General features: G+C 34.4%; 2 long non-coding RNA genes across 2 annotated transcripts; both read left to right on the top strand.

Moving 5' to 3' along the window:
- Positions 1–31,417: 31,417 nt before the first annotated feature.
- On the top strand, positions 31,418–46,006 carry LOC126681454 (uncharacterized). Its single transcript, XR_007641378.2, has 2 exons — positions 31,418–32,006; positions 45,717–46,006. It is a non-coding gene; the product is annotated as an uncharacterized LOC126681454 (long non-coding RNA).
- Positions 46,007–53,405: 7,399 nt separating this feature from the next.
- LOC130015034 (uncharacterized) lies at positions 53,406–56,215 on the top strand. Its single transcript, XR_008790033.1, has 2 exons — positions 53,406–53,610; positions 56,049–56,215. It is a non-coding gene; the product is annotated as an uncharacterized LOC130015034 (long non-coding RNA).
- Positions 56,216–72,089: the final 15,874 nt, after the last annotated feature.

Raw genomic sequence — 72,089 nt, 5'->3', positions numbered from 1 at the left:
CCAAACGTTTACAAACGTTACAAAAAAATCCAAGCGTTTCACCTTTTTAGTAATTTAAGCCAAACGTTTACAAACGTTACGAAACACATCCAAACGTTTCAGCTTTTTAGCAATTTAAGCCAAACATTTACAAACCTTACGAAACAAATCCAAACGTTTCACCTTTTAAGCGATTAAAGCTGAACGTTTACAAACGTTGCGAAACAAAACCAAACGTTTCACCTTTTTAGCGATTTTAGCCAAACATTTACAAACGCTACTAAAGAAAACCAAAAGTTTCCCTTTTGCTAGCGATTTTGGCCAAACGTTTAAAACGTTACGAAACAAATCCAAAATTTCACCTTTTTAGCGATTTAGGCCAAACGTTTACAAACGTTACTAAACAAATCTAAACGTTTCACCTTTTTAGCGATTTAAGCCAAACGTTTACAAACGCTATGAAACAAATCCAAATGTTTCACCTTTTTAGCGATTTAAACCAAACGTTTACAAACGTTACAAAACAAATCCAAACGTTTCACCTTTTTAGCGATTTAAGCCAAAAGTTTACAAACTTTACGAAGAAAATCCAAACGTTTAACTTTTTTAGCCATTTAAGCCAAACGTTTACAAATACTACGAAACAAATACAAATGTTTCGCCTTTTTTGCAATTTAAGCCAAATGTTTACAAACGTTACGAAACAAATCCAAACTTTTCCACTTGTTTACGATTTAAGCCAAACGTAGAGAACGTTACGAAACAAATCCAAACGTTTCACATTTTTAGCGATAAGCCAAACGTTTACAAACGTTTAAAACTTTACGAAACAAATCCAAACGTTTCACAATTTTAGCGATTTAAACCAAACGTTTACAAAGGTTACAAAACAAATCTAAGAGTTTCACCTTCTTAGCAATTTAGGCCAAACCTTTACAAACGTTCCCTAAACAAATCCAAGCGTTTCACCTTTTTAGTAATTTAAGTCAAACGTGTACAAATGTTACAAAACAAATCCAAGGATTTCACCTTTTTAGCAATTTACGCCAAACGTTTACTAATGTTAAGAAACAAATACAAACGTTTCACCTTTTAAGCGATTTAAGCCGAACTTTTACAAACGTTACGAAACAAATCTAAATGTTTCCCAATTTTAACGATTTAAGCCAAATGTTTAAAACGTTCTGAAACTAATCCAAACATTTCGCCTTTTTAGCAATTTAAGCCAAACATTTACAAAAGTTACGAAACAAATCCAAACGTTTCACCTTTTTAGCGATTGAAGCCAAACGTTTACAAACGTTACGAAACAAATCCAAACGTTTCACATTTTTAGCAATTTAAGCCAAACGTTTACAAACGTTACGAAATAAAAACCAAGCATTTCCCCTTTTTATCAATTTAAGCAAAACAATTACAAACATAACGAAGCAAATCCATGCGTTTCACCTTTTTAGCAATTTAAGCCTAACGTTTACAAACGTTACGATACAAATCCAAAAGTTTCAGCTTTTTTTAGCAATTTAAGCCAAACGTTTACAAACGTTACGAAACAAATCCAAAAATTTCACCTTTTTAGCTATTTAAGCCAAACATTTACAAAAGTTACGAAACCAATCCAAACGTTTCACATTTCTAGCAAATTAAACCAAACGTTTACAAACGCTACGAAACAAAACCAAGCGTTTCACCTTTTTAGCTATTTAAGCTAAACATTTACAAACGTTACGAAATAAATCCAAGCGTTTCACCTTTTTAGCAATTTAAGCCAAACGTTTACAAACGTTACAAAATAAATCCAAGCGTTTCACCTTTTTAGAAATTTAAGCCAAACGTTTACAAACGTTCGAAGCAAATCCAAGCGTTTCACCTTTTTAGTAATTTAAGCCAAACGTTTACAAACGCTGCGAAACAAAACCAAGCATTTCACCTTTTTAGCAATTTAAGCCGAACGTTTACAAACGTTACGAAACAAAACCAAACGTTTCACCTTTTTAGCAATTTTAGCCAAACGTTTACAAACGTTACGAAACAAATCCAAAATTTTCACCTTTTTAGCTATTTAAGCCAAACATTTACAAAAGTTACGAAACCAATCCAAACGTTTCACATTTCTAGCAAATTAAACAAAACGTTTACAAACGCTACGAAACAAAACCAAGCGTTTCACCTTTTTAGCAATTTTAGCGAAATGTTTACAAACGTTACGAAACAAACCAAGCGTTTCACCTTTTTAGCAATTTAAGCCAAACGTTTACAAACGTTAAAAAATAAATCCAAGCGTTTCACCTTTTTAGAAATTTAAGCCAAACGTTTACAAACGCTACGAAATAAATCCAAGCGTTTCAACTTTTTAGAAATTTAAGCCAAACGTTTACAAACGCTGCGAAACAAAACCAAGCATTTCACCTTTTTAGCAATTTAAGCCGAACGTTTACAAACGTTACGAAACAAAACCAAACGTTTCACCTTTTTAGCAATTTTAGCCAAACGTTTACAAACGTTACGAACAAAACCAAACGTTTCATCTTTTTAGCAGTTTTGGCCAAACGTTTACAAACGTTACGAAACAAACCAAGCATTTCACCTTTTTAGCAATTTAAGCGAAACGTTCACAAACGTTACGAAATTAATCCAAGCGTTTCACCTTTCTAGCAATATAAGCCAAACGTTTACAAACGTTACGAAACAAATCCAAGCGTTTAACCTTTCTATCATATTTAAGCCAAACAATTATAAACGTTACGAAACAAATCCAAATGTTTCACCTTTTAAGCGATTTTAGCCGAACGTTTACAAACGTTACAAAACAAAACCAAACATTTCACCTTTTTAGCAATTTCAGCCAAAAGTTTACAAACGTTACGAAACAAATCCAAGCGTTTCACATTTTTAGCAATCTAAGCCAAACTTTTACAAACGTTGCGAAACAAATCCAAGCGTTTCACCTTTTTAGTAATTTAAGCCAAATGTTTACAAACATTCCGAAACAAATCCCAACGTTTCTCCACTTTTGCGATTTAAGCCAAACGTTTACAAACGTGTGCAACAAATCCAAACGTTTCACCTTTTCAGCGATTTAAGCAAAACATTTACAAAGGTTATGAAACAAATCCAAATTTTTCACTTTTTTTGCAATTTCAGCAAAACGTTTACAAACGTTTCGAAACAAATCCAAACGTTTAACCTTTCTTGCAATTTAAGCCAAACGTTTACAAACGTTACGAAACAAATCCAAAAGTTTTACCTTTTAAGCGATTTATGCCGAACGTTTACAAACGATACGAAACAAAACCAAACATTTCAGCTTTTTAGTGATTTTAGCCAAACATTTAAAACGTTACGAAACAAATCCTTCCGCGATAATGGAATGCACGCATTAATAATCTATGATGATCTTAGTAAACAGTACGTTTCACCTATTTTGCGATTTAAGCCAAACATTTACGAACGCTACAAACAAATCCAAACGTTTCATCTTTTTAGCAATTTAAGCCAAACGTTAACAAATGTTACGAAACAAATCCAAGCGTTTCTCATTTTTAACAATTTAAGCCGAACGTTTACAAACGTTACGAAACAAATCCAAGCGTTTCTCCTTTTCAGCAGTTTAAACCAAACGTTTACAGTCGTTACGAAACAAATTAAAGCGTTTCACCTTTTTAGCAATTTAAGCCAAACGTTTACAAAGGTCACGAAAAAAATCCAAACATTTAACCTTTTTAGCTATTTAAGCCAAACATTTACAAACGATACGAAACAAATCTAAACATTTCACCTTTTCAACGATTTAAGCCAAACCTTTACAAACGTTATGAAAAAAGCCAAGAGTTTTGCCTTTTTAGCAGCTTAAGCCAAACATTTACAAACATTTTGAATTAAATCCAAGTGTTTCACCTTTTTAGTAATTTAATCCAAACGTTTACGAACGTTACGAAACAAATCCAAGCGTTTCGCCTTTTTAACAATTGAAGCCAAACGTTTACAAACGTTACGAAACAAATCCAAGAGTTTCACCTTTTTAGCAATTTAAGCCAAACGTTACGAAACAAATCCAAGCGTTTCACCTTTTTAGCAAATTAAGCCAAACATGTACAAACGTTTCTAAACAAATCCAGGACCTTCACCTTTTTAGCAATTTAAGCCAAACGTCTACAAACGTTCCGAAACAAATCCAAGCGTTTCATCTTTTTAGCAATTTAAGCCAAACATTTACAAACGTTACGAAACAAATCCAAGCGTTTCACCTTTTTAGCGATTTAAGCCAAACGTTTACAAACGTTACGAAACAAATCAAAACATTTCACCTTTTTAACGATTTAAACAATACGTTTACAAACGTTACGGAACAATGCAAGCGTTTTACCTTTTTAGCAATTTAAGCCAAACGTTTACAAACGTTACAAAAAAATCCAAGCGTTTCACCTTTTTAGTAATTTAAGCCAAACGTTTACAAACGTTACGAAACATCTCCAAACGATTCACCTTTTTAGCAATTTAAGCCAAACATTTACAAACTTTACAAAACAAATCCAAGTGTTTCACCTTTTTAGCAATTTAAACTGAACCTTTTCAAACGGTATGAAACAAATCCAAACGTTTCGCCTTTTTATCCATTTAAGCCAAACGTTTATAAACGTTACTAATTAAATCCAAACGTTTCACCTTTTTAGTAATTTAAGACAAACGTTTCCAAACGATATGAAACAAATCCAAACGTTTCACAGAATTTAAGCCAAACGTTTACAAAGGTTACGAAACAAATCCAAATTTTTCAGCTTTTTAGCAATTTAAGACAAACGTTTCCAAACGATATGAAACAAATCCAAACGTTTCACAGAATTTAAGCCAAACGTTTACAAAGGTTACGAAACAAATCCAAATTTTTCAGCTTTTTAGCAATTTAAGCCAAACATTTTAAAACATTAAGAAACAATTCCATGCTTTTCACCTTTTAGCAATTTAAGCCAAACGTTTACAAACATTAGGAAACAAATTCAAGCGTTTCACCTTTTTAGCAATTTAAGCCAAACGTTTACAATCATTACGAAACAAATCCAAACGTTTCACCATTTTAGCGATTTAAGCCAAACGTTTACAAACTTTACGAAACAAATCCAAACGTTTCACCTTTTTAGCGATTTAAGTCAAACGTTTAGAAATGCAACAAAACATATACAAACGCTTCACCTTTTTAGCGATTTAAGCAAAACGTTTACAAACATTACAAAACAAATCCAAACGTTTCATCTTTTTAGCGATTTAAGCGAAACGTTTACAAACATTACGAAACAAAACCAAACGTGTAAAACGTTATAAAACAAATCGAAACGTTTCACATTTTTAGAGATTTAAGCCGAACGTTTACAAATGTTATTAAGCAAAACCAAATGTTTCCCCTTTTTAGCAATTTAAGCTAAACGTTTACAAACATTACGAAACAAATCCAAGCATTTCACCTTTTTAGCAATTTGAGCCAAACGTTTACAAACGTAAGAAATAAATCCAAACGTTTAACCTATTTAGCTAATTTGAGCCAAACGTTTACAAACGTTTCGAAAAAAAATCCAAACGTTATCACCTTTTTAGCGATTTAAGCCAAACGTTTACAAAGGTTATGAAACAAATCCAAATATTTCAACTTTTTAGCAATTTAAGCCAAACGTTTACAAACGTACCAAACAAATCCAAGCGTTTCCCCATTTTAGCAATTTAAGCTAAACGTTTACAAGTGTTACGAAACAAATGCAAACGTTTCACCTTTTTAGTGATTGTAGGCATACGTTTACAAATGTTACGAAACAAATCCAAACGTTTAAAACGTTACGAAGAAAATCCAAACATTTCACCTTTTTACCGTATTAAGCTAAATATTTACAAACGTTACGAAACAGAGCCAAACGTTTACAAAACAAATCCAAGCGGTTCACATTTATATCAATTTAAACCAAATGTTTTCAAACGCTACAAAACAAATCCAAGCGTTTCACCTTTTTAGCAATTTAAGCCAAACGTTTACTAACAGTACGGAACAAAACCAAACGTTTCCCATTTTTAGCGATTTAAGCCAAACGTTACAAACGCTACGAAACAAATCCAAACATTTCACCTTTTAAGCGATTGAAACCAAACGTTTACAATCGTTGCGAAACAAATCCAAATGTTTCACATTTTTAGCGATTTAAGCCAAACTTATACAAACGTTCTGAAACAAAACCAAACTTTTCACCTTTTCAGCTATTTAAGCCAAACGTTACGAAACAAAATCAAATGTTTAAAACGTTACGAAACAAACGTTACCAAAAAATCAAACGATTACAAACGATTCGAAACAAAACTAAATGTTTCACCTTTTTAGCGATTTAAGCGAAACGTTTACAAACATTACGAACAAAAACCAAATGTTTCACCTTTTTAGCAATTTAAACCAAACGTTATGAAACAAATCCAAACATTTCACCTTTTTAGCGACTTAAGCAAAACATTTACAAACGTTACGAAACAAATCCAAGCGTTTCACCTTCTTAGCAATTTAAGCGAAACGTTTACAAACGTTCCGAAACAAATCCAAGGGTTTCACCTTTTTAGTAATATAAGCCAAACGTTTACAAACGTTAGGAAACAATCCAAGCCTTTCACCTTTTTAGTGATTTAATCCAAACTTTTACAAACGTTACAAAACAAATCCAAGTGTTTCAGCTCTTTAGCAAATTAAGCCAAACGTTTACAAACGTTACGAAACAAATCCAAGCGTTTCGCCTTTTTAGCCATTTAAGGCAAACGTTTACAAATGTTCCGAAACAAATCCAAGTGTTTAACCTTTTTAGTAATTTAAGCCAAACGTTTACAAACGTTACAAAACAAATCCAAGCGTTGCACCTTTTTAGTAATTGAATCCAAACTCTTACAAACGCTACGAAACAAATCCAAGCGTTTCAGGTTTTAAGCAATTTAAGCCAAACATTTACAAATGTTCCGAAACAAATCTAAGTGTTTCACCTTTTTAGTAATTTAAGCCAAACGTTTACAAACGTTACAAAAAAAAATTCAAGCGTTTCACCTTTTTAGTAATTTAATCCAAACTTTTACAAACGTTACGAAACAAATCCAAACGTTTCAGCTTTTTAACAATTTAAGCAAACGTTTACAAAGAAACAAATTCAAGCGTTTCACCTTTTTAGTAATTTAAGCCAAATTTTTACAAACGTTACGAAACAAATCCAAGCGTTTCACCTTTTTAGTAATTTAATACAAACTTTTTCAAACATTACGAAACAAATCCAAGTGTTTCACCTTTTTAGACATTTAAGCCAAACGTTTACAAACGTTCCGAAACAAATCGAAGCGTTTCACCTTTTTAGTAATTTAAGTCAAACGTTTACAAACGTTACAAAACAAATCCAAGCGTTTCCCCTTTTTAGTAATTTAATCCAAACTTTTACAAACGTTCCGAAACAAATCCAAGCGTTTCACGTTTTTAGCAATTTAAGCCAAACGTTTACAAACGTTCCGAAACAAATCCAAGCGTTTCACCTTTTTAGTAATTTATGCCACACATTTACAAACGTTACAAAACAAATCCAAGCGTTTCACCTTTTTAGTAATTTAATCCAAACTTTTACAAACTTACGAAACAAATCCAAGTGTTTCAGCTTTTTAGCAATTTAAGCCAAACGTTTATAAACGTTACAAAACAAATCCAAGCGTTGCACCTTTTTAGTAATTTAATCCAAACTCTTACAGACGCTACGAAACAAATCCAAGCGTTTCAGCTTTTAAGCAATTTAAGCCAAACGTTTACAAATGTTCCGAAACAAATCTAAGCGTTTCACCTTTTTAGTAATTTAAGCCAAACATTTACAAATGTAACAAAACAAATCCAAGTGTTTCACCTTTTTAATAATTTAATCCAAACTTTTACAAACGTTACGAAACAAATCCAGGCGTTTTAGCTTTTTAGCAATTTAAGCAAACGTTTCAAATGTTACGAAACAAATCCATGCGTTTCACCTTTTTAGTAATTTAAGCCAAACTTTTACAAAAGTTACGAAACAAATCCAAACGTTTCATATTTTTAGTAATTTAATACAAACTTTTACAAACGTTACGAAACAAATCCAAGCGTTTCACCTATTTAGAAATTTAAGCCAAACGTTTACAAACGTTCCGAAACAAATCCAAGCGTTTCACCTTTTTAGTAATTTAAGTCAAACGTTTACAAACGTTACAAAACAAATCCGAGCGTCTCACCTTTTTAGTATTTTAATCCAAACTTTTACAAACGTTCCGAAACAAATCCAAGCGTTTCACATTTTAAGCAATTTAAGCCAAACGTTCCGAAACAAATCCAAGAGTTTCACATTTTTAGTAATTTAAGCCAAACGTTTACAAACGTTACAAAACAAATCCCAGCGTTTCACCTTTTTAGTAATTTAATCCAAACTTTTACAGACGTTACGAAACAAATCCAAGCGTTTCAGCTTTTTAGCAATTTAAGCCAAACATTTATAAAATTTACGAAACAAATACAAGCGTTTCACCTTTTTAGCAATTTAAGCCAAACCTTAAGAAACGGTACGAAACAAATCCAAACGTTTCACCTTATTAGCGATTTAAGCCAAACGTTTGCAAATGTTCCGAAACAAATCCAAGAGTTTCACCTTTTTAGTAATTTAAGTCAAAAGTATACAAACAATACGAATCAAATCCAAACGTTTCACCTTTTTAGCGATTTAAACCAAACGTTTACAAACGCTACGAAATAAAAGCGTTTCGCCTTTCTAGAAATGTAAGCCTAACATTTACAAACGTTACGATACAAATCCAAGCGTTTCACCTTTTTAGCAATTTAAGCCAAACATTAACAAACTTTACGAAACAAATCAAAACCCTATTTAGCAATTTAAGCCAAATAATCACAAAAATTACGAAAAATATCCAAACGATTCACCTTTTTAGCGGTTTAAGCAAGCGTTTACAAAAGTTATGGAACAAATACAAATGTTTTACCTTTTTAGCAACTTAAGCAAAATGTTTACAAATGTTACGAAACAGATCCAAGTGTTTCACCTATTTAGCAAATTAAGCCAAATGTTTACAAACGTAACGAAACAAATCCAAGAGTTTAACCTCTCTAAAAATTAAAGCCAAACGTTTACAAATGTTACGAAACAAATCGAAATGTTTCACCTTTTAAGCGATTTAAGCTGAACGTTTACAAACGTTACGAAACAAAACCAAAGGTTTCACCGTTTTAGCGATTTTAGCCAAACGTTACGAAAAAAATCAAACGTTTCACCTTTTTAGCGATTTTAGCCAAACGTTTAAAACGTTACTAAACAAATCCAAAAGTTTTACCTTTTTAGCCATTTAAGTCAAACGTTTACAAACATTACGAAACAAATCCAAACGTTTCACCTTTTTAGCGATTGAAGCCTAACGTTTACAAAAGTTATAAAACAAATCCAAATGTTTCACATTTCTAGCAATTTAAGCCAAACGCTTACAAACGCTACGATACAAAACCAAGCGTTTCACCTTTTTAGCAATTTAAGCCACACGTTTACAAACGTAACGAAAAAAATCCAAGCGTTTCACCTTTTTAGCGATTTAAGCCGAACGTTTACAAACGTTACGAAACAAATCCAAACCTTTCGCCTTTTTACCAATTTAAGCGAAACGTTTACAAACATTACGAAACAAATCAAAGCATTTTACATTTTTAGCAATTTAAGCCAAACGTACACAAACGTTACGAAACAAATCCAAGCGTTTCACCTTTTTGGCAATTTGAGCCAAACTTTTACAAACTTTACGAAACAAATCCAAACGTTTCACCTTTTTAGCTATTTGAGCCAAACGTTTACAATGTTTATGAAACAAATCCAAATGTTTCACCTTTTTAGCGATTTAAAACAAACGTTTACAAACATACCAAACAAATCCAAGCGTTTCGCTTTTTTAGCAATTTAAGCCAAACGTTTACAAACGTTACGAAACAAATCCAAACGTTTCACATTTTTAGTGATTGAAGCCAAACGTTTAAAAATGTTACAAAACAAATCCAAGTGTTTCACCTTTTTAGGAATTTAATCCAAACTTTTACTAACATTACGAAACAAATCCAAGCGTTTCACCTTTTTAGCAATTTAAGCCAAACGCTTACAAACGTTACGAAACAAATCCAAGGGTTTTACATTTTTAGCAATTTAAGCCAAACCTTTACAAACGGTACCAAACAAATCCAAACGTTTCACCTTTTTAGCTATCTCTTCATGCACACAGCTCTTTAACCACATTACTTCACCGGCTATGATTGAAGCCTTAGCTCTTCGAGAGGCTATTCAACTGGCGGTTCGTCTCCAAGTACGAAACCCAATTTTCGAAGGTGCAAAGCTATTAGTAGAAGTCATGGCTTTAGTTGTTTTAATTTTGTATCTAGACATTGTAATGGGGTGGCTCATTCGATAGCCCAAAAAGCCCTTAGAGAACCGCATTTTTGTAATAATTCTCTAGCCCAATTGGCGTGGCTAGATTCGAGACTGTAATAGTCGATTGTCAATGAAGATAATATATCTTTCCGGGAAAAAAAAGATGTGGGGAACAAGTAAGGAAAAATATTTTCTTTAATTCCTAAACTCTTAATTCAATTAGTTTTCAGTTATTAAAGAATTAAATATTATTAGTTATTCCAAATTAATATAAAATTATTTATAAGTCCCGAGCGAATAATTTCGGTATCAATTTTTGAGAAATAATTTGACGAAACTACCGTGAAATTATTATGGAATTTGGACGTTGTCATTTTAATCAAGCGGGATTGATCTGGTCTAAATAAATCTTCCGAGATTTATTGAAAATAAAATATAAGTTTGATTCGAATAAAAATTATATTTTTATTCGTTTTATATTTTATAGGATTTTTTGTTAAAATTTGACGAAATTTGAAATTAGTCTTCATTTGAGCTACGAACGACTAATTAAGAAGTTTTGTTAATGTGCATTATTGAGCTAGTACAAAATGACATAGCTGTCACGACCCAATTTCAAGGATCGCGACCGGCGCTAGGGTATGGGTATGGTCATACCAAAACCCGTAGCAAGCCTTGCGGAAAACATTATATCCAATATAAACCTGCAAGAAAGCCAATGCTCGGGGGCAACCGAGACTTCAGCCTAAGTCTAACAACTTATATAGCAATTCTAAAAATAATAACTCAATAGTGAATCAAAACTATGAAACGTGCCTCATATATAAATAATCCAATGTAACATGCCAAAGTATAATGATATAACAGTCGTACCACTACGACAAACCAAAGTACAATAATAGAGACAACTAGTTCTATTGTGGTCTAAGAAGTAAAACAGTTGACTAGTCCAATATCATAAAAAGACCTCCGAGGCATAAAAAGATCGGAGATGACCAACGCTCTCAAAATCATAAGCCTGGAAAATTTGGATAACAACGGGGTCAGATATACTGAGATGAGTTCATAATGCTATTTACATTTACTAAATTTAAAACCCTTAAAACGAATCCTTTTATACTAAGATATATATTTGATTATGGAAAACAATATTGAAATGAAATCCCAAAGTAATTAACCCAAAGTAGATGGGAACATATCCTCATCGATTCCCAAAGTAGTCCAGACATTAGTCAGCAAATCCCAAAAGTACTTATCGGTGCACACAGTCTCGATACACGCCTATCGAGTAGCTCGTTCCAATCCAGATCCATAATCGCATAAAACAGTTCAAAGACAGTTTATATACTAAAATAATTGTGGTACTTAATAAAGCGGTAAATAACACTATAAACTCACTGCTTGCTTATCCACATGAATCTTGGTAAACAGGTAACCCTGCGTAAACTTCGTAGCACGAGCAGTCCACAGGTCTAAAACATTATATAAGTCAAAATCCGAACAACCCCTAACTCTAAGAATACTAGATTCCACATAGGACTAGCATTTCACAACACAACCAAAGAATCAAACAAGGTAACCAAAATACAACCAAGTATCCATACAACCAAATAACAATTAAGGCAAGTTAAGCTTAGGTGAGATCTTATCTCTTAAGATGAAAACAAAGTACTTAAATACTTATATATTCCTTTTAAAACAATTACAATTCCCAAAGTAGTGTGTTAGCCTTACTGCAGCATAGCTTAACACAACATGTCGGGAGACCACGTCTAACCCGACCCAACCATAAACCAAGTTTAAAACCAAAGTCTTTAATCAAACCTTAAATGAAACAAAAGTCAATTTTAAATAAGAACTCACACCGTAACTTAATAATGCCATAAACAATTAAGCTTGCTAACACTTAGCAAGTAGCACCCCAAGTACATTTAAGTATATCACCTCAAATAGAATCAATAAGATTCAACATCCTTCAAGCATCAACTTGAAGTTAAAATAGTTCAACTGAATCCCTACATGACATATAACACCTTGTATGCCTTATATTACTTAATTCAAGTCAAACCACGACCTAAGATAAACTAACATTCCTTTAACAAGTTTTAAACCATTAAAATAATTTCCAGCATAGTTACTTATTCGAAACAGCGAATATAAACCTTTGTAAAACCTTAATTTATCTATGATATAGCTTTAGCCAATATATCTTAAATCACCCAAGGTGGGAGTTGTTATCTAACAACCTTTTTAAGCATCAAAGGACAATTCCAGCTTTTAGTAATAAGTTCAAAACAGAATTAAGTTCAAAAATGTTAACCAAACTATACGCTATTCCATTTAAACGATTTCTCAAAATCACCCAATGTATTGTTTAATCTAATACCCTATGATCCATTACTTTGAAATTTCCAGATTTTAGTTTAATCATAAAACAGAATACTCAATCACAAACCCCAACAATTTTATTAATCCTTTAATTATAACGACTACACTAATCCTCCCAAGATACAAACACCAAACACAAACTAAAAACTACATAGCAAGATTATTTACAGATTTTAGATCAATACAAAACAGAAAATATAATCAAATCACCCAAGGTATCGAAACAATTTAATATATAGCAATCTCTACGAATCAAAACAAGGGATTGAAGCCACTAAACTCTTGAGATCGATTAAGAACAAACAATAAGAGAAAACCCAGAAAATATAATACCCAAATCAGCCTAAAACTCAAAGAAAACGGTATATATTGATTAAACAATCCATACGAATGATAAACCAATGATAGGACCTTAAATGATTAAAGGAAATACTTACCAATGATCAATATAGGCTAAGGAATGAATGAGAGATGATATTCAGAGAGTAGCTGTCGTTTTAGGGTTTTAGAAAACGTGTAAAGTCTGATTAGGTCGAGTAAGGTGAGTTTAAATATAAATCAGCAAACTGAACAGTGCACGCGTCGCGCCCGCTACACCTCTATCGCGCCCGCGATACATGAATCTCGCCCGCGATTCATGCACGTCGCGCCCGCGAAATGCTACTGCCTCCGATGAAAATTTGAGATTTTGAAAATGAAATCGAAAACGTTCCAAACTCCGAGACTAATTCTACAACATCTTAAAACACATTTGAAAAGGTTTGGAACCTTTGAAACGCGAATCTAAGTGGTCGAACCACTCAAACAAACTCAAGGTACCATTTAGTCTTAACGGAACAAGTTAGAAAAATGCGGGGTGTTACAATAGCCATTAAGAATTTCTATAAATAAAGGATGCCCGCAGCTCATTCTCTTTTTTTTTTGTGGTCAGCTGCCTGCTAGTTCTATTGACGTGCTTGCTAGTTAAAAATGATACGCGCTTTAGGTTTCATCAATTTCTCGATTCCGACTCTGATTTCTTCGGTAATTCGCACGTATATGAGGTATTAATCATTAATTTGGATCGATTATTATTAATTTGGATTATAAGTAAAGTTATAACGTTGACCGAAGCAATCGAATTCGAATCCGTTTAACGTTTAAATTGGGGAATTGAATTGTTTGGATGGTGTTTTGGTGTTTGGAGTGAAAAGTAGGTCGGAAGCACGTCGGAAAGCCTGGGGGATTCGCCCCGTGGCTGTGAGAAACACACATGCGAGATGTTGTGCGAACGCACAGCCTATGCGACTATGCGCTCAGTGCTGTACGATCGCATAGCCCCTGTTGTGCGAGCGCACAACCAGGGCTGTACGATCGCATAGGCCCTGCCGTGCGAACACACAGATCAGCTGTGCGGACGGACAGATCAGCTGTGCGGACGCACAGATCAGCTGTGCGGACGCACAGCGATGCTGATGTGGGTGGGGGTGGAGCGTTTTTCGCCCTATTTCAAACAGTGTGTTCGACTTAGATTCAATCGAACTGTGAAACGTGAATTAGGATGTTTAAAAGGTTAAAAGAACATAGAAATTTGAGGATAGTCGGTTTATTAAAACGATGTGATGTTTTAATAAAGCCAGACGTTAATCAAAGTTGTTAATGTTAAAGGACTATATGTCTATACCGCACGCGGTATAATTAAGTGAACGAGCAGTTCAATGTTGAGATTGATTATGTGTTTGTTTATAGAGTCGTATATAATCATTAGTTGTTTGATTCTATCGTTTATATGATAGGATTAGAGTTAAAAATTCAATGTCTGATTTGTTTTAACATTTGAATTTTAATTAGATCCGACGAGTGGTCGATTTAGCGGGCCAAACACCAACGTGTTTGACTGACGAGCTTGATGAGAGCTTATGTTTTTAAAATGGGGACATCGGTTCTGTGAGTTTTACTTTGTGGTTTTTACTTTTGAATATTTATATTTAAGCTGTTTAAATAATAAATCGCACTATTATAACTAAGACATTATAGATCCATTGAAACATGTTATTTATTGGGCAAAAATAGGAATGTGTGATCACCGGTGTTAACAAATTATGGCATTGCATTGCATGTTGGTTGGATCCTATGGCCAGATGCTTGCAAAGCGGCCTAGACCTAACAGGTAGTCCTATGGCAGCAATAATTCAATTTATGGCCCAGATAACCCTACACAGAGTTAAGATGGCTGTGACGTTGTGGGTGCACAGTTCATCCTGTGTTAAACAATAGAGCATTTACAATAGCGTCGTCTATTGTACCAAATGGGGATTCATTATTAAGGTTTCATCTGGATCGGTTAATTGGTAATATTTTACATATACAAATGTTTTATGTATTTTCGATTTGTATATTCAACTGTAAAATTGTAGACTCACTGAGAAATTTTTATATTTCTGACCCTCCCCAATGTTTACCTTTTCAGGTTATCAGGGTTTGTGGTCGAACTTCCAAATAACTCAGAAGTCAATGTCAGCCATATCTCTAGAGCTGCAAGTAGTCGGGTACCAGAAAGTCTGTCTTTATTTTTTCAGTAGTTCAGCCTATTTTGATATACTATGATTTGAACTACTGTATAAGATATATGTTTTGAAAAGCTGCGTGTTTCTAAAATGCTTGGACTAGTTGTATGAGAGATACACTGGTTTAATGTTTATAGCATTTTAGCATTGTATTGGAAACTGTTGTTTGCGCTTTGGTTTATTGAAATTAAATAGGGGTTTTAAGAACCCATTTTTCAGAAATGAGTTTTCGTTAAACGAGAAAATATTTTAACGGTATTTTCTGAAAACAGATCATATGTGATATATGTTCTTGATTTCCAAAACATTTACAAATGTTTTTAGGCTTGCTACGGGTTTCGGAGCAACCACTCCCATTCCCTAGCGCTAGTCTCGGCTTGAGTTTCGTGTTGAATTCGGGTCGTGACATAAACAAATCCAAACGTTTAAAATGTTGCAAAACAAATCCAAATGTTTTACCTTTTTAGGGCTTTAAGCCAAACGTTTACAGCACTATGAAATAAATCCAAATGTTTGACCTTTTTAGCTATTTAAGCCACACGTTTAAAACGTTACGAAAAAAATCCAAACGATTCACCTTTTTAGCAATTTAAGCCAAACGTTTAAAACGTTACGAAACAAATCCTAACGTTTCACCTTTTTAGCTATTTAAAAAAAGAGTTTAAAATGTTACGAAAGAAATCCAAACATTTAAAACGTTATGAAATAAAAACAAACATTTCCCCTTTTTAGCTATATAAGCCAAACGTTAAAAACTTTACAAAACAAATCCTAACGTTTCACCTTTTTAGCTATTTAAGGCAAACGTTGAAAACGATAAGAAACAAATCCTAACGTTTCACCTTTTTAGCTATTTAAGAAAAACGTTTAAAACGTTATGAAACAAATTTAAACGTTTAAAACTGTAATTAAGAAAAACGTTTAAAATGTTATGAAATAAATTTAAACGTTTAAAACTGTAATAACTTGGAAATTTAAGGGTTAAAAAATAGCCACGTGTCTAATATTTTATTAGACGGGAGTAGGTAAATTAAATTTAAAGATAAATTTAATTTATAAATGTCCCTAAATTTTTATTATGGCTATAGGATTGCAAATTTAAATTTTTACAATTTAATATTGATTAACTATATAGTTAACAAAGACAATATGTATTTATGAATTTGGTGCAGAATAATTCATATGTCCCTAGCGAATATTTTTGTTGCTAATATTCGCGAAATATTTTATAAAGGTTATCATGAAAATTTGATAAAAATTGGAAGCAGAAATTTTATCAAGCACAGTCAATGCGGGCTTAATAAATAAAAAATGATTTATTAAAAATAAAATATAAGTCGGATGGGAATAAAAATTATATTTTTATTCTATTTATATTTTATTAGATTTTTGGTAAAATTTTCACGAAATTTGAAAGTCGTTTCCGTTTGGGCTACAGACGACTAGTTTAGATGTTACAAATGCATTCTAAATGAGTACAAAAACTCATTTGCTCAATTCCAAAAGAAAAAGTGAGCTGCTTCCTCTCCTGATGACGCCGAACCTAGGGTTTCGAATTGGTTTTGTCTGTTTCTCGATTCTAACTCCGTTTCTTTGACGATTACTCAAGTAATCGACGTATTAAACCCGTAATAAACGTTTATTTTGATATATTTCAAATATATATTCGATTATTAACGGTTACCGTATCAAATCGAACGTAAACGTATAATTTTTACGTTTCGAACGTGAATATGGATAGATTGGATTGTGTATACGTGTTAGGGGCGGAAAAACAGAGTTACAGCACGTCGGAATGTGCACCATCTAGGGTGCACGAACGTGCACCCAAGGGGCACGAACGTGCGCCATCTGGGGTGCACGAACGTGCACCAATTGCGCACGATCGTGCACTACCCTGAGGTGCACGATCCTGCACCCAAGGTGCATGATCGTGCACCGTGCCGAGATACCGATAAGGGGGATTCTTTTCGGGGCTTTTTGCCCTAAGAACTTGACGTAGTTTCGTTGATCCGAAAACGTTTTAAAACGATAACTTGTTTTGGAAGAAAGTGAAAAGGTTTTATAACCTAAACCTAAAGACTTTTAAAAGGAAATTTTAAAAGTAAAGTAAAACGTTTATAACGGACTTTGAAAGAGTTAAAGTCAACGTTTAAACGATTTTAAAAATTTAGCAAACAGTTTTGCTAAATACTTAGTATATGACCGAGAATTGTTTTGCCAATTAGGTCTATACTATAAATGTTTTTCTTTAGGTATTGCTATACCTAAAATAACTTGTAGAGATAAGTTAGAATGTTTTCTCAAAATGAGAATTAATACTATGGTTTTAAAAGAAAACGGACCATAAGTGTTACGTGTTTATATGATTATATGTTTGACCTAGATCTGGGTTTATGAACTGTCACGACCCATTTTCATGAATCGCGACCGGCGCTAGGGTATGGGTAATGTAGTACCGAAACCCGTAGCTAGCCTTCCATTTATCACATAAACACATCAACCTGCAGAAAACCAATACTCGGGGGCAACCGAGACTTCAGCCTAAAACTAACAGTTATAATATTCAACAGTTAATGTAACATGCTTAATCAATTCCGAGCCTAAAATAGTTTATCATCAACCAATGTAAATAATATAACATGCCAAAGCAATAAAATCAGTCGAACCAATCCGACAAAAATATAATAATAATAAAGACGTCTAGTTACTACTGCGGTCTAAGAATAAAACAGTTTTACAGTTTTATTAAAAATAAAAGAAACCTCCGAGGAAAAGTAAATGCGGAGATCACCAGACTCTCTCAGATCATAACCCTGAGGAAAATTGGGAAAACAACGGGGTCAGATATACTGAGATGAGTTTATACCACTATCTACATTTATTAAGTGGAAAACCTTTAAAACCGTTTAAAACGTTTAAATACGATATTACGAATAATAGTTGGAACCCTAATCCACAATTCTAAATAATAAACATAATTCAACAGGTCTGGTCCCGAGAGCTGAGCTACACCGAGTTACCACTGACCACACTTATACCAGAGTCCCGAGAGCCGAACTACACCGAGTTACTCTACTTGGTCCCGAGAGCTATGCTCACACCGAGTTACCACATTACCATAATTATCTTTCCCAGATCATTACCGGTGCGCACGCAGTCCTAATGATGCCCATTAGGTAGCATGTTCCAACTAAGAGCCATAATACAAAAACAGTTCGAAATATACGTACTGTACATATACTTAATATTAAAATAACAATTTACTTAATAAAGCGGTAAATAGCAAGTACAAACTCACTGCTTGCTTGTCCACGTGAATCTTGGCAATAGCTAATCCTGCGTAGACTCCGTAACACGAGCAGTCGACGGGTCTAAAATATTATATAAGTTAAAATCTGATTAACCCCTAACTCTAAGATTACTAGACACCACGTAGGACTAGCATTTCAACACACAACCAAGGTACAAACAAAGTATCCATACAAACCAAATAACAAAATTAGGCAAGTTAAGCTTAGGTGAGTTCTTATCTTTTAAAACGAAATCAAAGTTCTTAAATACTTATATAGTCCTTTCAAAATCCATGAGTTTTCCCAAAGTAGTGTGCTAACCTTAACTGTAGTATAGCTCAACACAACATGTCGGGCGACACAAGTCTAACCCGACCCAACCATAAGCCAAAGTAAAACCATAGTAAATCTGATCCTTAAATAAAACTAAGTTTAAAATAAGAACTCATTCCCTAACTTAATAATGCCAAAATCATGATAAGCAAATAAGCCAAATAACTTGCCAACACTTGGCAAGTAACACCCAAAGTACATAATGGAATCAAAAGATTTAACGCCTTTAAAGTTTCATCTTGAACCTAAAATAGTTTAGCCAAAACAATACACACAATATAACACCTTACATGCCTTTAACCAAATTGTTTAACCCAACAACCTAAGATGAAACTAATATCTTTATATGTGTTCAAAACCGTTTTATAAACAAAGTTTCCAGCCATTAACAATTTGATAAAACCAAAATTAAGCCAAAGCACTCAAATAATCAAACATGGCAATTTTGCCGAAAATTGCCTAAACTAGCCAAACGATTCAAAACCAACAATCGACAAACCAAAGTATGTTATTACTGATTTAAAACCTTTAAAACATCACTTAGAATATATTATATCAGTAGGTATAGCATTTGAAACCATTTTGCAATTATAGCGTTTAACTTTCATAAAATTGTCAATTTCGCAAATCGTAGAGATTTTCACAAAATAGATCAAACCCAATTCTCACTTCTAGATCTTAAATCATTAGATCATTAGCCATTGTAGCACAAACACATAATATCCCAAATAACTCAGATTCAACACTTTAACAAATCATTAAACGAATCAATTTCATACAACCCTAGAATTAGCCAATTCGTTGTTTAAATCATGCAAATCCAATTCCAATCATAATACATCATATTATAATCATATTAAAATCCATTTAAAACATATTATTCAAATCATAAATCTCAGACCATTGAACAATAAGTTCCAAACTCCAAAACACCCTAAATCATGCCATTCTACGCAAAACACATGACAACGATTCACCAATACATAAGAGATTGAAATCATTACCTTAGAATGAAGAATAACAAGATTAAATAAGTATTAAACCCTAGGGAAGGGTCTGGACAAGAAGCAACAAGAGTCACAATCACACCAACGAAGAACACCACAAGCAAATCGCGTAGAAATCGCAAAACGAATATATAATCACCAATCAATTGTTAAAAACCACCAAGGATCATAAAGGAATGATAGAAATAGGGTTTATCTGAGTGTAGGATCGCATTAGGTCTGATAGGGTGAAAAAGGGCTGAAAGAATCGAGTTAAGGAGCTATTTATAGCAAAACAGCGAACCCTACAGTGCCGCGTCGCGCCCAAGATGTCTCAATCGCGCCCGTGATACACCCCCTGCTTCCAAAAATATAAATTTTCTGGGCCTTAAGCCCAAGGTCGATCCACACGGCCCAAACCGCACTCAAAACAAGCTCAAACATCGAAATAACTATTTTGCAACCCAAACCAAAGTTCAAAGGAACTAAACCACCAAACATCAACCCAAAACACATTGAAAAACTCATCGTAACAAGCCGGAAAAAATACGGGGTGTTACATGAACCTAGAAATTTTATAGGAAACATATATTGATGTGTTTTATCCTGTTTGCTTTGTGTGTTTAGTTCAACCAGCTAGCCAGCAGTCTGACCTCAACCACAGGATTAAGTTCTAGATCTAGCGGTGTTTGTGAGTTCATTTGTTTACTTTTGAATATTAGTATTCAATTGTTTTTAAATCCACAAATCACACTAAGTATGAAACTTCGCCAAGGAAGATCCACTGAAACGAGCAATCTATTGGGCAACAATAGGACTGTGTGATCACCGGTGTTAATGAACTAGATGAGAGGTAAATATTATAAGCATACATATTGAGATTAGGTTTTGAGCCAGATGCTTGTAAAGCGGCTTAAACCTAATGGGTAGTCCTGAGGTGGCAGTGATTTAAGTTCCGGCCCAGCAACCCTATACAGAGTCAAGATGGCTGTGATACATATGTATACAGCTCATCCTGTATTAAACAAGAGTTGAGCATATGCATTATATATGATAGCATTATAACGTAGCAGGATTAGGGTTTTATTTGGATCGAGGACTGGTAATATTTTTATATACCGATATTTTTTCTATACGCGATTTTGGTATTTAACTGTAAACCTATCTACTCACTCAGAAATATTTATATTTCTGACCCCGTTGTTGTTTATAATTTTTCAGGTACCTAGCTACCGGGTCTGGTCGAGTTTCCACCCCTTTTCCATCAGGGAAGCTTATCTTGTTGTTATGTAAATAACACCTTCAACTCTTAGATGCTGCAATAGTGTATATAGGTTTGATATGCCTGTGGCCACGTCATGGTTCCTCTGTATATATACTCTAATAGGAACCTGACTTTGTCTAACTCTAATAAGTGGCTACTTAATAGGCATATGGTGTTTTATGGTGTCCCCTACGGGTGGGCCAAGCTTCGTGTCTTTGGTCTGTAAAGACACTGTGTGTAGTTTAGCTGGCCTTACGTTTGTGTGCCTGCTGTGCATGTTTTTAATATGTTTGATATAACAATTTGAAAAGGAAAGTGTTCGATATATTTCATTAAACATATTTTTCGGATGCGTGGTTTGAAACAAGGCTGCCTGCGAGGCAAGGCATGTGAGCTAAGTCCCAGTACCACCGCACCGGTTTTCAGAAATGCGCGAGGGTCACAATAACAAGAGTTATTCAATCAGCATTTCTGAAAACGCGATTTCGCTTATATGAGTATCTCAGAATGTTTATTCCACGTTAAACGGAAAAATAATTATTTTAACGGTGTTTTTTGAAAACGGGTCGTACGCGAGGTACGATCTAGATTAATAATTGCGAAATTTTTTTAGAGGTTTTAGGCTTGCTACGGGTTTCGGAACAGCCATTCCCATTCCCTAGCGTCGGTCTCGGCTCGAGTTTCGAGGGGAAAATCGGGTCGTGACAAAGGTGGTATCAGAGCAATGTTTTAGGACTTGTGTAATAACCCGTATTTTTATAACTTGTTTTGGTGGTTGGTTGTCCGATTAAAGTTTGGGTTTGATGGACTTTGGTTGTGTTTTTACTTCGACATGTTCTCGTTGTGCTTCCGACTTGTTTTCAAATTGATTTATGTGCGAATTAGTGTAGGTGGTCCCTTGGTTGTGTCATGTTGAATGACTTACGTGTGCCCCTTGAACCTTTAAGTATTTGATGTTGAATTGATTTATTTCCGGGTTGTTATCGAAACAATGTTTGCATGTTTTCCAAATCTGCCATGTTGTAGTAAAACATTGATATCTTCCAATTGAACCGTCGGATCGGGCTGCATTTTGGATATGTTGTACCTAAGAGGATTATCTTTCATTCGACCGTTCGGATCGTCGTTTTGACCTTTTTTCGGGTCAACCGGACCTCTGAACTGGACCTGCTGGGTAGATCAAGCCGTAGGTCCGGTCCACTTCGATTTTTTTGGTTTCAGTGAGCAAACCGGTTCTATAACCGGTTCTACTGGGCAGAACCGGCCATAGAACTGGTTGGGTTCGTTTGGAGGCTTTAAATAGACTTTTACTCGACCTAAACAACCCATATTCAATTTCTAAAACCCTAAACATATTCTAATCACTTCCTTGGCATTTTTCCTTCGATTTGTGGTGTCCAAAACTCTTGGTAAGTGGTTTAAATCTTGTTTTTCAATCTCAATTCTTAGTTTAATAGATTGAGGCTTATGGTTTTCCATTCAAATTAATTTTGTAGCTTCGAATCCAACCCATCTTTGAGATTCTTATACTCTTTGATCTATCAAGGTATTTAATCCCTTTTCCTTTGCTTTTAATCTTTTTATATCGCTGCGATTGTTAGGTTGTAGATTACCTTGGTATTGTTGATTGTTGTGCCTTGATTTTTGTTTATGTTGTGGCTGATTCTTTATGATTTAGGTTGAATTATAATGTTTTGGCTAGCATCATTGTATTTGACATTGTTATAGATTAAATCTTGTTTATTGTGATATAGATTCAAATTATAGGTTGTGTGGATTGTATAAACTGTTTTAGTTGAATCATTGGCTGCCATAATGTTTTAAAGTGGATCTATGTTGTTAGAGTTAATAAAATCATGCTTGGTTGTTGTAAATCCATAGGTTGAATGGTTACAATGTTGTAGGGAATTGAAATACTATAAACTGTTTTATTGTTGATTATAGGGCTGTAAATAATGGATTTAGCATGTGATTGATGATTTAAAATCAAAGTAATAGAGTTTGATTAGTGGGGTTTGTGTATATTAAATTGTTGATTAATTGGTTTGATTATTGTGATCAATTGGCATGTTTTGACAAGAGGAATTGAAGCTGAAAATAGAAATTGTTTATGTCAAATGCCATTTGTTAAATTCTTGTAGTGTCTTGGTATGTTGATTACAAGATTACTTGGAATACTACTTTGGCTAAGTGTTATTCTAAGTATCAATAACTCGACTTGTTAAATTGTTACATAAAAGCTATGGTTTGTGTTGTCTATTTCAAGCAAGTTAATTTGTTGTGGATTTTATTTAAACACTTGCTATGTGTTGGTTAATTGTTGATTTAGCGATATTGAGTTCCTTGTTTTTCAAACTTGGGTTTTGAATTATTATTTGATTCCGGATTTTGAACATTTATTTACAACTTGGTTATGTTGGGTCGGGTTAGACTTGGGTCGCTCGACATGTGAGTTAAGCTTGGAAGTCTTATTTGACTCGGCTAAGTACCATTTGGCTTTGAAATATTTTACCAAATGGTTTGGAAAGTTTCCGGATTTTTATTTCAAATGGAACTCAATAGGACTTAACTTATTTTATGGTTTTGGCTTATGGTTGGTGTATATGTAATTAATATATGTTGGCTTATGCATTGGTTCTATCGTGTTGTACTAGTCCTACATGGTGTCTAGTAATCTCTAGAGTTAGGGTCTGCTTTTAATTATTATTTATACCTTGTCTAGACCCGTCGACCGTTCATGCTTTTGAGGCGAACCGAGTTTAGACTGCTTGCCAGGAGTTATCACGTGGATTAGCAAGCAGTGAGTTTATATCGCTATTTACCGCTTTATTAAGTAAATTGTATTTTTGCATATATATATATATATTGTATAAACAGCTTTCGAACTGTTTTTCGGCATTATGGATCTGAATTGGAACGGGCTACTCGATGGGCATCATCGAGACTGCGTGCGCACCGGTATGATCATATATGGTATTTGAGGTAGGTTAGAGATACGTCTCACCTAGTGAGGGCGCCGGTGGAAGATACGTCTCCTGGGACTCACGTGTTTTATTTGAGTGACAGTCGGGGATCGGTTATGGAGATACGTCTCACCGACACGATAACTGGATTTAGATATTTGTGGTTTAGGGTTTCAATGCTTATCCATAATGGTAAAATGATTTACAAATGTTTTAAGGTTTTTAAAGGTTTTCACTTAATAAATGTAAATAGTTATATGAACTCATCTCAGTATATCTAACCCCGTTGTTTTCCCAAATTTTCCAGGGTTATGATTTGAGCGAGTCAGCTGGTCTCCGATTCTTTATTTCCTCGGAGGTTTATTTTATTTTATTAAAACTATTAAACTGATTTTATTCTTAGACCGCAGTAGTAATTAGAAGTCGTATTTGTCTAATACTTGTTATCAGAATTATTCTATTGATTTAAGTGTTGTTTTGACATTAATATAATAACTTGGGTTATTAAATATTTATGCTATGTTGGAGACTCGGAATTGATCGACCATATATTATATAAATGTTGTATTTTATGAATTGCTAGAACTAGGTTGAAGTCTCGGTTGACCCTGAGCATTGGTTTCTTGCAGGTTATGTATTTATAAGGTTATATGTAAGGCTAGCTACGGGTTTTGGTACAACCATACCCATACCCTAGCGCCGGTCGCGATTCATGAAAATGGGTCGTGACAAAGTGGAGACTCGGAATTGATCGACCATATATTATATAAATGTTGTATTTTATGAACTGCTAGAACTAGGCTGAAGTCTAGGTTGACCCCGAGCATTGGTTTCTTGCAGGTTATGTATTTATAAGGTTATATGTAAGGCTAGCTACGGGTTTTGGTACAACCATACCCATACCCTAGCGCCGGTCGCGATTCATGAAAATGGGTCGTGACAAAGTTGGTATCAGAGCTTTGGTTTCAAACCAAGGCCTTATGTATGTTATGTGTTTTGGCATGATAAGTGATGTCGTGTCATAGGAACTACTGCGGAATTAGGATTCGTGTCTTGTCTTTTAAACGTCATCTTTTATTTCCAAATTTTCAGCCTACATCTTATAGGTGATGTCTGTCTGTCTTGATTTGGTGTTGATGTTATGATTGACAATTAATTTCTCTTGGATGTTACTTGCTGTGTTTTATCATGTTGAGGTTATTTCACTTGGGTGATTTTAATTGCTTCTGATTTCTCGGAAAATCTTATGTTGGTAATTTTTCTAAATTCATATTGGGTATGATGTTGTTTGATAAACTTTGCCTTTTATGCCGTTATTGATTTAATAACGATGGATTATATGGTGAGTACATTCTTGGCTTTTGCCTCAATTGTTGATTTTAAATTTGATCGTATGTTGGGCGTTAGCCTTGTTTTTCTAAGTAAAGAGTTTTTTGGGTTTAAACTTTAAAACGTGTTTTGTGGTCATACATGGTTTGGCCACATGTTGTTTTAAGGGTTTTCATTGAGAAATTGTTTTTATTCGATTTATGTTTTGACACAAAATCAGAAGAGAAGTTTATATTTTAATTCTTTAAAATTTTGATTTTGGTTAAGTTGCCAGTAAAAAGGGAATTTCTTGTATTTTCAAATCTTATGTTTGGTTTGGTGTTGACAAACGATTATTTTTCGAATGATATTATTATAAGGTAGGTCGTTGTTTTGAGAATGTAATATCGTTGAAGTTATTTTACCATGTGGTGGCATGTCAACATTTTGAAGTTTTTGAATTTACAAAATGGTTGTTTGAGATTAAAGATTTCTCATTTGAGTTTTTATGTTGCTATTTTAGCGGTTGGGTTGCGTTGAGCTCTCAATTTTGAAAGGATGGAAAATTTTATTTAAATATTTTTCTGGATTTACAGATGTTTTGAATACGTTTCATAAACGATTGTTTTGGGGTTTGACTTGGGTCACCCAAACCGGGAGTTGGGCTTGGAAGTTGTAATGACTCGGCTAACTAGATAGTTTTGTGGATTGAGATATTTTGGGAATTATTTTAAGCAATGAAATTATAAGAAGATATTTTCCGGATACTAATTTGTTTTAACCGTGGGGCTCAACAAAATTTGAAAGTTTTATGGTTGACTTTAAATTTCAATAATGAATTTTGAAGCGTACTTTTAAAGGATGATTTATTACAGGTTGATTTTGTTATAAGAATTTAAAGCTTGTGTGGCATATTTTGATTTTTGTCTTTTAAGTATGTTTGGCTTAATTGTGCTTAATGGCAATGCTTGCGTGGTTTATGGTTTGTAGGAATCACAATATTTTTGGTTTTAATTTGCGTTGTGTATCTCGCAAGTTTGGTTGGAATACGTTGATTGCTTATATTTTGTCTCTTCGTGCGGAGAAGCACGTGAGATGATTTATTTCACATGGTTATGGTTGATACCTGATGTTTGGTTTGATTGTGAGTTGAACCTTTATTCAGACCCTGTTTTGATCTAGTATCGACTTTGGATTAAGCTGGGTTTGCCATATTATTGTTGTGAACCGAAATCTTTGGATTTCGATATCGATAAAGATAAAGGAAGTATTCCCTTGGGATGGTTGACGGTTTCTGATTATTCTGGAAAGGATATTGGAAATTTTGATCCGAGAAGATTGAGCGTTGTATTAATACACTGATGTTTTTCATCAAGTCTGATGATGCGATGCGAGAGCTGGCGGTAAGTTTGTAGGAACGTATGTGATATGTTATTTCGTTGGTTATAAGTTTCAATTTGGGTTGAGGTTAGTTAGTATTTTATACGGAAGAGTTGTAACGAAATTATTAGGTTGAGTTGTTATATAGCATCGAATGTTGGTAGATTGCAAGTATGGAATTTGAGAAGTATTTCAAGGTTATTGAGTGCACATCTCACAGAGGGTAAAGTCTAGCGAATGTTTTATCGAGAAATGGATTTCAAAGGTTAATTTGTTAAAATATTTAAAATATTTTCAACACGTAATTGTGCCCAGACATATCATGAACATGTATTTTGAATTTCACGAATAGAATTGCATTGAGCACTAAGTATGTTCACTAAATAAAAGATAAATCAATAATTAATACATGCATAATAGTACATGCATCACGTGCATAGTAATGATTAGGGTTGGATGCAACTCTTTGGGGATGAGAGATGTCATCACCCTGGCACACAATTATGTAAAATGAATTTTTATCGATAGAGTGTTTTGAGAAAAGTGTTTTGAAACAAGCTCGCGAGTCACTGTGTGATAAACTTATTTATAAGTTTTCGGATTTCAAATGATTTTGAAACAGTTACCGAAAGGTAGCTAGACAAATACTCTGTGATGATAGTGGTGGATTTTTGGATGATTATGTTGTTAGAGATCAGTCTGTATTATCAGAATCATGTGTATCATAGGAAGTGAAAATGAATTTGAGGTTGCGCTCGAAATATAGTTGTTCCATGTGCGGTGTATGGTTAGATTCAAATTAGGAAGTGTTCGTGATAATTTTCGATTTGTGATTTAAGGATTTGTGGATTAAGGATGTTGGTTATGCTCCATGTGTGTGTATACATTATATTTTTGTTTTAGCAAGACTTTATCTTTCAGATTAGATTTTGTCCAATTACTTTGGGTAAATGGATGTAAAACTATTTTCATAAATAAAGAGATTTGCGTTGTTAAAATTTTACCCTTCTGAGGAAAGGAATAAGTTTTGTCAATTTGATTCAAAAGGACTAATAAATTTTTCGGTTAAACGATTCTTCAAGTTGTGTTTTTGTTTGAGAAAATTTAGAAGCGAATTAAATTTTGGATATTTGAAACATCAATGTTTATTTTAAATACGGAAAATTTTGCCACAGTTTTAATTTTACAAAAAGAAGGATAAATTGATTTGAGCAAGTTTGATTTAAAGAGAACATACATTTTGTCAGTTGAACTATTTCATAAATTTGCAAACGTATTTAAAAGTAAGGGTAAAGTTCGGATTTAAAACGTGAATATTTTGAAAATTTTCAAAGGTTCACAAAGCTTATGGTTTTTCAACGGTAAAGGTATTTGAATTTTGAATACAAAAGGAAGTTTAAGACGTAGAGTCTTTTAAAGAGGAGCGGAAAATTTTGAGAATAAAATGTTTTGGGTATTGAAAGATTTTATTACCCTAGTGGGTTTTTTTGAGCATAACTAACAATCCGGTCGTGATGAATTGGTCGTAGTGATCTCTCTATATACGAGGCAATAATTAATGGATGGCATAATTTTGAGAATTTGAGTTCGATTTGGCTATATGAGTTAGCCAATTCGAGAATCGAGGATCGCGATTAATAGGTTTCAATAACCAGGATGGTTGATCGATACTGTTAATTGAGAGTTTAATTTTTTTAAAATCTGGATACAGTTGATTCGAATACTGAACTTTTTTTTGGTGTGTAGAATTAAGTTAGATCTGTGAAATATAGTTTAAAGGTAAGTTGATGGTTAGTTATCTCAGTTTATATCAGTCTGTTTATTTTTGAATGATTGGAGGAGTCATTATGATAGAGATTATTTATTACTAATCTGAAGATTATGTTATCATGAAATAAGTGCATGCACGTTTTCCTTTGAATAATGGTATGAGTTTTGTGTTTTATGATTCGCATAGTTGATGAAATTATTGAGTTTGGTATTAGTCGTTTGAACCAGATGATTCTAGGAGTGTTTGTTTTGACGGAAATTTTATATGAAGTCTTAGGTATTATTATCGATTATTTTGATGTCGTACTTGTTATAAGTGGAAGATAGTAGGTGCTGTAGAACGCAAGATTTTTTTTTTTCAGGTTGTGTTTTTGATTTTCCTGTTGAGATGATAGAGTTTGGAATTGTAGACCTAGATTTGCGTTTTGGGATTAATATTGCACTTTGATATTTAGGATTTTATAATAGATAAGATTCGAACTGTTTTGGAAGCCATTCTGGTACAGAGTAATTGTGACTCTCAGTTGGAAATTTATCGTTATTCACATTGCGTTGATCGAGTAATAGTTGGGGCACCAAATTGTTAGAATCAGAATTTTGTACATATGCGTGTTGTGACCATTTGAGTTTGTTGATTTATATGAGTGGTGGTTTTGAGTTATCATTCGAGGAGCAACTTGTTAAGTTTGTGGTTACGCAAGTGCGTAGGTTGATGAATAATGAAATTCCTATGATTACAGTTTCAGTTGGTTACTTGGTTGAGGAATGTTCTTGAGAGATAGAGTTGGTTATGCAAATTTGTTATTTTGCTTTCTTTAATTTTTTGGGTATCATGATTATGTGTTCTTACGTTGATCATGTACGTTTTGTATGGTTTGCTATGTAGTTTTATGTTATGTTTTACGTCGGTTATTTTCTGTGTTAAAATCGAGGACGATTTTGTTTTTAAGTTGGGGAGAATGTAATAACCCGTATTTTTATAACTTGTTTTGGTGGTTGGTTGTCCGATTAAAGTTTGGGTTTGATGGACTTTGGTTGTGTTTTTACTTCGACATGTTCTCGTTGTGCTTCCGACTTGTTTTCAAATTGATTTATGTGCGAATTAGCGTAGGTGGTCCCTTGGTTGTGTCATGTTGAATGACTTACGTGTGCCCCTTGAACCTTTAAGTATTTGATGTTGAATTGATTTATTTCCTGGTTGTTATCGAAACAATGTTTGCATGTTTTCCAAATCTGCCATGTTGTAGTAAAACGTTGATATCTTCCAATTGAATCGTCGGATCGGGCTGCATTTTGGATATGTTGTACCTAAGAGGATTATCTTTCATTCGACCGTTCGGATCGTCGTTTTGACCTTTTTTCGGGTCAACCGGACCTGTGAACCGGACCTGCTGGGTAGATCAAGCCGTAGGTCCGGTCCACTTCGATTTTTTTGGTTTCAGTGCGCAAACCGGTTCTATAACCGGTTCTACTGGGCAGAACCGGTCGGGTTTGTTTGGAGGCTTTAAATAGACTTTTACTCGACCTAAACAACCCATATTCAATTTCTAAAACCCTAAACATATTCTAATCACTTCCTTGGCGTTTTTCCTTCGATTTGTGGTGTCCAAAACTCTTGGTAAGTTGTTTAAATCTTGTTTTTCAATCTCAATTCTTAGTTTAATAGATTGAGGCTTATGGTTTTCCATTCAAATCAATTTTGTAGCTTCGAATCCAACCCATCTTTGAGATTCTTATACTCTTTGATCTATCAAGGTATTTAATCCCTTTTCCTTTGCTTTTAATCGTTTTATATCGCTGCGATTGTTAGGTTGTAGATTACCTTGGTATTGTTGATTGTTGTGCCTTGATTTTTGTTTATGTTGTGGCTGATTCTTTATGATTTAGTTTGAATTATAATGTTTTGGCTAGCATCATTGTATTTGACATTGTTATAGATTAAATCTTGTTTATTGTGATATAGATTCAAATTATAGGTTGTGTGGATTGTATAAACTGTTTTAGTTGAATCATTGGCTGCCATAATGTTTTAAAGTGGATCTATGTTGTTAGAGTTAATAAAATCATGCTTGGTTGTTGTAAATCCATAGGTTGAATGGTTACAATGTTGTAGGGAATTGAAATACTATAAACTGTTTTATTGTTCTTGATTATAGGGCTGTAAATAATGGATTTAGCATGTGATTGATGATTTAAAATCAAAGTAATAGAGTTTGATTAGTGGGGTTTGTGTATATTAAATTGTTGATTAATTGGTTTGATTATTGTGATCAATTGGCATGTTTTGACAAGAGGAATTGAAGCTGAAAATAGAAATTGTTTATGTCAAATGCCATTTGTTAAATTCTTGTAGTGTCTTGGTATGTTGATTACAAGATTACTTGGAATACTACTTTGGCTAAGTGTTATTCTAAGTATCAATAACTCGACTTGTTAAATTGTTACATAAAAGCCATGGTTTGTGTTGTCTATTTCAAGCAAGTTAATTTGTTGTGGATTTTATTTAAACACTTGCTATGTGTTGGTTAATTGTTGATTTAGCGATATTGAGTTCCTTGTTTTTCAAACTTGGGTTTTGAATTATTATTTGATTCCGGATTTTGAACATTTATTTACAACTTGGTTATGTTGGGTCGGGTAAGACTTGGGTCGCTCGACATGTGAGTTAAGCTTGGAAGTCTTATTTGACTCGGCTAAGTACCATTGTGGCTTTGAAATATTTTACCAAATGGTTTGGAAAGTTTCCGGATTTTTATTTCAAATGGAACTCAATAGGACTTAACTTATTTTATGGTTTTGGCTTATGGTTGGTGTATGTGTAATTAATCTATGTTGGCTTATGCATTGGTTCTATCGTGTTGTACTAGTCCTACATGGTGTCTAGTAATCTCTAGAGTTAGGGTCTGCTTTTAATTATTATTTATACCTTGTCTAGACCCGTCGACCGTTCATGCTTTTGAGGCGAACCGAGTTTAGACTGCTTGCCAGGAGTTATCACGTGGATTAGCAAGCAGTGAGTTTATATCGCTATTTACCGCTTTATTAAGTAAATTGTATTTTTGCATATATATATATATTGTATAAACAGCTTTCGAACTGTTTTTCGGCATTATGGATCTGAATTGGAACGGGCTACTCGATGGGCATCATCGAGACTGCGTGCGCACCGGTATGATCATATATGGTATTTGAGGTAGGTTAGAGATACGTCTCACCTAGTGAGGGCGCCGGTGGAAGATACGTCTCCTGGGACTCACGTGTTTTATTTGAGTGACAGTCGGGGATCGGTTATGGAGATACGTCTCACCGACACGATAACTGGATTTAGATATTTGTGGTTTAGGGTTTCAATGCTTATCCATAATGGTAAAATGCTTTACAAATGTTTTATGGTTTTTAAAGGTTTTCACTTAATAAATGTAAATAGTTATATGAACTCATCTCAGTATATCTGACCCCGTTCAGGGTTATGATTTGAGCGAGTCAGCTGGTCTCCGATTCTTTATTTCCTCGGAGGTTTATTTTATTTTATTAAAACTATTAAACTGATTTTATTCTTAGACCGCAGTAGTAATTAGAAGTCGTATTTGTCTAATACTTGTTATCAGAATTATTCTATTGATTTAAGTGTTGTTTTGACATTAATATAATAACTTGGGTTATTAAATATTTATGCTATGTTGGAGACTCGGAATTGATCGACCATATATTATATAAATGTTGTATTTTATGAACTGCTAGAACTAGGCTGAAGTCTCGGTTGACCCCGAGCATTGGTTTCTTGCAGGTTATGTATTTATAAGGTATATATAAGGCTAGCTACGGGTTTTGGTACAACCATACCCATACCCTAGCGCCGGTCGCGATTCATGAAAATGGGTCGTGACAACTTGAATGTCCTAAGTATTGTTACTGATATATGTTAAGTAGAGGTATTAGAAGTCATAAAGATTCCTAGTAAACTATTGCAGCAACATAGGATTCAAGTCATGTCTTGATCAGTTGTCAGTAATTGAATACAATCAGCTACAGATAGCAACTATACATGTGTGTAGTATGTATTGATGTTTTGATCAGGAACATATGAGTTGTTCTTGTGTTCGAGATACGTAACAACTGATGGAACATGTGAGATGTTCCTAAGTTGGAAACATGTTACAATCATGGAGCGGAATGGTTAGAACAGATGACCAGTATTCGAGGAGAATGGTTCTGTTTGAACACAGGACAAAGCAAAGATTTCCTCTGAATTTTTGTTCGAGAAAATAGTTAGATTTTCTCTGAATTGTGTTTGATTTTTATGTGTTTTGCTTATATAGGTTTAATAGTTGATACCTGTTATATGAAAATGTGATTTTTCTACAACTATTACATACGGTACTTATGCTGAAAATTCATGTGTTTTAGTATGTCTGAACCAAGTAGAGCTCATACGCATGTCGGGTCTGATCCACATAATGTACCAAGTTTGCCTGTTATACCTGATACATATGTTCCCATAGAGGCTGTTGACTCTACATCAGCATGCGACATGGACATATGGGAGGATGCTATTAGAGTAGAGGAATTAGAGAGAATGTTGAATGAAGACATAAACAATATTGGAAATAGCCATAGCTCTGTGTCTGAATCGACTGCTACGTCGGCTTATCTGGGATTTAAGGTAAAAGAGTTTTTAGCTGAGGTGGACCATCAAAGGAGGGTTCAACAACAAATAATACACTCGCCAAATCAGTCGTGGGAATACGTGAGCGAGTGGGAGGTGCAAGAGAACCAAAGTTTGGATAGGCTGAGGGATTATATGGACAAGTATACTAGGGAAGATTTGAATGTGGAGGCATATACTGTTGAGTTTATGCGTTTATACGAAGAAGTACCTGAGTTAGTTCGTGATGGTGAGGAAGTTGCGAGTAGGTACGTCAAAGGTTTGGGGCCTGAGTTCGAGGAACTCATGGCGGTAAAGTCTGATTTTGTAGCATATTCGGCTGGGCGCGCAAAACAGATAGAGAGTAAGTTGAGGAGGAACAATATACCCCTACAGCCGTACTATTACACCAAACCTGAAGAATCTACTGCTACATTTCCTAAGGTAGGAAACTCTGGACCCGCGAGGCACTACAACCCCTATTTTGTTTCACGAGGAGGAAAGGATAAGGGAAAACTGAAATTCCACGGAGGGCGAGGTAAAGGCCCGATGATTCGTGAGGCGTTTCTGTCTCCGCGATCATCGTCAGGTAATGTTTAGTTATGTTTTTAATGTTTAATATGTTTTCAGTATTCACGTCAGAATTGGAAAACATAAACTATAAATATAAATCATATCCTTATACAAAAAGAAATACACATATAAGTAAACATGAAAAGTTAAATGATAAATGAGAATTGATAAGTTAGGGATGTTAGAAATATGCATCCTTAAATAGAAATCAATAACTATTAATAATCAATCAAATTATGTGAAGCAATAATAATCCTAATGTAAGAATAAATTATTAAGATTAAGAAACTTGAAATGTTACGGAGAAGTAGTTTGAAAGAAGCTTACAGAGTGAGTATTACAGTTTTGTTTTAAAAGAATGTATTATTATGCTCAGATGCATCATGAATGCACATTGCAACGATCACTATAAAAAAATTGGAATACTTGAATTCCATATACTTATACAAAATGATTTTCTTAGGACATGCATCATGTATATTAGTATATCAAAGAGAAAGTGGATTGTATAACAACTCTTTGGGATGAGAGATGTCGTCACCTTGAGCCACAATTGTATAAAAGTTTTAAAATGTGAATTGTTAGATTCACAATTTTGAAGAGATGAATTTAAAGAAAATCCAGCTGGTACACACATATATTTGTATATGTGGGTGAAATATGTGTATATACACATATGTTTGAAATGATTGGTTTGAGAAACCATTTGTTTATAAAACAAAATTTTGTGGAATAAATTGTTGAGAAACAATTTGTTTATAAAACAAACTGTATTTGTTTTAAAATGTAAGCGTATTTGAACGAAAACTCTGTAATAAAGGCATGGTAGGATACAAGATATCGAAGATAAGATGTTGTGATTTTTATTGTTCATAATAAACAATAAAGATTTGGATTCTAATGTTTCATTCCGAAACATCAGAAATTACTAAGGATTGAGAAGAGTAGGAAGTGAGAATTTACATTCTTACTCTGAGATAGACTGTGATGTAAATCTAGTGATGGACTTTTATGATAAATAAAAGTTCGAGAGTAGATAATAGATGATAATTGTGATTAAGATAAGAGAGAGTAGGATCTAATTAAACACAACTCGGTTAGTTTGACTTCAAGTACTTGTTAGTGAACAGAGTCATACGTGTGTGTTTAATTAAAATGGATCTGAGATTGGTCTTACAGACATAGCAGATGTCAGTAATGGACATATCTCTTGAATCCAAACGAGTGATTAGATAAACCAAAACTCATAAGTCAGAGAGGAGTAAATCTCAGCACTTAACCAATAAACAAAAATGAATCAACTAAAAGAAAGATGATGAAAGGGAAAATAATTCTCAGAACCAAGTAGTTACACTACTAGTTCTGATTTGAATAAAGAGAATTGTTGATTATGCTAACGACTGACAGACTTTGAGAAGTCATGTCAAATAAAGTATTCATTAATAAATAATTATTAATTATTTAATGAATAAACAATATACTTAAACAGTATAATAAACCTTGGATTAACATAAGATAGAAATGTTATCAAGGTAAGAAAGAGATAAAGAACTAAAGGAGTAAGTTTCAGATGTTATCTGGAAACTAACAAAGTGTAGTAAAACCTTAGTAACTAGTAATCAAACCGTTAGATCGGTTTGATATTGGGATATGATATTCCCAGGACGGTTATCTAAGTTTTAACTGTTGCGATCGTTGAACGGAGCGTTACAAGGTGCTCGATGATGGAGTTGATGCTGTGAAACTTGCGTGAATTTTGGCAGTAAGCCAAAAGTACAAATAATCACGATAAGAAGTATAAATTTTAATTAACTTGGAATTATCAACATAAGCTCCATATATGTATAAAAATGAATTTGAAAACTGTATTGAGACAGTAATTTCAAAAGATAAATTCCGAGAACCGTGCCTTATGACTATGAAGTTTGGGCTGACTGGTAAAGGAATATGTATGTAGTGTGCATGTATTTTGACTGTCGGGCCAGAAATGCGTAAAGCATGACCGACTAAAAAATTGAAAAATATTTAATAAACATTTTGTTTAAATGTAAAATGTTTTGAAAATAGAGCTATAATTGATAGTCAGTAAATTAAACGTGATAATAACAGCTATAGTACCGTTATAAAAACTGTTAGCTGTGAACAAGGATGCTATGTATGTGGAGTAAGTTATAAGGTGTTCTATAGTGAGATAGTTAGATTCTAACCATACCCATACCTGTACAACCACATTCCGGCAAGAGAGAAGATCAGTTACCCAATATGTAAAAGGAAGTTACTATAGATTGTGGATAAAATAAAAGGACATTCTATATAAGGTATAGAAATGTAAGGAAACTAAAAGATGAGTAGTTAGTTTATGAAACAGTAATCATAAAACATACTAAAAGTCATATCAATAATAAGATGAGCCATAAACAAACAACTAAGGTTGAAAAGAAAACAAAAGAAAGAAAATAAAATACATAAAGATGTGCGACAAAGGTGGTATATTAAAAGTGGAGTTATCGAAAGCTAGCGAAGGTAACCTAGTTTTATAATAACCCTGGAGTAAGTTAAATGATGTTAACTTATACCTACCTATTTGGATCACTTAGCAAGAAAGAAACAATAGAGATTAGTCTTTGGAATATGTTACATGACGCTAACCTAAGGAGTAAAAGGTATTCTATACGAGTTATAGGATCAAGAGGAGTATACAAAATGGATAATCTGTTTGATAAACGGAAGTTAAAACAGATGATAAGAACAACAGTAAGAAGAGGGATATGATTGAGGATGCCAGTCAAGATAGTGCTATGCTTTCCGAAGCATAAAGTGAGGTTAAGTATAATTGAAATTTGGATTACAAGTGAAAAGTAAGTATATGTAAATTCGAGGACGAATTTATATAAGGGGGAGAGAATGTAATAACCCGGAAATTGAAGGGTTAAAAGATAGCCACGTGTCTAATATTTTATTAGACGGGAGTAGGTAAATTAAATATAAAGATAAATTTAATTTATAAATGTCCCTAAATTTTTATTATGACTGTAGGATTGCAAATTTAAATTTTTACAATTTAAATTTGATTAACTATATAGTTAACGAAGACAATATGGATTTATGAATTGGGTGCAGAATAATTCATAAGTTCCTAGCGAATATTTTTGGTGCTAATATTCACGAAATATTTTAAAAAGGTTATCGTGAGAATTTGATAAAATTTGGAAGCAGAAATTTTATCAAGCGCAGTCAATGCGGGCTTAATAAATCGAAAATGGTTTATTAAGAATAAAATATAAGTCGGATGGGAATAAAAATTATATTTTTATTCTTGTTATATTTTATTAGATTTTTGGTAAAATTTTCACCAAATTTGAAAGTCGTTTCCGTTTGGACTACGGACGGCTAGTTTATAAGTTGTTTTAATGTGCATGATTGAGCTAGTACTAAAGTGCACTTTTGCGAGAACTATATATATGTTACAAATGCATTGTAAATGAGTACAGAAACTCATTTGCTCAATTTCAAAAGGAAAAGTAAGCTGCTTCCTCTCATGACAACACCGAACCTAGGGTTTCGAATTGGTTTCTTCCGTTTCTCGATTCTAACTCCGTTTCTTCGACGATTACTCAAGTAATCGAGGTATTAAACCCGTAATAAACGTTTATTTTGATATAATTCGATATATTTCAAATATATATTCGTTTATAAACGATTACCGTATCGAATCGAACGTAAACGTATTGTTTTTATGTTTCGAACGTGAATATGGATAGATTGGATTGTGTATACGTGTTAGGGGCGGAAAAACGGAGTTACAACACGTCGGAAAGCCCGGGAAATCAAATTTCCCGGGGCTGTGCACTCGGGTGCACCAACGTGCACCATGAGAGGGTGCACAAACGTGCATTATGGTGCACAAACGTGCCCCATCTAGGGCGCACGAACGTGCACCAATTGTGCACGATCGTGCACTACCCTGAGGTGCACGATCCTGCACCCAAGGTGCACGATCCTGCACCCAAGGTGCACGATCGTGCACCGTGTCGAGACCCGATAAGGGGGATTCTTTTTGGGGCTTTTTGCCCTAAGAACTTGACGTAGTTTCGTTGATCCGAAAACGTTTTAAAACGATAATTGTATTGGAAGAAAGTGAAAAGGTTTTATAACCTAAACCTAAAGACTTTCAAAAGGAAATTTTAAAAGTAAAGTAAAACGTTTATAACGGACTTTAAAAGAGTTAAAGTCAACGTTTAAACGATCTTAATGATTTAGCAAACAGTTTTGCTAAATACTTAGTATATGACCGAGAATTATTTTGACAATTAGGTCTATACTATAAATGGTTTTCTTAAGGTATTGCGATACCTAAGATAACTTCTAGAGAGAAGTTAGAACGTTTTCTCAAAATGAGAACTAATACTATGGTTTTTAAAGAAAACAGACCATAAGTGTTACGTGTTTATATGATTATATGTTTGACCTAGATCTGGGTTTATGAACCTAGAAATTTTATAGGAAACATATATTGATGTGCTTTATCCTGTTTGCTTTGTGTGTTTAGTCCAACCAGCTAGCCAGCAGTCTGACCTCAACCACATGATTAAGTTCCAGATCTAGCGGTGTTTTTGAGTTCACTTGTTTACTTTTGAATATTAGTATTCAATTGGTTTTAAATCCACAAATCGCACTAAGTATGAAACTTAGCCAAGGAAGATCCACTGAAACGAGCTATCTATTGGGAAACAATAAGACTGTGTGATCACCTGTGTTAATGAACTAGATGAGATGTAAATATTATAAGCATACATATTGAGCTTAGGTTTTGAGCCAGATGCTTGTAAAGCGGCTTAAACCTAATGGGTAGCCCTGAGGTGGCAGTGATTTAAGTTCCGGCCCAGCAACCCTATACAGAGTCAAGATGGCTGTGATACATATGTATTCATGTCATCCTGTATTAAACAAGAGTTGAGCATATGCATTATATATGATAGCATTATAATGTAACAGTATTAGGGTTTCATTTGGATCGAGGACTAGTAATATTTTTATGTACCGATATTTTGTCTATATGCGATTTTGGTATTTAACTGTAAACCTATCTACTCACTCAAAAATATTTATATTTCTGACCCTGTTGTTGTTTATAATTTTTCAGGTACCTAGCTACCGGGTCTGGTCGAGCTTCCACCCCTTTTCCATCAGGGAAGCTTATCTTGTTGTTATGTAAATAACACCTTCAACTCTTAGATGTTGCAATAGTGTATATAGGTTTGATATGCATGTGGCCACGTCATAGTTCCTATGTCTATATGCTCTGATAGGAACCTGACTTTGTCTAACTCTAATAAGTGGCTACTAAATAGGCATATGGTGTTTTATGGTGTCCCCTACGGGTGGGCCAAGCTTCATGTCTTTGGTCTGCAAAGACATTGTGTGTAGTTTAGCTGGCCTTACGTTTGTGTGCCTGCGGTGCATGTTTTTAATATGTTTGATATAACTCTTTGAAAAAGAAAGTGCTCGATATATTTCATTAAACATATTGTTCGGATGCGTGGTTTGAAACAAGGCTGCCTGCGAGGCAAGGCATGCGAGCTAAGTCCCTGGATGCGTGGTTTGAAACAAGGCTGCCTGCGAGGCAAGGCATGTGAGCTAAGTCCCTGTACTACCGCACCGGTTTTCAGAAATGCGCGTGGGTCAGAATAACTAGAGTTATTCAATCAGCATTTCTGAAAACGCGATTTATCTTATATGAATATTCTCAGAATGTTTATTGCACGTTAAATGGAAAAACAATTATTTTAATGGTGTTTTCAGAAAACGGGTCGTACGCGAGGTACGGTCAAGATTTATATTTGCGAAAAATTTATAGAGGTTTTAGGCTTGCTACGGGTTTCGGAACAACCATTCTCATTCCCTAGCGCCGGTCTCGGCTCGAGTTTCGAGGGGAAAATTGGGTCGTGACAAAAACATTACAAAACAAATCCAAACATTTCACCTTTTTAGCGATCTTAGCCAAATGCTTAAAACGTTAGGAAACAAATCCTAAAGTTTCACCGTTTTAGCGATTTAAGCCGAACGTTTAAAATGTTACCAAACAATTCCTATTGTTTCACCTTTTTAGTGATTTAAGCAAAACAATCAAATCGTTACGAAACAAATCCAAACGTTCAAAATGTTACAAAAAAATTCCAACATTTCACCTTTTTAGATATTTAAGCCAAACGTTACGATACAATTCAAAACATTTAAAACATTACGAGAAAAATTCTAACGTTTGAAATGTTACGAAACAAATCCAAAGCAATTCATCTTTTTAGCGATTTAAGCCAAACGTTTAAAACGTTACGAAACAAATCCTAATGCTTCACCTTTATAGAGATTTAAGTCAAACGTTTAAAACGTTACAAAATAAATCCTAACATTTCACTTTTTAGCAATTTTAGCCAAACGTTTAAAACGTTACGAAACAATTCCAAACTTGTCACCTTTTTAGCCATTTAATCCAAATGTTAAAAATGTTACGAAACAAATCAAAAAGTTTAAAATGTTATAAAATAAATGCTAACGTTTCACCTTTTTAGAGATTTGAGCCAAACATATAAAACGTTACGAAACAAATCCTAACTTTCACCTTATTAGCTATTTAAGCCAAATGTTTAAAACGTTACGAAACAAATCCAAACGTTTAAAACATTGCAAAACAAATCCTAACGTTTCACCGTTTTAGCAATTTAAGCCAAATGTTTAAAATGTTATGAAACAAATCCAAACGTTTAAAACGTTACAAAAAAAATCTAAACGTTTGAAACATTACGAAATAAATCGAAACATTTAAAATGTTACAAATCAAATCCAAACGTCTCACCTTTTTAGCGGTTTAAGCCAAACATTTAAAACGTTACGAAACAAATCCAAATGTTTCACCTTTTTAGCTATTTAAAATGTTACGAAACAAATCCTAACGTTTCACCTTTTTAGCAATTTAAGCCAAACGTTTAAAGTTTCGTCGTTTTAGCGATTTAAGCCAAACGTTTAAAACGTTACGAAATAAATCGAAACTTTTAAAACTTTACGAAATTAATACAAACGTTTAAAATTTTACCAAACAAATCCCAAACGTGTAAACGTTACTAAATAAATCCAAACGTTTAAAACAGTACTAAATAAATGCAAACGTTTAAAACGTTGCAAAAAAGATCCAAACATTTCCCCTTTTTAGCTATTTAAGCCAAAAGTTTAAAATGTTACGAAACAAATCCAAATGTTTCACTTTTTTAGCAATTTATTCCAATTGTTTAAAACGTTACGAAACAAATCCAAACGTTCCTCTTTTTAGCAATTTAAGCCAAACATTTAAAACGTTACAAATCAAATCCTAACGTTTAAAACGTTAGGGAACAAATCCAAACTTGTCATGTTTTTAGCTATTTAAGACAAATGTTTAAAACATTACGAAACAAATCCTAACGTTTCACCTTTTTAGCCATTTAAACAAGACGTTTATAACATTACAAAACAAATCCGAATATTTAAAACGTTATGAAACAAATTCAAATGTTTCACCTTTTTCGCTATTTAAACCAAACGTTGATAACGTTACAAAACAAATTCTAACGTTTCACCTATTTAGCTATTTAAATCAGATGTTTAAAAGGATACGAAACAAATCCCAACGTTTCACTTTTTTAGCTATTTAAGCCAAACCTTTAAAACGTTACGAAACAAATTTAAACGTTTAAAATGTTACAAAACAAATCCTAACATTTCACATTTTTAGCGATTTAAGCCAAACGTTTAAAATGTTAGTATACAAATACTAACATTTCACCTTTGTAGCGATTTAAGCCAAACGTTTAAAATGTTACGAAACAATTCTTAGCGTTCCACCTTTTTAGCGATATAAGCGAAACACTTAAAACGTTACGAAACAAATCCAAACTTTTAAAACTTTACGAAACAAATCCTAACATTTCACCATTTTTCGCTATTTAGGCCAAATGTTTAAAACGTTACGAAACAAATCAGAACGTTTAAAACGTTACGAAACAATTCTTAACCTGTAAAACATAACGAAACAAATCAAAAACAATTCACCTTTTTTGCAATTTAAGCCAAACTTTTAAAACGTTACGAAACAAATCCCAACGTTTCATCATTTTAGCGATTACGAAACAAATCCAAACGTTTCGCCTTTTAAGTAATTTAAGCCAAACGTTTAAAATATTACGAAACAAATCATAACGTTCACTTTTAGAATGAATTTAAGCCAAACGTATAAAACGTTACGAAACAAATCCTAACGTTTCACCCTTTTAGCAATTTAAGCCAAACGTTTGAAGCGTCATGAAATAAATCCAAATGTTTAAAACGTTACAAAATAAATCCAAACATTTAAAACGTTACTAAACAAATCCTAAGGTTTAAAACGTTACTAAGCAAATCGAAACGTTTAAAAAGTTGTGAAACAAATCCAAACGTTTTACCTCTTTAGCGATTTAAGCCAAACATTTTAAACTTTACAAAACAAATCCAAATGTTTCACCTTTTTAGCTCTTTAAGACAATGTCTAAAAGGTTACAGAACAAATCCAAACGTTTCTCCTTTTTAGCAATTTAAGCCAAATGTTTAAAACGTTACGAAAAAACTTCTAACGTTTCATCTTTTTTGCTATTTAAACAAAACGTTTAAAACGTTACGAAACAAACCAAACTTTTAAAACGTTATGAAACAAATCCTAACGTTTCACCTTTTTAGCTATCTAAGCCAAACATTTAAAACGTTACTATAATACCCCGTATTTTTAAAAGTACTAAGGATAGTGCCACGAGGCATAATTGTAAGGATTAAATCAAGAACATCAGGATTACGGTCGAATAATAAGGATATGGATTAAAACGATTCCATTAGAATCATTGTAAAATAACAAATTAAGTGAGAAATTATTATTCAATAAATTGAATTTTAGCGGGACTAAAGAAAGATCGTTAATTGAAATTAAATAATCGGCAAGTGACGAGCTAATGAATTTTACAATAGAGTTCGTAAAATAAATTTAAGATTTAATTTCGCAAAATTTGAACGAAGGTATTTTAGTAAGCGGAATTTTAATATTAAAAAAAACGGGAATGTTAAATAAATAAATTGGAAAGCCCGAACTAATAATTTTCACGCAAAGGCCCGTGAAATATTATTAATAAGTTATCGTCAAGTTTTCGTAAATTTACGAAAACGTTATAAAAATTGGACGCGACGTTTAAGTAAGAAACTATGTTAAAATACAAATTAAGCTACTCGAGCTTAATTGCAAATTGACCAACCTATTTCAATATCATCACTTTCATCATTCATTTGACTCAAGAAAGAAAGCACAAACCCTCATTTCCTTTCAAGCCAAACTGAACCAACACAACACCTCACAACCTTATCAATTCTCCATTAAATTCAATAATTAAGGAAGCAAAATATCATAAATTCAAAGGAGATTAAGGTAAGTCTATTAATTGGTAATTTGAATGATTAATCTTGGAAGATTAACTGATATAAAATATTAGGGATTTGAGTATGTTGTGATATTTAATTGTTGGATGTTTGAAAGGTTAAGAATCAATGTTTTGGAGCTTGAATGTTGAGGATTTGATGATGGGAACATGAAGTAAGGGGTTCGGCCATAAGAAATCTCATCATGCTCAAGGTAATTTCTGAATTTAAAAGGTTTATGATGATGAGTTTGATGTGTTTTGTTTAAGGTTTGAGTTAGTTGTGTTTAGTGTTAAGTGTTAGTATTGAAATTAGGAAGTTTGAGCCATGCTTTTGATAGTTTTAGGGGCTGTTTTTCAGCGATTGATATAGGGGTTTGGACACCTCAGAATTTACGTTTTAAAGTCGAATCCGTGCCCCAAAATAGCAACCAAATTGCTGCATAATGCAGCAGCAAACTGCTGCAATAGGCAGTAGTTGCTGCCACTTTCAGCGGAGCTGCGGGTGAGCTTCAGCAACCGTGCAATGGAACGCCGACACTAGGTCGATGTACGCGTACCCGAGTCCGAAAGATCGAATCTGGAACTTCAAAAGAGTAATTAAAAACTATGTTAAAAATGGATTCGAAATGAGTTAAAATTCATAAGTTAAAATGGAAAATTAAAAAGGGAATAAATTGCTAACTTATTCAATTAAGATGTTGAGATTGTGAGGTATTAAGTATCAAAGTTTAAAAGAAATATAAACTACGAAAAAACGGCTAAAAAATGGATTAGTTATAGTTTGAATAACTTATAAACTGTTTTGAACATGTTTAAGTAGCCAACTTTGGAAAAAGATTGCAGGCTAATGAAATGTCGGAATGAGTCGGTTTTGGTGTCATTTTGTTCGTTATAAAACAGAGAACGGAAGTAGGATATAGCTACTGCCACAACAATGGCAGAACAGCAGCTGAAATGGCTATAAACACAGCAGCCCATATTGTTGTTTTTGCAGTTTTAAAACCAGTCCGGGGTAGGAACTTTCTGGCTAGTTTCTGACACTTCCGAGCGCTATTTTCAAAATAAGGTCTAAATGAATATTGTAGGTTCCTTAAAGTTAAACTTTACTTAGATACTTGGAATTTATTGATTTATAAATTAAATGTTTAGACGATAGTTATTTATAATTTAAGCTAATAGAATTACTCGGGTAATTATATTTAAACTTCGAATTTTGATTTGGTATAAATTGGTTAAATTACAAATTAGCCCCTAAAAGTTTCTAAAAACTTATTTAAGTTATGTTTTATCTTTTGGGATTTCTAATTGATTTTTAATTAGTAAATTAAGAATGGGAAATTTATTGGATTTTATAATTGACTAAAGTACCATTTAGCCCTTAGTGGTTAAAGTACAGTTTAGTCCCTATTTGGCTAAAGTACAATTTAGTCCCTAAACTTTTATGACTTATCTAATTAAGTTTTTGGGTTGTAACTTGGGTTACTTGAACTATAAGATATTAAATTCTATTTTAATATAGATAATTGTTTTATCAAGTATTTTTAATTTATAAACTCGGGTTTATAAAATTTATAAGTTTTGTTTGGGTTAGACTGTGGTCGCCCAATAAGTGGGAAGAAGCTTGGTAGCTTTTAATAACTCGGCTGACTCACTAATATGGATTTTAACTCGGATTTATTTAAATTAATTTATGTACTATTTTAAATGTGATTATATGATTTGCACCTTATAACTCGGGTTATATTTTGAATGCATTTAATATAAGTGTGTTATTAAATGTGACTTGGTTTTGTGTTGTACTGGTCCTATGTGGTGTCTAGTACTCTTTAGAGTTAGGGTCTGATTTTAATTATAATTTTAATATTTTATTTAGACCCGTCGACTGTTCGTACTTCAGAGGCGAACCAGAGTTAGGTGCTTGTTAGGATCACGTGGATTTAGCTAGCAGTGAGTTTATATCTCTATTTACCTCTTTATTAAGCAAATGTTATATTTTGTAAATATATATGTATAAGCAGCTTTTGAATTGTTTTCGGCATTGTGGATTTGATTTGGAACGTGCTACTCGATGGGCATCATCGGGACTGCGTGCGCACCGGTAATGATTATGGTATTGAGGTAGGTTTGAGATACGTCTCACCTTAGTGAGGGCACCGGTGGAAGATACGTCTCCTGGGCTCACTATTTATTAAGTGATAGTCGGGGATCGGTTATTGAGATACGTCTCACCGACACGACAATGGATTTAGAATTGTGGTTTAGGGTGTCATTGATAATCCATAATGAAAATGTTTTATTAAACGTTTTAAAGGTTTTTAACTTAATAAATGTAAATGGTTATATAAACTCTACTCAGTAAATCTGACCCCGTTGTTTTCCCAAATTTTCCAGGTTTATGATTTGAGCGTTGGTCGATCTCCGTTTCTTCATTCTCGGAGGTTTTATTTTATTTTCAGAATAAAAGAGTCGAACTGTTTTAAACTCTTAGACCGCAGTAGTAGTATCAGTTATTCATGTCTTAGTCTTTTATTTATATTTTTAACTATTGTTGTTGGATTTGTCCAACTATTACTGTATCGCTTTTGGCATGATTACAGTGTTTATGGTATTTATATTATATTGCCATACTGTTGGAGATTTTTCTGAGATAAGCGTAATTTAAATATATATTGCTTTATGTACTGCTAGACTAGGCTGAAGTCTCGGTTGCCCCCGAGCATGTGGTTTTATGCGGGTACATTGTTTAAATGTTATAAATTGATTATCCGCAAGGCTAGATACGGGTTTTGGTACAACCATACCCATACCCTAGCGCCGGTCGCGATTCATGAAAATGGGTCGTGACAAACTTGGTATCAGAGCTTTGGTTTCAAACCAAGGCCTTTTAAATTGTTAAGTGTTTAATTGTTTGGCATGTTAAGTGACTAAATTGTCCTAGGAACTACTGCGGAATTAGGATTCGAGTCTTGTCTTTGAAACGTCATCTTTTGTTTTCAAAACTTTCTGCCTACTCCTATAGGAATGTCGTGAGTCAGTCGTGTGGATTTAATTGCTTATTGCTTATTATGTGGTTGTTTTCACTTGGGTGAATAAAATTTTTATCGTTGTTGATTTCTCGGGAAATCTTAATTGGTGCTTGTTCTATTTCATGCTTGGGTATGAAATTTGCTGTGTTATTTAAAATTGTTCTTGTTTCATTCTTAGGAATGAATACTCGTACTCGTGCTGCGGCTCAGCAAAATGCTGAGGCTGATGACGCGATCTCTATGGAGGTGGATCAGAATGAACCAGAGGTTCATGCTGGTAGAGGACTAGCAGGCAGAGGCCCAGCTGGTCGGGGTCGAGCTGGTCGAGGTCGTAGTGGCCGAGGCCAAGCTGGCAGAGGTAGAGGCAGAGGCATAGGACGCGGTGCTGCAGGGGGTGCTCAAGCACCAGGTGCGGCACAACCTGAGTTGGAGGACTTTGACTTCAACACATTTTTGGCTGGAGTTGCTGCTCTACAACTCAACCAAGTTCAGCTGCAGGCGGGACAAGTCGCTATGCAGGATCAGTATGCGGTTCTGGGTCAGATTGTTCAGCAGCAGCAACCACAGGCTGGTGGTGCAGCAGTTGGTGGTGTCGGAACCACTGACAGGGACATGGTTTTGGCTTACATGAGGCTGAAGCCAACAGAGTTTGACGGTTCTGGAGACGCACTAGATTTTCTCGAGGAGGTTGAGCAGAATGCTCGGCGATTGCAGGCTACTGAGCGTCAGACCGTCGTTCTAGTCAAGATGTCAATGAAGGGTTCAGCTGGGGACTGGTTTCGTAGCTCTGTTCATGCTGACATGGCTACCATCTCTTGGGCTCAGTTTGTGGCGAGATTCAGAGCTTTCTTCTTGCCGTTTTCAGTGACAGAGGGTCACAGAGACAGGTTGCTTACGCTGACTAGGGATGATAGGTCAATATCCGAGTATACGACAGAGTTCGTGAGGTTGGGTCGGTTCGCGCCGGACTTGCAGACAGATCAGGAAAGGGTGAACAACAGATACGTAAAAGGCTTAGGGCGCGATTTTTTGAGTTTGCTGACCGAGACACGCAGAGATTTTACAGACGTAGTAGACAGTGCTCGGCGTATGGAGAGCTCGTTACTGCAGTTTGGGGATATTTCTGGTCCTTCTCAGACCAAGAAGTCTTCTGGCCCTGGACAGCAGAGTGGTGGTGGTAGCTACCAATCGGCACCTTCTCAGTACAAGAACAAGAAGAGGGGTGTCAAGAAGAGTTATCAGCCGTACACCTACAGTTCAGGCAACAGCGGTAGCAGCCGCAGTTTTGGGCGCGGCCTATCCCCTGCTATAGAAGACGGTGGTATAGAAATCTCATAAGAAGGGATGGGCGGAATCGAAAACAGCGGAGGTGCTAGTTTTCCTTTCTGTCAGAACTGCAGACGTCGACATCCAGGCGAGTGTCGTTTAGCACCAGGGGGTTGTTTTACTTGTGGCCAGCCGGGTCACTTCGCCAGAGAGTGTCAGGCATCTGGGCAGCAGATGTCTGCAGCTAGCGTTGCTCAGCCATCCTATCAGAGTCAGAGACCAGCGTTCTCTACACCAGCAGGGTTTTCTCAACCTGCTGCTTCTTTTGGTGGCCAGCGGGGCCGAGGTTCTGGAGGGCGTGGTTTTGGAGGCCGTGGCAACGGCGGTAGAGGTTCTAGCAGCTATGGTACCGGGCAGAGCTCTCAGCAGCAGAGTCAGGGTCAGGCCAGGGTTTTCGCCTTGACTCCTCAGGATGCTCATGCATCTAACGCAGTGGTGCAAGGTACTCTTCAGATCTCTTTCGTAGATGCACTTGTTTTATTTGATGCGGGTGCAACCCATTCTTTTGTGTCTACGTGTTTTGCTGCTAAGTTGGGTGTAACACCAACAAGTCTGAGTGAACCTTTATCTGTTTCTACTCCCTTGTCTGACTGTGTGGTGGTGGATGTTGTGTATCCATCGTGTTCCGTGGTTATCCATGGAAGAGACTTGCGTGCTGACTTAGTTGTTTTGGATGTTCTTTCATTTGACGTGATTTTGGGGATGGATTGGCTGGCACGCCATTATGCTTCGATCGACTGTCGAGGGAAGTCGGTTGAGTTTCGGATTCCAGGTGATCTACCCTTTTCTTTTCAAGGGGAAAAGGCGGAGACACCGAAGAATCTGATTTCTGCGATCAAGGCAAAGCGGATGATGAGTAAGGGTTGTCAAGCTTTCTTAGCTGTGGTTAGAGACATGGATGCTGAGGTGGGCAGTATGAACACTGTCCCTATAGTGAATGAGTTCACTGATGTTTTTCCAGAGGAGTTGCCTGGATTACCACCTGATTGGGATATCGAGTTCTGCATTGACGTTGTTCCTGGAACTGGTCCTATTTCGATACCGCCGTATCGGATGGCTCCTGATGAGCTGAAGGAGTTGAAGGAGCAGTTACAAGAACTGTTGGACAGTGGCTTCATCAGACCGAGCACTTCTCCGTGGGGTGCTCCAGTTCTGTTTGTTAAGAAGAAGGATGGTTCCTTTCGACTTTGTATCGACTACAGACATTTGAATAAGGCTACCATCAAGAACAGATATCCTCTTCCTCGCATCGACGACTTGTTTGATCAGTTGCAAGGTGCGAAGTGCTTTTCCAAGATTGACTTGAGATCCGGGTATCATCAACTTCGGATTCGGGATGTCGATGTGCCTAAGACTGCTTTCAGAACGCGTTTTGGGCATTTCGAGTTTCTAGTCATGTCGTTTGGGTTGACTAACGCACCAGCAGCGTTTATGGACATGATGAATCGGGTCTTCAAGCCGTTTTTAGATCAATTTGTTATCGTCTTCATTGATGACATCCTGATTTATTCTCGGAATGAGGAGGAGCATGCTTATCACTTGAGAACTATACTACAGACCTTGCGAGAGCATCAGTTGTATGCTAAGTTCTCAAAGTGCGAGTTTTGGCTGGAACAGGTTACCTTCTTAGGACACGTGGTGTCGAAGGATGGGATCAAGGTTGATCCTAAGAAGATTGAGGCGGTTATGGATTGGCAGAGGCCGAGGTCAGTTACCGAGATTAGGAGTTTTCTTGGATTAGCTGGCTATTACCGTCGGTTCGTGCAAGATTTCTCTCGAATATCTGCACCTTTGACTAAGCTGACACAGAAGGGTGTTAAGTTTGAGTGGACCGACAGATGTGAGGCAAGTTTCGAGAAGCTGAAGGAGATTCTGACTACAGCTCCTGTTTTGGCGCTGCCTTCTGGCATAGAGGGTTTTACTGTGTACTGCGATGCTTCTCGGATTGGCTTGGGTTGCGTGTTGATGCAACATGGCCAGGTGATCGCCTATGCTTCTCGTCAGCTGAAGAAGCATGAGGTGAATTACCCTACACATGACTTGGAGTTAGCTGCTGTGGTTTTTGCTCTGAAGATCTGGAGGCACTACTTGTACGGTGCGACTTGCGAGATCTTCACTGATCACAAGAGTCTGAAGTACATCTTTGATCAGCGAGAGCTGAATCTGAGACAGAGGAGGTGGCTAGAGTTACTGAAAGACTACGACTGTACTATTCAGTACCATCCTGGTAAGGCTAATGTGGTAGCCGATGCGTTGAGTCGCAAGTCTTCGGGCAGTTTGGCCCATATTTCTGAGGTTGGACGTAGACCCATGGTTAGAGAGTGGCATGGTTTGATAGCTTCGGGCTACGGTTTTCAGGTCTCTCAGAACGGGAGTTTGTTGGCACATCTGCAAGTACAGCCGGTTTTGATTGATAGGATTAAGGTTTTACAAGCTGAGGATCCACAATTGAAACGGATTATGGATGAGATCCATCTGGATGGGAATTCTGAGTTTGTTTTTGTTGACGGAGTTCTCAGGTTTGGTTCTAGACTGTGCGTTCCGGATTCAGATGGTTTGAGAGACCAGATTCTGGAGGAAGCTCACAAGTCTGCTTACAGTGTTCATCCGGGATCTACCAAGATGTATCATGACCTCAAGGGTACGTATTGGTGGAGCGGGATGAAGAAAGATGTTGCAGAGTACATTTCCAAGTGTTTGACTTGCCAGCAGGTGAAGCTGGAACATCAAAGACCTTTTGGCTATCTGCAGCCACTACCTATTCCAGAGTGGAAGTGGGAGCGGATTGCCATGGACTTTGTTGTTGGTGTACCACGTACTCGACAGGGGTACGATTCCGTCTGGGTGATAGTTGACCGTATGACCAAGTCAGCTCATTTCTTTCCGATCAAGGTTTCGTATCCTGCTTCGAAGTTGGCTCAATTGTACATCGACATGATTGTCAGTTTGCATGGTGTACCGGTTTCGATTGTTTCTGACAGAGGGTCGGTCTTCACTTCGAGGTTCTGGAAAGCGTTACAGGAGTCCTTGGGTTCTCGATTGGACTTTAGTACAGCTTTTCATCCTCAGACTGACGGTCAGTCTGAGAGGACTATTCAGACGTTGGAGGATATGCTCAGGATGTGCATTCTTGATTTTCAGGGTAGCTGGGATACTCATTTGCCGTTGATTGAGTTTTCCTACAACAACAGTTATCATGCGAGCATTGAGATGGCACCTTATGAGGCTCTGTACGGACGCAAGTGTCGATCTCCTATCTGCTGGGAAGAGGTCGGTGAGCGGAAGTTGTCTGGTGCTGAGATTATTCAGATTACCTCAGAGAAGGTACCGTTGATAAAACGGAGGTTGGAGACAGCTTTTAGTCGGCATAAGAGTTATGCAGATCCGAAGAGGAAAGACATCGAATTTCAGGTGGGAGACTTTGTGTTTCTTCGGGTTTCGCCTATGAAAGGCGTAGTCCGTTTTGGTGTCAAGGGAAAGTTGGCACCGAGGTACATTGGTCCATATGAGATTTCAGAGAGGATTGGAGCTGTGGCTTATCGTCTGGTTCTGCCGCCAGACATGTCGTTAGTGCATCCTGTTTTTCATGTTTCTATGCTAAGGAAGTGCATCTCAGATCCTTCACTTATGATTGTGCCTCAGAGCGTTGAGATTGACCAGGAGCTGTCCTATGAGGAACAGCCAGTTGAGATTGTAGATACGCAAGTGCGTAGGTTACGGAACAAGGAGATTCCGATGGTCAAAGTTCTGTGGCGGAATCATTCTGTTGAGGAGTGCACTTGGGAGACGGAATCCGATATGCGGAAACGTTATCATTTTCTCTTTCCTTGAGGTACGTGTATCTTTGATTGTGTGTTATCGTTGTTTGATTTTGTGTGCCTCACGTGTTGTTATGCTTTAAATTTTGCATTTTAAATTCGAGGACGAATTTTTAATAAGTTGGGGAGAATGTAATATCCCGTAGTTTTTTTAAAATTATTTTTAAACTTTAATTATAAATTTTTGCATTCCGTCAAGTTTTAACTAATTTATAATTATTATTATATATTTTTATTTAATTTTATTTTAGTCGTTCGTTGATTCGATCGTGATCCGATTTGTATTTAGTGTGTATTATTAAATTTAAAAATAAAAATAAAATAAAAATGTTCCATGCATGAGAAAGGAAGATCCATGCATTCCTTCCTTTTCTTTTACGTGGCCCATCTTTATTTTGTTTAAAATGAAAAGCCCACATTTTAGTATTAGTTGAATAAGGCATATTCATGTTGTTTGAGTAAATAAATATGCTGCATAAAAAGCCTTCATTCCTCATCCTTATAAAAGCTTGCTGCCTTCACGTTTTCATCTTAAAACACCAAACTCAGCCGCCACTTTTCCTCAACATCCTGAAATCATCATCCCTTCCGTTCGCTCGATCCGGTAAATGTTCTCAACGTTTTCTTCGCTTAATATTCGATGTCGTCTCGTGCCGTTATTAACTCGTAACTCCATTATCTTAGCATCGTATCAGTGTTTCATCGCCGCTACATCATACGAATCCGTTCTTGTTGATCTTTACGTAATTCTTATCAATTGGTACGTTGAATCTCGTGTTTTTAATGCCGTCCGGTTCATTGCATTAGAGTTCATATAACTGTTGTTTTCTGCAATCTCATGATCATGGAATTTGTAAATGTTAGGCATTGTTTAGCTTGTCAATTCACACCTTATTCCATCTCTGAATCGTCAAGCTAGTTATTCTCCAAACGGTACGTACCAAACTCCCGTTTCGTCGCCGTTTCGATCTCGCAATGTTCATGATATATTTATGCCGTTCCTTTTGTTCTTGTTACTACCGTGAATCTCCATGCTTGTTGATGGTGTTTTCTTTCATGAATGTTAGGGTGTAAATTGTGATTGAAGTTGGTTTATGGGTTTTGGTTAAGAGTTTATATGTTTCTACTGTTAATGAATATGATTCATAAAAAAAGGGGCATGGCGGCAGGAACATGAGTTTGTTGGTTATTTAAATCAAAGAGATGGTTAACATGCTAATATGGTTCCTCATTTATTATGTTTAAAACAAATAAATCCTTAAAGTTAAACTTTACTTAGATACTTGGAATTTATTGATGTATAAATTAAATGTTTAGACGATAGTTATTTATAATTTAAGCTAATAGAATTACTCGGGTAATTATATTTAAACTTCGAATTTTGATTTGGTATAAATTGGTTAAATTACAAATTAGCCCCTAAAAGTTTCTAAAAACTTATTTAAGTTATGTTTTATCTTTTGGGATTTCTAATTGATTTTTAATTAGTAAATTAAGAATGGGAAATTTATTGGATTTTATAATTGACTAAAGTACCATTTAGCCCTTACTGGTTAAAGTACAGTTTAGTCCCTATTTGGCTAAAGTACAATTTAGTCCCTAAACTTTTATGACTTATCTAATTAAGTTTTTGGGTTGTAACTTGGGTTACTTGAACTATTAGATATTAAATTCTATTTTAATATAGATAATTGTTTTATCAAGTATTTTTAATTTATAAACTCGGGTTTATAAAATTTATAAGTTTTGTTTGGGTTAGACTGTGGTCGCCCAATAAGTGGGAAGAAGCTTGGTAGCTTTTAATAACTCGGCTGACTCACTAATATGGATTTTAACTCGGATTTATTTAAATTAATTTATGTACTATTTTAAATGTGATTATATGATTTGCACCTTATAACTCGGGTTATATTTTGAATGCATTTAATATAAGTGTGTTATTAAATGTGACTTGGTTTTGTGTTGTACTGGTCCTATGTGGTGTCTAGTACTCTTTAGAGTTAGGGTCTGATTTTAATTATAATTTTAATATTTTATTTAGACCCGTCGACTGTTCGTACTTCAGAGGCGAACCAGAGTTAGGTGCTTGTCAGGATCACGTGGATTTAGCAAGCAGTGAGTTTATATCTCTATTTACCTCTTTATTAAGCAAATGTTATATTTTGTAAATATATATGTATAAGCAGCTTTTGAATTGTTTTCGGCATTGTGGATTTGATTTGGAACGTGCTACTCGATGGGCATCATCGGGACTGCGTGCGCACCGGTAATGTGTTGGCGCAGCGGGAGGCGCGGGTCCGAATCGTATATTTCAATTCAAAATCGAAATTCCAACAATCCGGATCCTAAAGTTGATCATATCAACAACAAATGGATCGTCGTATCATTTATTAATTAAAGCACGCAACTAGGAATCGTAAGAAGAATACCTATGTTGATTCTCCAACGATTCTTGTAGTCCAGAAAGTACGGCGACCTCAAGCTCGTCCACACGAGTATGCGTCCGATTGAATCCTCGCCTTGAAGTAATCCTGCAAGAGTTCCTCTTGCCGAGCAGCCCTAAGCTCAAACTCTCGCCACGATCACTACCTTGCTCGGATGCATGAAAAACGTCGCCAAGTTTTTCCCGTGATTGATGAATACTTGAACTCCTTCAAGTGCTTTCTCTCTCTACAACTTTGTAGTGAGATGTGTGTTGTGTGTTGTGAAATGAGCAAGGACATGCTCTATTTATAGGCTAGAGCATGCCTTAAGAATGCAACACCTTGCATGCTAGGTGTCACACACCAAGCAAAGGTGTTGCCACCACATGACACCTTTCATGTGGTGACATCACATAGGTGACATCATATAAGTGATGTCATCATATGACATCACACATATGACATAGGCTTATCTCATTACACATCACCATGACATCATCATTCCTTTAGCTTATGATTAATGATTTAAGTATCATTAATTACTCTAATTAATTACTTAAACCTTTTAATCATAAAACTTGGTTAAAATATAATTAGGTTCCTACTAATTTATAACTCTTATAAATTAGTCCCTAATTAACTTGGACATAGTACAATTAGGTTCCTACTAATTTATAACTCTTACAAATTAGTCCCTAATTTGTACTTGTTTTTTCATCTTAGATTAATTTCCGAGATATGCTAGTATCTATATGAAATCGATCTTTTGTAAACTCAATCGGTTGCACACTCTATTGTGTGTGACTAACTAGGTTCACATCTATATGGCAACGAGAGACATAAGAAACACATTTCTTATATTAAATAATTAAATCCCATTTAATTATTAATTCTCGTAGATCGAGAGTGACGTCTAGCAACATATCACGACCCCCAAATAGAGATGAATGTTTCGATGCATTCTTTATGAACCATTGTTCATAATGCCGTACACTCAAAATTCCCTTCATCTAAGATTCCAATCTCGACTAGTGTCACAGTTAAGTCAAACACTGTTTGTCTTGATCATATGACCTCATCTCTTAGTTCTAATTCTTGATAAATATGACTTCCACTAGAAACAACTTTCTATGTAAGTCATATACACCTGCGCAGGTTTTATCATCCATCAAGAACAATTTGAGATAGCATAGAATCTTGTCTCCGTTCATCCAGAGTGATGAATCCTTTCTAGGTTAAACCCCTATCTCCATATACAACTAACTAGAGCCAACACATCCCGCGGCTCTAGCTCATGAAAGATCTAGAGTTAAGGAGTATCAAACTCTAATCACCTATATACAAGATAGTGTCACCGCAAGTCAAAGGACATATGTACAATTATGAACTAGATGACATTAAATTGACTTTAATGAATTAGTATGTATAAGTCATCTAGCGTCACTTGTTCGACTCACTCAACACCTTGAGTGTCCACATGTTTATTCTGATCCCCATCAAGTAGTATGAGACTCACTACTTCCTATAATTAAGTAACTCTTTACTAATCAGGAGAATAAACAGAGGTGACGATCTTTCTGGGATAATGCAATGCCCTTATTCGCAGGACCCCATCGATCGCGAACGGTTATTTAGATCACTTGTATAATAGAATCTGTCACTCATATTCTTAACACCTTAAGAATAGATTCTATCACAATGTGATAAGGACAATACGTAATAAATGAACACTTAGTTGATGAGACACTTAGTTCAAATAGAACATATATATCTTTGCCATTGGGATTAATTCTACAAATATACACGATCAAATGGCCCTAGGGCACATACTACTAACATAATGATTATGGTATTGAGGTAGGTTTGAGATACGTCTCACCTTAGTGAGGGCACTGGTGGAAGATACGTCTCTTGGGCTCACTATTTATTAAGTGATAGTCGGGGATCGGTTATTGAGATACGTCTCACCGACACGACAATGGATTTAGAATTGTGGTTTAGGGTTTCATTGATAATCCATAATGAAAATGTTTTATTAAACGTTTTAAAGGTTTTTAACTTAATAAATGTAAATGGTTATATAAACTCTACTCAGTAAATCTGACCCCGTTGTTTTCCCAAATTTTCCAGGTTTATGATTTGAGCGTTGGTCGATCTCCGTTTCTTCATTCTCGGAGGTTTTATTTTATTTTCAGAATAAAAGAGTCGAACTGTTTTAAACTCTTAGACCGCAGTAGTAGTATCAGTTATTCATGTCTTAGTCTTTTATTTATATTTTTGACTATTGTTGTTGGATTTATCCAACTATTACTTTATCGCTTTTGGCATGATTACAGTGTTTATGGTATTTATATTATATTGCCATACTGTTGGAGATTTTTCTGAGATAAGCGTAATTTAAATATATATTGCTTTATGTACTGCTAGACTAGGCTGAAGTCTCGGTTGCCCCCGAGCATGTGGTTTTATGCAGGTACATTGTTTAAATGTTATAAATTGATTATCCGCAAGGCTAGCTACGGGTTTTGGTACAACCATACCCATACCCTAGCGCCGGTCGCGATTCATGAAAATGGGTCGTGACAGTGACATTCCAAACTTTAGGAATGCTTTTTTTATTTATAGTTTGGACTATCTAAGTAACAGTTTTAATAGCTCAAAGTTGGTCGAAAAACATGAACTAAAAAGGGAAGATTAAGAAGATAACTTTGAGTAAACGTTTTGAGGCTTTAGAGATGTCGAATGAAGTTTGAGTCTCAATGAAAGTCGTAGAAGATGTTGTGGACTATGGATATGTTAAATTTATTTTGAATACGGGCTATTTTAAATGAACGGTTTCGATAGCCGAAATTGGCTAGAGACCAATTTTTGGATAAATTAATTAAAGTTAGAATTTTTATTAATTCGATCTATTATAAAATTTGCGTAGACTCGGCGAGGCGACTACCAACGGGACCCAGGACGTGAAGAACGTGACATCGCTTTTCTATTGTCGAGGTTTATGGATAGCAAGTGGTGAGTAACACGTTACTTTTGGTATATTATTAAGTATATTTATTTTATAATAATATATGCATAATTATTAAATTGGATCGTATGTTATATTATTTTCTCGTTATATATAATTATGAATTTTATGAATTGAATTATCAATTAATAGTTTGTGAAAACAAGTATATGATCCGTAGGAAACGAGCTACCTATTGGGCGTCAATAGACTGTGTGATCACCAGTGTCCGTGTAAGTCATAGAATTAGTCGATAGATGTTGTATTTAGAAATATTTGATATGATCTCGTTATATGTGATTATGTTTGGAGATGGAAAGGAGGATTATGTTTGGTAGTTACGAGGTTAACTCGGTTGAACTATCTAGGGACCCGTATCAAGTGAGTTAACTCGGTTGAACTATCTCGAGACTCACAATTTGGGATTAAGGAGTCGCATGAGTTAACTCGGTCGATGTATCTCGGGACTATGACACATGGTAACGGTTAACTCGGTCGAACTATCTCGGGACCGTAACATATGGATCGATAAATTTGATACGATATAAGATGGATACGATACGAATAGGGTACGAATAGGATACAGATAGGAAATAGTATAGGTTTAAGATTAAGGTTTCGATCATATCAATTACATGGATATATAATATGTTCATATATACTTTTTTTTAAATGCGATGTTATTTTGAGTAGTACCATTAGTAATGTGTACTCAATCAGCATTGTCTGACACCATTTGATGTTTACACCCTTTCAAGCGGCTAGTGTCGGATCAGACAATCAATCTCTTTGTGCCGGAAGTCCTTGGCTTGCACAAAGCACGAGTTCCCTTAGCGCTGCAGTAGTATACGGTGACTAGTCATGGCTTAGTATAACAGTGTCCTTGCATGTTGTGTATATGTCCTAGTTAGGCTACGCTTTATTATATGATCATTGTGGTGCTGTTTATGTTAACATCAGTTTTGCATAGATCGATAGACGGGCTAGTATGTACGAGGTACGGAAGTTGAATGCTCACATGTATCGTATAGATCGAAGAGTATATATTTACACATTGATATGTTTAATTATTTGCAGAAACTTTATATTGATTTTAGGCTTGCTACGGGTTTCGGAGCTACTACTCCCATTCCCTAGCGCCGGTCTCGACCCATGATTTTGGGTCGTGACAAAGGTGGTATTAGAGCAGTTGGTCCAGTTACCACTGGAAATATGGTTTGAGGCAGATTGATACTACTGCCAGTCTGTGATTAGTGTCTGTCTGACCCTAGGAACTCTATTATTAAGTGACCTAGGAACTACTGCAGCTATATGATTGAGTCATGTCTGATCCAAGTCGTCTGTGTCATTTGTTTTGTGATAAATATGATCGATGAATTTGTGAATCCTTGTTTGTTTCTTTGAGAAATACATATACGAAATATAGACGCGTATTTCGTTTTTAAAAGGATATGCATATGCTTACTGCATAATAAGATGAGACCTCAGGGAGACGGAATTTCACAATAAGATAGTTCGTGCTTTAGCATGTTTAGGCTAAACAAAGTTCAGCCACATGCTGTATTAGTCAAGGAGGAAGTATATCCTATATACTAAAGTATTTTCTTGGTAGTTCAGGTAGGATTCCTGACACCCAAAAGACAAGATCGTGATGACGAACCGCTTGAGGATCCATATATCAAAGAAACAACAATGTGTCAACATAAGGATGAAATTCAAACTTATAGGAGCCGAATTTTATCTTTTGCACGTACTTTTGATTTTTATCGTTCTAGCTTCCCTGTTTGGGATATAAGCCTATTAAATATATGTGATTTGCACGCATGATAAATAGTTAATATTATTATGACTCGATAGTAAAACTTATGTGTTTAGCATCGAATAACGCGAAGATGCTGTCAAAATCGATCGATCGAAACGCCAAGATGTGCATGAGGAAGGAGTATGAAGCTACCAAAGTGGAAGAACTTGTCGGATACAGAGTTTAAAGGTAGGAGAACTTACAAAACTAATAGACTATAACTTTTTAAAGCTATTTGTTAAAAAGGTTTTGAAAAAATAATTGTACCTAGACCCGCGAGAGTCATTGTTAACTGCCATGACATTGATAGAAATGCATCACTACATACATCAATACATGCATCAGTAGGACATGCATCATATGCATTATGCTCAGACGAAAGGTGAGCTTTGGAAACTCTTTGGGGATAATAGATGTCATCACCCAAGTGTACAATTTTGCTAATATTTAAATGGAATTTTGATATAAATTTCAAAATGAGTCGTTTTATTGAAAGAGTTTTCAAGAGATTTGTTTTTATGTAAGTATAGTTAAACTAGAACTCTGTAACGGAAGTGGAATGTTCGAGATCAAGCTGCAACCAGGGCCACGAGAAGAAGGAATACATATAATCGCTAGAATATAGAACTTATGCTTTTAGTATATTAAATTAATTTTTGTTTTACGAGCTAGAATATGACTACAATTTAAGATGTGCTCGGTTAGTAACGCATATCCGATTAGCGACAACTTAGAACGTAAACGCCTTTTAAAAGAGATGTCAAGGACATCAAACTAAGAGATAGAAGAAGAAGTACTTAATAAGATAGAATTGATACATCGACTGATGTATACCATAATGCAAGGAACATGCATAGTGTGCTATGCATCGATAAACTAAGCTTTTGATGTAATCTAGAAACCGGGAAGGTCTAGTAGAACAGTAATAGTTTTTGATTGAACAGTTGGATCATGTTTTTATTGTAAAATGATGCTCCTAAGACGGTTATTTGAGAATTAACCGTTGCGATCGTCAAACTAAGAACTAGAAGTTATCTTCATAAAAGTATCGATTGTGGATATATATGGATAAAAGTGATTAGCCATGTAGACTTACAACAAGAGAATGGAGAATAGAATTGAATGATTTGAAAAACACGATAAGAAGGACTAAGAGATAGAAGACAAGTATCGCCACAAGTGAATGAAGAGTTTGAAATCTCCAACACCAAGTTGTGATTACGGAGTTGATCAGTAGAGCTCGGAAAGTATAACCATGATGGATGTTTGTGGAGTATCGGATCTCAAATTTAAATACGGCTAATAAAGATTAAAAGTATGGTATGATCGAAATATGACGTGAGAGATAGGAGTGGCATACCCACGAAGAAGAATTTATGACTAAGAAGGCATAACAACCTAAAGATAGATAAAGTACATGAAGTGGTCGGTTGAGGTAATCGCTATCGAGAAGTTTTGAACAACCTGTTTATACCGCATAGAACTCGATAAGAATAATCAAGGAAAGGAAAAAGAGAACGTCATGTGGAAAGTTGACGAAAAGATAAGATGGATCAAACTCTGTGTAGTCATGGACACATAGAACCAAAAGGAATAAAGATGATATAGATATAGGATCAGCCTCACTGACAGTTAAGATGTCAGTAAGAATGTGATAAATAGATATGCACGTGATCGAGAGCACAGCACGTCGAGAAATTCGAACAGAATAGACTACAACCCCTATCGATATAGAAGATACAACGACAAGAAGTACAAGAGGTACGAGATGCAACGGAGATGAAAACAAGAAGCGTAATAGAAAATGATTATGAAACACAATAAGAGCAATAGTAAAGAACAAGAAGAGAGTTTCGTAGAATTATACTACCAAAGCTACTAATCCTAATGAATAATTAAGAATACGAAATTGAGAAAGATCGTGAAGAACATATTTACGGTATAAATAAAAGAAAGAATTTATGAATGGAAATAGTGTGATTATAGATAGTGATGAGAGGTAAGCCTGAGGCTACATGGTAGCAAAGAGAAATAGTTTGGAAACTAAGAGCCAAACTAAGATCGAGTGCTGGAGAAAAAATAGATATGAAACAGTTGGATTGTGACGATGGATGCTAAAGACATATTTGAAGGTCGAAGGATAAACGATGTCAAAGGATAACAAAAGAGCAAGATGAAATAAAAGTGAAAGGATAAGACGTTAACGATGAGTATAACCTAAGGGTTGATACTACAATTAGTGTTGAAATTCCAAGGAACAAAGTGCAATGAAACAAATGGAAAGGTAAAAAGAGGATAACTCGTATGGAGCAAGAAAGTGAAGTGAATAATTATGAGGTGTAACCTTATAAGAAAAATAGCATCGAAAGGAGATTGACATGAAAAGATTGTAAAGTGACAATAAGATGGCAATAAGGATTCGAATACAGTAAGTGATCACAAGGATTAACATACCGTAAGGATTATAAAGAATGTTAATGCTTGCCATAATGATTGGCAAGGATCTTCGCAAGGGTATGGAGACAAATTCAAAAAGATAGAAAAGAATGGGTTAGTTGACCTTAAGATCGATGGAAGATAAGTGATTGTATTAGAAATGATGACACTGCCAAATGCAGTCTATAACGAGAAAGGCTAAAAGAATCGAGAAACCTTATTGGAAATGAGTAAACAGATTGATTGAATGGATCGAAAGACGGGTAGAGTATGAATAAGAAGGTCGAACATAGAATAAGTAACACCACCACCAAAGAACCGTCAAGTGTGTGAAAATAATGGGAAAAGGATTAAAGATCCTCACATAAATAAGTGAGAAAAGAGAGTATAAGCATAAGAAGATTATCAAAGTGTTGGTTACAGGTTGGTTCAGTAAGATAAGAATTCAACGACGAGTATGACGATCCCATTTGGCTGTAAACCAGATTGGTGAAACAGATAAATGTAAAGTAAGAAGAGACGAGAATTTGAAGGAAAGTGCATCAAACCTTAAGAATTGGCAAGAAAGTCAATGGATATACAACGAATAATGGAGTATACGAGGTATGAAAACATAAGGAGTAGATCGAGCAAGTCCCTAAGGAAAGCATAAACCTTATAAGGATTCATCATGAGAACTCATCTCATGGATGACCATCAATGAATGATGATAGTAAAGGATGATGTGTATGAGATAAGAGGAATGACAAGACATAAGAAAATAATTAGTATCGGGATAAAGATCCCAACATAACGACATATAGGATCGAACCGCGACAGCGGCTATAAGAAAAAAACTACATAAGTAGCAACATACGAATTCATGGATCACCTACATCATTCGACGATCAACGAGAAATCTAATGACTCTAGAGTTATTGCCTCTAGTGATAAGATATAATTAAAATGAACTATTGTTGGTTATCAGAAACTAAACTAGAAGTATAATCATAAAGACAAAAGTCCATATGGTTAAGTATCAAACCAAGAAGGATGATAGAACTATATACATTAGACAAAGAGAAAGGATCAAGAGCAAAAGGTCATAAGTGCATAAGGATGCAACTAATATCGTTATAAAAGACGATATCAAGAAAGGTTTGACAATAATAGTTAACATAATTGCATCAAAGATGCAAGAACTGGAATAACAATTTCACGGACCAACAAGTATAATAAAAATAGTAATGTATAACCATTAAGGACAATAGTAAGGATATTGGTCAAAGTAAGTAAATAAGTTTGTATGAAAATTCGAGGACGAATTTTTATAAGGGGGGAAGAATGTAATACCCCATATTTTTGAAAGTACTAAGGATAGTGCCACGAGGCATAATTGTATGGATTAAATCAAGGACATCGGGATTACGGTCAAATAATAAGGATTTGTACCAAAACGAGTCCATTAGAATCATCGTAAAACAATAAATTAAGTGAGAATTTTTTATTGAATATATAGATTTGAGCGGGACTAAAGAAAGATCGTTAATTGAAATTAAATAATCGGCAAGTGCCGAGCTAATAAATTTTACGATAGAGTTCGTAAAATAAATTTAATATTAAATTTCACAAAATTTGGACGAAGGTATTTTAGTAATGGGAAGTTTAATATTCTGGAAAAAAAAACGGGAACGTTAAATAAATAAATTGGAAAGCCCGAGCTAATAATTTTCACGCAAAGTCCCGCGAATATTATTAATAAGTTATCGTCAAGTTTTCGTAAATTTACGAAAATGTTTTAAAAATTTGATGCGACGATTAATTAAGAAATTAGGTTAATATACGAATAAAGGTACTTGAGCTTAATTGCAATTTGACCAACCTATTTCAATATCATCACCTTTATCATTCATTTGACTCAAGAAAGAAAGCACAATCCCTCATTTCCTCTCAAGAAAAACAGAACCAACACACCCACCTCACAACCTCATCAATCCTCAATCAAATTCAATAATTATGGAAGCAAAATATCACAAATTCAAAGGAGATTAAGGTATCTCTATTAAATGGTAATTTGAATGATTAATCTTGGAAGATTTAATGATATAAAATAGTAAGGATTTGAGTAAGTTGTAATATTAAATTGTTGGATGTTTGAAAGGTTAAGAATCAATGTTTTGGAGGTTGAATGTTGAGGATTTGATGATGGGAACTTGAAGTAAGGGGTTCGGCCATAAGCAATCTCATCATACTCAATGTAATTCTGAATTTAAAAGTTTTATGATGATGAGTTTAATGTATTTTGATTAAGGTTTGAGTTAGTTGTGTTAAGTGTTAAGTTTTAAGTGTTAGTATTGAAATTAGGAAGTTTGAGCCATAATTTTGATAGGTTCAGGGGCTGTATTTTAGCAATTATTCTAGGGGTTTGGACACCTCAAAAATTTACGTTTTAAAGTCGAATATGTGCCCAAAAATAGCAGCCAAACTGCTGCAGAATGCGGTAGCAAACTGCCGCAATAGGCAACACCAAACTGCTACAATAGGAAGCACGAAGGTGCTGGAATAGGCAGCAGTTGCTGCCACTTTAAGCGGAGATGCCGGTAAGCTCTGGTACCCATGCAATAGCACACCGAAACTTTTAAAGCGTTACGAAACAAATCCAAAGGTTTATAGTGTTACGAAACAAATCCTAACATTTCACCTTTTTAGCTATTTAAGCCAAACATTTTAAACATTACGAAACAAATCCTAACGTTAAAAACATTACGAAACAAATCCAAAACAACTAACCTTTTTGCAATTTAAGCCAAACATTTAAAACGTTACGAAACAAATCCTAACGTTTCACCTTTTTAGCGATTTAAGCCAAACGTTTAAAACGATACGAAATAAATCCAAACGTTTTATTTTTTAGCTATTTAAGCCTAAAACCTTACGAAACAAATGCAAAAGTTTAAAACGTTAGGAAACAAATCTTAACGTTTCACCGTTTTAGCTATTTAAGCCAAACGTTTAAAACGATATGAAAAAAATCCAAACGTTTCACCTTTTTAGCTATTTAAGCCAAATGTTTAAAACGTTACGATATAAATTTAAACGTTTAAAATGTTACAACCAAAACCTAACGTTTCACCTTTTTAGCGATTTAAGCCAAATGTTTAAAACGTTTTGAAACAAATCCTAATGTTTCACCTTTATAGCGATTTAAGCCAAACCTTTAAAACGTTATGAAACAATTACAAACATTTCGTCTTTTTAGCGATTTAAGCCAAACGTTTAAAATGTTACGAAACAAAGTCAAAAGTTTAAAACATTAACAAACAAATCCAAACGTTTAAAACGTTACAAAAAAAATCCTAACGTTTCACCTTTTTAGCGATTTAAGCGAAACATTTAAAACATTACAAAATAAATCCTAACGTTTCACCTTTTTAGCTGTTTAAGCCAAACGTTTAAATACGTTACGAAACAAATCCAAACGTTTAAAACATAACAAAACAAATCCAAACGTTTAAAACGTTACGAAACAAATTCTAACGTGTCACCTTTTTAGCGATTTAAGCCAAACATTTAAAATGTTACGAAAGAAATCCTAACGTTTCACCTATTTAGCGATTTAAGCCAAACGTTTAAAACGTTTCGAAACAAATCCAAATGTTTTAAACTTTACAAAAAAAAATCCAAACGATTAAAGCCTTACGAAACAAATCTAAACGTTTAAAACGTTACGAAACAAATCCAAACGTTTAATCTTTTTAGCCGTTTAAGCCAAACGTTTAAAATGTTATGAAGCAAATCCAAACAGTTCATCATTTTAGCTATTTAAGGCAAAAGTTTAAAATGATACGAAACAAATTCTAACGTTTCACGTTTTTAGCGAATTTAAGTCAAACGTTTAAAACGTTACGAAAATAATTCTAGCGTTTCACCTTTTTAGCGATTTAAGTCAAACGTTTAAAACGTTACTAAACAAATCCAAACGTTTAAAACATTACGAAACAAATCCAAACATTTAAAACGTTATTAGATAAATCCAAACGTTTAAAACGTTACTAATCAAATCCAAGTGTTAAAAACATCGCGACATAAATCCAAAGGTATTACCTTTTTAGAGATTTAAGCCAAATGTTTAAAACTTTACGAAACAAATCCAAATGTTTCACCTTTTTAGCTATTTAAGCCAAACGTATAAAACGCTACGAAACATATCCAAACTTTTAAAATGTTACAAAAGAAATCCTAACATTTAATACGTTACATAAGAAATTCTAACGTTTCACTTTTTTAGCGATTTCAGCCAAACGTTTAAAACGTTACGAAACAAATCTTTACGTTTCACCTATTTAGCGATTTAAGCCTAACGTTTAAAACGTTACGAAACAAGTCCAAATGTTATAAAGTTTATAAAAAAATCCAAACGTTTAAAGCCTTACGAAAAAAGTCCAAACGTTTGAAACGTTACGAAAAAAATCCAAGCGTTTTCACCTTTTTAGCGGTTTAAGGCAAACGTTTAAGACGATACGAACCAAATCTAAACAGTTCTCCATATTTGCTATTTAAGCCAAACGTTTAAAACGTTACGAAACAAATCCAAATGTTTCACTTTTTTAGCGAATTTAAGTTAGACGTTTAAAACGTTATGAAACAAATCCAAAAGTTTAAAACGTTACTAAACAAATCCAAATGTTTAAAACATTACTAAAAAAATCCAAGCGTTAAAAACGATGAGAAACAAATCCAAACGTTTCATCGTTTTAGCTATTTAAGCCAAATATTTAAAACGTTACGAAACAAATCCAAATGTTTCACTAGTTTAGCAATTTAAGCCAAGCGTTTAAAACGTTACGAAACATATTAAAACGTTTAAAACGTGACGAAACAAATCCTAACGATTAAAACGTTACGAAACAGATTATAACGTTTCACTTTTTTAGCGATTTCAGCCAAACGTTTAAAACGTTACAAAACAAATCCTAATGTTCAAAAACTTTATAAAAAAAATCCAAATGTTTAAAGCCTTACGAAACATATCTCAACGTTTAAAACGTTACGAAAAAAAATCCAAACGTTTCTCCTTTTTAGCGGTTTAAGCCAAACGTTTAAAACGTTACGAACAAAATCCAAACATTTCACCATTTTAGATATTTAAGCCAAACATTTAAAACGTTACAAAACAAATCCTAACGTTCCACTTTTTTTGCGAATTTAAGTCGGACATTTAAAACGTTACGAAACTAATCCTAGCGTTTCACCTTTTTAGCGATTTAAGTCAAACATTTAAAAGGTTACTAAACAAATCCAAACTTTTAAAATGTTACAAAACAAATCCAAACTTTTAAAATGTTACAAAACAAATCCAAACGTTTATAACGTTACTAAACAAACCGAAACGTTTAAAACGTTACTAAACAAATCCAAGCGTTAAAACCGTTGCGAAACAAATCCAAATGTTTCACCTTTTTTGCGATTTAAGCCAAATGTTTAAAACGTTACGAAACAAATCTAATTGTTTCACCTATTTAGCTATTTAAGCCAAATGTTTAAAACGTTACGAAACAAATCCTAACGTTTCTCCTTTTTGCGATTTAAGCCAAACGTTTAAAATGTTACAAATTAAATCCAAACGTTTAAAATGTTGCGAAACAAATCCAAATGTTTCACCTTTTTACCGATTTAAGCAAAATGTTAAAAACGTTACGAAACAAATCCAAATGTTTCCCCTTTTTAGCTATTTAAGCCAAACGTTTAAAACGTTACAAAACAAATCCAAGCGTTTAAAACGTTACGAAACAAATCCTAACGTTTCACCTTTTTGCGATTTAAGCCAAACGTTTAAAATGTAACGAAACAAATCCAAATGTTTAAAATGTTACGCAACAAATTCAAACGTTTCACCTTTTTACCGATCTAAGCCAAACGTTTAAAACATTACGAAACAAATCCAAATGTTTCACCTTTTTTGCAATTTAAGCCAAACGTTTAAATCGTTATGAAACAAATCCAAAAGTTTCACCTTTTTAGCTATTTAAGCCAAACGTTTAAAACGTTACTAAACAAATCCAAACGTTTCACTTTTTTGGCGATTTAAGCCAAAGGTTTAAAATGTTACAAAACAAATCCAAACGTTTCACCTTTTCAGCTTTTTAAGGCAAATGTTTAAAACGTTACGAAACTAATCCAAACGTTTATAACATTACGAAATAAATCTTAAACGTTTCACCTTTTTGCGATTTAAGCCAAACGTTTAAAATGTTACGAAACAAATCCAAATGTTTAAAATGTTGCGAAACAAATCCAAACGTTTCACCTTTTTAGCGATTTAAGCCAAAATTTTAAAACGTTACGAAACAAATCCAAATGTTTCACCTTTTTAGCGATTTAAGCCAAACATTTAAAACGTTACAAAACAAATTCAAATGTTTCACCTTTTAGCTATTTAAGGCAACATTTAAATCGTTACGAAACTAATCCAAACGTTTAAAACGTTCCGAGACAAATCCTAACGCTTCACCTTTTTGCGATTTAAGCCAAACGTTTAAAATGTTACGAAACAAATCCAAATGTTTAATATGTTGCGAAACAAATCGAAATGTTTCACCTTTTTAGCGATTTAAGCCAAATGTTTAAAACGTTACGAAACAAATCGAATTGTTTCAACTTTTTAGCGATTTAAGCCAAACGTTTAAAACGTTGCGAAACAAATTAAAAAGTTCAAACTTTTTAGCTATTTAAACCAAACCTTTAAAATGTTACGAAACAAATCCTACGGTTTCAGCTTTTTAGCTATTTAAACAAAACGTTTAAAATGATACGCAACCAATCCCAAAGTTTCACCTTTTTAGCGATTTAAGCCAAACGTTTAAAACATTACGAAACAAATCCAAATGTTTCACCTTTTTAGCTATTTAAGCCAAACGTTTAAAATGTTACGAAACAAATTCAAACGTTTCACCTTTTTATCTATTTATGCGAAACGTTTGAAACGTTACGAAATAAATCCAAACGTTTCAAATGTTATGAAACAAATCCTAACGTTTCACCTTTTTGCGATTTAAGCCAAACGTTTAAAATGTTATGAAACAAATCCAAACGTTTAAAACCTGTCGCGACCTGAGCTAGGGTATGGGTAATGTAGTACCAAAACCCGTATCACGCCTTATGGAAAACATACAAACACAAAATACCTGCAAGAAACCAATGCTTGGGGGCAACCGAGACTTCACCCTAGTTCTAGTCGTTCATAATATTCAATATAAATATAATAAATGCTCGTCCAACTACGAGTCTCCAAAATGGCATATATATATAAAAGAGTAAACAATATAACATGCCAAACAAATATAATCCAGTCGGACCAATCCGATAACAAACCAGAATAATAATAAAGACTTATAGTTTACTACTGCGGTCTAAGAATAAAATAGTTTGACAGATTTAATAAAATAAAATGGAACCTCCGAGGAAAGTAAAGAAACAGAGATCAGCTGACTCTCTCAAAATCATAACCCTGGAAAAATTGGGAAAACAACGGGGTCAGATATACTGAGATGAGTTCATACTACTATTCACATTTATTAAGTGAAAAACCTTTAAAACCGTTTAAAATATTTTATAACAGCATTATGAATAATAGTTGGAACCCTAATTCACAATACTAAATATTTCCATAATCCAACAGGCCTAGTCCCAAGAGCTAAGCTACACTGAGTTACCACCGACCACACTTGTACCATATCCAGAGTCCCGAGAGCTGAGCTACACCGAGTTACTCTACCTGGTTCCGAGAGCTATGCTAACACCGAGTTACCACATTTCACAATATACCTTACCCAGATCATTCCCGGTGCACACGCAGTCCTAATGATGCCCATTAGATAGCATGTTCCAACTAGAAGCCATAATAATAAATATATACGTACAGTATATATTTGTATATTAATATAACAATTTACTTAATAAAGTGGTAAATAGTAAGTACAAACTCACAGCTTGATAATCCACGTGATAACCTGGGAAGCAACTAATCCTGATTCGTCTCTGAAGCACGAATGGTCAACCAGTTTAAACAATTATAAATAATTATTAAAAACAGACCCTAACTCTAGAGAGTACTAGACACCACATAAGATTAGCACAATTAATAAGTCAGATATAGCTACACAAAGCAAACACAATATTCAATTTAATTATAATGCCATAAACCAAACAAGTCTATTGAGTTCCCGCTTTAAAATCTGTTTCGAAAAATATTATTTAAATAATTATTAAATAATAAATCGTATAAATTTCCAAATAGTGGGTTAGCCGAGTTACCGATAACTACCAAGCTAACCTCACATGTCGGGCGACTCAAGTCTAACCCGACCCAAATATTTTATCAAAAATATAAAACATAGTTTATATTTCCAAAAATAATAATTTGATAAAATAATAATCATTAATTAAAACGAAACTCAATAGCTTAAGTAAAATGACCACTAACTACCTTCAATTACTTAACTAAAATTAGTTAAGAATAATTTAAAAGCTAAATTAAAATTTAGCCAAATTGGCGCATTAAGCCAATACTCAAAATAATAATAATTACCCGAATAATTATATAATTATATAAAAAATATATAAATATCATTTTTCGATTATAATTATCAAACACTTTTTTTTTATAATCGCAACTAATTTTATTTTCACTTTTAAAATAATGAGAACAATTAGCAATTTAGAAATTAAAATGATAATTGAGAGTCCGGCTTTAAATTCATTATAAAATCAATACTCTTTAATAAACAAGAAAAAGACACAACCAATAAGAATTACAAAACAAATGTCTATAACCCAATTAAAAACAATTTCATATTGCTGAAATTAATACCCAATGAATACAAAACATGACTCATATCATTAGAACATAAATTAACCAAACAATTCAAAAGACCCAATACTGCCGCCAATTTTCAATTTAGAAACCCACCATCATGAATAGCCAAAAATAAAATTAACAAAAGAATGATTCAATCGCAACAGTGCCCAACACACAACCAAACCCATATTGAACACAGTATCATTTGCAGAAAATCAAATGAACAGGAGATAAGAAAGCCAACATATTTAAACATTAAACTGACAATAGCCAAACAATATACAGACCTCAAGACACTTAACAAAGTCATTAAATATCAATCAGATTTACATGTAATTCAGTTAATAACTATTAAACACATGAGATTTAATCTCAAACAACATAAATAACACTAACAAAAGAACAAGGTCTATCGGCAGCAACATGAAAAAGAATCGCAGCCAACAATATCGTTCACAACGACAAAACAACGGCACGTATAACAGAGGGAATAACGTACCGAAATAGCGAGTTTCAAGCGTATAATTGACGAGAACGATGAGTACTAAGCCAGCGAAGAAACGGATCTCAATTCTATGCAAAAACAAAAGAGAACGAGCTAAGAAGCTGTGAATGATATAATGAAATTGACATGATAAACTTACCAATAACAAAAGCAAATAAGAGGAATAAATGGTGAATATTCTCAGAGTGCTTTTGCGGTGAAGAAGTCGGCTAGGGTTTGTTTGGTTGAATGGAATGAATTTGGGTTTAAAACGGAATTTAAAAAGGTAAAGACTTTGCATGGTAACAGGTCTTTGTATATTGTTGGTGAACTGCAAAGTTTAAAAGGCCTATATCACAAAAGTGCCCTAGATAAAATCACCGAGAACCAAATTACCTTTTTTGATATTGTGGGAAAAATTATACTCTTAACTACATTTGTTCAGTAATCTCTAGGTGACATTCTGTTAGTGATATGCACTAGGTCAATCATGTTTGACCATGTTTTGACTTTATCATTTTGTTATTTATTGATTGGCATTTTTTATCATTTTATATTAATGATTAAAATACTTGAATGGTTAATTTTTTCTAAGGTCATCAAGTATGTGACTTTGATAATAGAACTCTTAGGTTTAATAAAAGAATTATATACCATCTATCCCTAGTCTTAATACAACATTGAGACTAGTATGATGTTGACTGATGATTATGTTTTACTAATCATGTATATGAGATATTAAGTCAAATCATAGGTGCTATTTGAGAAATAAGGCACTGGATGACCCACTGTGAGAATACTACATAGATCACTGTCATAAGTAATTCTCATTACAGTTCTATTAGTATAATCCTTTGACCTTGAAATCATCATGGATTTCTACATAAATATTTCATATTTCGATACAGTCTTACATTATCTTTAACAGGATAATGGAAAGATTGTCATTGGATATGAAAGTAACTATGTGAGAAATGTGAGTGACTGAGAAGGAATTTGTCCCTCATTTATTTGAGTAAGATATATATGGGCCCCTTGAAGAAGATAGACTGAAGGAAATGCATGGCCATGCTAATTGATAAGGAGTTATCATTTTCAGTCTACTTAGAGTCAAGAAACTAATGATTGAATATTATAAGGATGACAGGACTATGCCTTATTTTCAATCTGGATATCATGTGACAAAGGGATTAAAATATTATTGTAAATGGTTAAATCGGATTGTCGATATTCATTTAACTTGGATAGTCATAATGTCTTGCTAGAGGCCACTTATGACTTGTGGGCTGAAATAGGGATTTCGGGCCTACTGCCAACGTTATATGAACCTACAGGGTCGCACACTAAGAATAGGCCCAAAACAGTTATGGGTTGTACAAGCCCAATGTGATTAAGTGATTAATTATTATTATATATATATATATATATATATATATATATATATATATATATATATATATATATATATATATATATATATATATATATATATATATATATATAATTCGTAATATATATATATATATATTAATAAATATATATTAATTTGAAATTAAGGATAAGTGTTTTCCTTAATTTATTATTTTTAAAGATAATAAATAATTAAT

This window comes from Mercurialis annua, linkage group LG1-X (genome assembly GCF_937616625.2).
Source record: "Mercurialis annua linkage group LG1-X, ddMerAnnu1.2, whole genome shotgun sequence".
Taxonomy (NCBI): domain Eukaryota; kingdom Viridiplantae; phylum Streptophyta; class Magnoliopsida; order Malpighiales; family Euphorbiaceae; genus Mercurialis; species Mercurialis annua.
Note: the sequence above shows the minus strand (reverse complement) of the source record. Positions and strands in the feature narration are given on the sequence as shown.